We start from the raw sequence: 70,540 nt of genomic DNA on the forward strand, positions 1-70,540 counted from the left end.
TGCTGAGAGCGAAGGGAGGAGAGCAGGGCTGCGAGGAGGTGGGAGCAAACCCCTTCCACGCTTCTGGAACAGGAGCAGCGGGAATAAAATGCCACTTTTCTGGCACTAATGAACATGTGGCAGTGCAGGAATAGCTCTGTGCCCATAGGAAGTCTGGATTTTCAGCTACTGTTTAAGTTCCTTTTCTTCTAAAAGTGCTGGTGAGGCTCAGTCCTGTCATCCACTTCCTCTTACAACCACCGCCGACTTCAAAGGAAATCCTGCCGGCAAAATAGCTACAGAATTGTGTCAGGAGTTTATTTGCTCCCAAGATTAGATAATTAATGAAGATAGAATATTAAAATTACATTTACATAAAGCTAAGGGTAATCTTAAAGCGTTCTATTATTTTGTAAATGACCCGAAGTTTGTAACACATTTATAATGATCAATCAGGACACGAGGCCTTTCAAATGAGGAAGTACAATTTATAATCTCACTTTCCTTCATTATTTATTCATCCTGCTGTTGAATAATCTGCTTTTCAAAACCTGAAGAGCCACGGAGCTCCCTTTACCTGCCACTGTTATTCCAGAAGGAAACCAAGTTTTGTGTTTGAGTCAGTCCCGATCACATTGTGAGGGGAGCTCCACATGGATCCTTTTCTTGGGCCCAGTTAGTCTGAAATTCATACAATTCCTGACTGGTTTGGGCAGGAAAGGACCTTAAAGCTCATCCCATTCCACCCCAGCCATGGCAGGGACACCTCCCACTGTCCCAGGCTGCTCCAAGCCCCAATGTCCAACCTGGCCTTGGGCACTGCCAGGGATCCAGGGGCAGCCACAGCTGCTCTGGGAATTCCATCCCAGCTTTTCCCCACCCTCCCAGGGAACAATTCCTGCCCAAGAGCCCATCCAACCCTGCCCTCCTCTAGCTGAAGGCCACAAGTTCCATGAACTGATGGTAAAACCAGAGATTTTCAGTTTTCAGCATAAACCCATGGAAATGTCAATTCCTTTCCACTCTGGCACTGTGTTTGTGGCAGTGCCCTGAACGATTGCCACTCTATGAACTCATTGTTCTGCTCCTTTCCAACAAGCCTCTCACTCAGCAGAGCTTTATTTAAACCCATTGCCTGTTTCTGGGTGCAGCAATTTCCCACACCAAGGAGGAATTTTCAGCACAAAAGTTGGGCTGCCCCTGGATCCCTGGCAGTGCCCAAGGCCAGGTTGGACACTGGGGCTTGGAGCAGCCTGGGATAGTGGGAGGTGTCCCTGCCATGGCAGGGGTGGCACTGGGTGGGATTTGGGGTCCCTTCCAACCCAACTCACTCCAGGATTTTATTCCAAGTGTGGTGTGCTCTCAGTGGGCACCAAGGGCTCAGGAGGATCCCCCCAAGAAAATCAGGTCCTTAATCCCAAGGCTGCTCCAGGAGCATTCCCTCATCCCAAGCAGGAACAATAAGACCCCCAAATTCCTTCCTCTACAAGCTGGGCCTAAACCTGACCCACCCCCTTGCTCTTCAGCACTGAGAGCAACACTGGGGTCAAGAAATGACAGAGAAAATCTTCTCTCCCCTTCCCTAAAGGAACTGTCCCAGGCTGGGGAAGTGATTTGCTGGACACAGGCACTGAGAAAGCAAAGTTTTGACAGGGCAGGATTTTGTGACTCAGCTTTTACCAGAACTGGAACGATTTCAACAGGATGCTCAGCACAAGTGATGTAACCCTGGTCATAAATCCAGACAGAAACCTGGGAATGTTATTTACTAAATACCCTAAATTACCCAATCTTCAGTGAAACTGCCTTCATCAAATAATTCACATCAGCTATTTCCCTTTCCTTACTGACTCCTTTAAAAACTACTCAGAATCCTTTCCCTTCTCAAAAAATGAACATTTTAAAAACTTCCCAGGCTCTTTCCTTGCTGAGCTACTCAGGGGCTGAATCATCTGGCACTTGCTGGGAGATGTTGAGTTCAGAGAACTTCACTTTTATTTAAAGGCTTTTTTATGCACAAGACTGAAACAAACCAATGCCCTGTTGATGCAGTGAGTGCTGAGGGACTGGGGATGGATTCCTGCCCCTCTCCTTGTGCCTGTGAAGATGAGGGTGCTGAGGATGAAGGCTGGTGCTCAGGAGGGTGTTCACGAGCAGAGGGAGGATTTGGGGGGGATCTGGGAGGCTCAGGGGGGATTTAAACTGTGATTTTAGCTGTGCTCTGCCCTGCTGAGGAGCTGTCATGGAATATTTACATCCCACTGAACTCTTGTTATTCCCAGGGCACAGATGAGCCTGGCTTAGGGCACCACTGACAAAAGCAGAGGTGTGTTGACACCTCTTTATTAATTAAGGCCTAGTTAGCATATTAGGATTCAAGTTGTGGCTGCTGCTGGATCCCTGGAAGGGTCCAAGGCCAGGTTGGAGCAGCCTGGGACAGTGGAAGGTGTCCCTGCCCATGGCAGGGGTGACACTGGGTGGGCTTTGAGCTCCCTTCCTGTTGGAACCCTGGGCACTGAGAATTTCGGGCTTTCTGTGCTGACAGGCACTGACCCTCAAGAGAACACCACATTTGACCTGAGGCTGGAAAAGGCTTCCAAAATTGAGTGACAGCACTGGGATTATGGGTGTGGAGTTTGGATAGAAGTGTCTAATATCACAGGGTGCAAAACTTAGAGTTTAAAGTTTTAGAATATAGTAATATATATGTAAAGCACGATGGAGGATTTAGGGCATAGGTTGAGTCCTTCTTTTTCACCTTCTTCTTCATGGGTCTGGGTAGTGTACTGTAATTGGGTAAGAAAATCCACATTGCGGGTCATGGGTGGTTGGTTATTGGGTTAAAAGTAAAAATAATTTAGGTGTCATTTCATAATTGGACAGTTTGTTCTTAGAAGACCTTGAAAAGAGTTAGAGACAGAGCCATTTTTCACTTTGTTAGCTAGAACTCACAGCTTGTGAGACTGTGCGACAGATAAGAATTAATAAACATCTGAGTCCCAACACGAAACGAAACGTCCCTCAAGCTTTTAATCCCAGCTCAAACAGGAAAAGAAGTTAAAAGCCACACCTTCCCACCCAAACCAGTTTGGGATTCCATGTAATTAAGAGGCAAATGTTAATGGTTTGAGGGGGGAAAACTTCCCAAGGAGCTGGATGGAGTTTGAGCATGGCTGGGCTGGGAACAGGAGGAAAGGGGAAGGAAGGACAGCAGGAACTGGGTGTTCAAGGGCTGACAGAATTTCATTGTTCAGTGATCACAGGACCTGCTCAGAGCCATCAGTGGCCAGCAAGAGGTGACAGCACAGCTGGTGGAGAGAGATTCCACGTGGAATCTGCACCTGGGGGAACCTCAGGCTGATTCCACAGCGCTGGCTCCACACATGAGGAAAATCCTTCGTGTTTCTGTCAGTCCCTGTTCCATCTGCAGCCTTCCCGAAACTTCACAGGCCTCTCGCTGTGCAATTACAGGAGGATTTTAGTCTGATTATACATTAAAAACTCCCCTCTCCAAAGAAACTCAAAGATCAGAGACATTTCCTTTCAAGTATTACACTGAAATGTGAACAACTCCTGCTGCTTATTACAAAATGTTTCTGCAAGGCACCATGGAACTCATAGACTTGATGCTTTTATTGTTGGAATTGTTTTCTCTATAAATCTGAGCATTTCGCTTCCATACCCTTCTTTTTTACGGAAATGTTGTTAGGGAAGTTTTAGTCACAGCTTGAGCAGGATGCACAGTCACAAGCCACTGCAGTGGGTACATTAACAGGACCATGAGAATCACAACCAAACACAAAATAAATGACATGTTTGTCCTTCAGCTGGGTGCAAATGGGAATGCCAAGTCTAGAGTCTTATTTCTCCTGATCCCCACGATTCTCTAATCTTATCAAATATACATTCCCATATTCCAAGGCAGCCTGATAAAGCAGCTTGCTAGAAATAAGTTGCATTAGATTGTGTAGAGCACATTTTCCTAGGAAATCCAATTTCACAATCATGTTCTGGTGACATTTAGCCATTGTTTAGTACAGCAAGGGTTCCTTGGATATTTGAAATGCTGAGTCCTGTGGCAGCAGGACCAGGGCAGGGATTGTCCCCTTGTGCCACCACAGGGACCTCAAGGGCTCAGTCCAGCTCTGGGTCCTCACTCCAGGAGAGCCCTGGAGGGGCTGGAGCTGTCCAGGGCAGAGAGTGGAGCTGGGAAGGGGCTGGAGAATTCCTGAGGGAGCTGGGAAAGGGGCTGAGCCTGGAGAAAAGGAGGCTCAGGGGGGACCTTGTGGCTCTGCACAAGTCCCTGACAGGAGGGGACAGCCGGGGGGGTCGGGCTCTGCTCCCAGGGAACAGGGACAGGAGGAGAGGGAACGGCCTCAGGCTGGGCCAGGGGAGCCTCAGGCTGGACAGCAGCAGGAATTTCCCCCTGGAAAGGGTGCTCAGGCCTTGGAAGTGCCCAGGGAGGTTTGGAGTGCCCATCCCTAGAGGTGTCCCAGGAAGGGCTGGAGGTGGCACTCAGGGCTCTGGGCTGGGGACAAGGTGGGGAAGGAACAGCCACAAGGCGGATTCCATGGGCTGGGAGGGCTTTTCCCACCTCAAGGATCCTGTCCATTCCTTCCCCCAGAGCCTGCTCTCCCCCTGGCTTTACAGCAGGCTGTAAAGCAGGAAAAGGATCACTCCTCACTGAAGATTCCCAGCAAATCCCAGATTCCAGAGGCTGCCTGGCCATGGCACAGCTGCAGAGGGAGCCAAGGCTGTCCCTGTTTGTCTGGGAGTGGAGGTGCCTCCAGGTCCATAAATCTGTATGCAGTAGTAGGGGTTCTCTACCAGCAATTCATTTTAATTATGTGAGACATAAAAAGACCACCTACAGATGAGACAATACAGCTGTAAGATTCTCAAGGTTACTACGGGGAATACTTCATAACTGAAGTATGTTTTCCCCGAGGAATTCGACTACCATTTGATTTAATTTTTAATTTTTACATTTTAATCAAAAATAGATCAAATGGTGGTGTTCTCCCCCGGGAACCATACTTCAGATATGAAGCAGTCCATGTTCCTTTTAAATATGTAAAGCTGCCATTTATGTATAACTCATGAATGACACCCCGTGTTGCAAGCAAATATCACGCGGCGATTTCGGGATTGTCGCAGTAACAACCCCATAATATCCCATAATAATCACACACAAACATCCCCCACCTGCCTCCACAGGGCCAGCAGCACCACGGGGAGGGCCTGGGAGCTGATCCTGCCCATCCTGAGGGGAAGGAAGAGCCCCACGGATGGAGGAGGTGCCCATGGAGGTTGTGCTGATGGAGAAGCAGGGCAGGAGCTGCTCTGGGAGCTGGGCTTGGAAAAAGGGTCAGGAGCAGAGCTGGGAACAGCAGAGCCAAGCACAGCTCCAGGCTTGGGAAAAGGCTGGGCAGGGATTTGGGATGAGGGTTGGAGGGACGGGACACAGTGAATGGCTTTGCACTGCACTTCCATGGCTTGTCTGTGCCCTGGGAATAACAAGAGTTCAGTGGGATGTAAATATTCCATAACAGCTCCTCGGCAAGGCAAAGCACAGTTAAAATCACAGTTAAAATCCCCCCTGAGCCTCCCAGATCCCTCCCAAATCCTATTTCTGCTCGTGAACACCCTCCTGAGCACCAGCCTTCATCCTCAGCACCCTCATCTTCACAGGCACAAGGAGAGGGGCAGGAATCCATCCCCAATCCCTCAGCACTCACTGCATCAACAGGGCACAGGTTTGTTTGTGTCTTGAGCATAAAACGGCCTTTAAATAAAGGTGAAGTTCTCTGAACTCAACATCTCCCAGCAAGTGCCAGATGCTTCAGTCCCTGACTGAGTAGCTCAGTGAGGAAAGAGCCTGGGAAGCTTTTAAAATGTTCATTTTTGAGAAGGAAAAGTATTCTGAGTAGTTTGTAAGAGTCAGTAAGGAAAGGAAAATAGCTGATGTGAGTTATTAGCTGAAGGGAGGGCTGGATGGGATCTTGGGCAGGAATTGTTCCCCAAGAGGGTGGGCAGGCCCTGGCACAGGGTGCCCAGAGCAGCTGTGGCTGCCCCTGGACCCCTGGCAGTGCCCAAGGCCAGGTTGGACACTGGGGCTTGGAGCAGCCTGGGACAGTGGGAGGTGGGATTTAAGGTCCCTCTTACCCAAACTATTCTGGGATTCTGTGACAGGAAACAGCCTCAAGCTGCACCAGGGGAGGTTCAGGTTGGGCATTTGGAAAATTCCTTCCTGGAAAGGGCTGGGCAGCCCAGGGCAGGGCAGGAGTCCCAACCCTGGAGGGATTTCACATGCCTGTGGATGTGGCACGTGGGGACAGGCAGTGGTGGCCTTGACAGTGCTGGGAATGTTGGACTCGATGCTCTGAGAGCCCTTTCCAACCTGAACAATTCTGGGATTCTGTTGCATCTTCCTGGGATTTTTTTAAAAATTTCCTGCATTTTTAAACATTGTGCCCACTGCTTTTTCTTTTGGCTTCCTTGAGAAGAGTTGGGAACAACTCAGGAAGAGAGAGGAAAGGCTGAGTGCTGATGTCCCCAGGGCTGGGGGAGCTGCTGATCCCTTGTCACCTTGTCACCAAGGCACTTGTCACCACAGGGAAATGTGGGAGAGGAGGAACAAGGGCTGCAGGTCCTAAACTCTGCCTGAGCACTTTAATCCCGAGCAAAAGTCACTTTGCTCAAATCTCTGATCCTACTCAGAGCACCAAGCCCAGTGTGGACACCCCAGAATCCTGAGTGCAAGTTTGATGTGGGAGGAAATGCCCAGTGTGAGCGTTAATTTGTTAATTATCTGCCGTAATCAAGGCAAACCCGGAGTTATTTCTGTGTGACTGTGAATCTGCTAACACAGGGTATCACACACCACGCTCCCAGGAGAGCTGCTGAGGTTTGAAGCAACTAATTTAGACATAAACAGCACGGATTTTAAATCTATTCAATAAATTATAATATTTAAAATAAACAAAAATAAATTTAAATATATTAACTAGAGTAATTTCAACATGTAAGTCTTGGCTTGTCAGATCCAGGTTGCCTTTAAACCCCGCTTATCCCAATATTTTGGTTTTTCCATCTTTTTTTGGCAGTCAAGATGCCAAGTGGACTTGTAATTGCCATCAAATTAATAAAGTGAGCAACTAAACCTACTACAAAGATTTTACATGACATAAATAATGCATTTCTCCCCTTCATCAGAGGTTTTTATTTACCTTTATTCCTCAGTGTCCTGAGAAATCATTCATGGAATAACACAACCAGACAATCCCATGCTGCAGCCAAAGTGGTGTTTAATGCTTCTGCTTTTGTAAGGAACAATTTATAAAATACAAAGTTAAAAATAAGAATTAGATTCTTTAAAACTGAATTAAAAACAGGCCAGGGGCCTTTCTCTCTATATACAGGTAAATAAAGCATCACTCTGGTAATTCTGTGTACAAACCACAGCAGTAGGAAATACGAAGTTTATAGTTTTTCATCAAGAAAACAGAATTTCAGAGTTCTGCAAGGCATACAAAAATAACTCTGTGGTTCCACTGCAGATTTGACACAAATCTGCTTTAAAGGAATATTCACTGCCCCAGCCTGTGCCAGCTTTATGATCCTGGAAAATCCCAAAATAAATTACAAACACGTCTATTTAAAAAAAAATAAAATATCACTATTAAAAGCCTTCAGTGGAGCAGACAATTAAACTTCAATTTGTTCCCAGCCTGACTGATTGAAAAAAAAAGCCCTGTTGGAAAACATGGAGCAAGGAATTACATCCGAGAGGAAAAGTTCACTTTGAAATTTATCCATTTGAGGAAAAAAAAATCAGGGTTAATGAGGTGTCTGTGAGGAGTTAAATGTGGTTTTATTCAGCTTCAGGAGAGGCCAGGGAAGAGTTTAGGAGGAGTCAGAGCAGGAGCTGCTCTGCCAGGGGAACACCTGGATGTGAACTCCAGGGGTTCCACCTGGGGATCATTCCCAGAGATCGGAAGTAAAACGTGAATTCATCCAGGTCCAGGGTGGGGAGATCCCAGCACAGAGCAGCTCTGGCTGCCCCTGGATGTGTCCCAGGCCAGGCTGGAGGGGGTTTGGAGCAGCCTGGGATCATGGAAGGTGTCCCAGGTGGAACTGGATGAGCTTTAAGGTCTTTTCCAGCCCAAACCAGGCTGGAATTCTGTAAGGTAGTGGTGACTGGGGAGCTGGAAATGAGAACAGTCACCTTGCCACTGCCTGATCCCCTTCTTGGGGTCATTCCCAGCATAGATGGGAGGCCACTTCTGAGCTACCTGAACGTGAAATCAGCCTTTTCTTCTCTTTTAAAACAAATTCTGAGCTACCTAAACACGAAATCAGTCTTTTCTTGTCCTTTTTCGACAAATTCTAAGCTACCTAAACAATCAGCCTTTTCTTGTCCTTTTTACACAAATTCTGAGCTACCTGAACATGAAATCAGCCTTTTCTTGTCTTTTTAGACAATTTTTTGTCATTTTAGAAAAAGTTTGAGCTACCTAAAAATTCAATCAGCCTTTTCTTGTCTTTCTTAACAAATTCTTAGCTATGTGAACATGCAATCAGCCTTTTCTTGCTCTTTTAAGATAATTTCTGAGCTACCTAAACATGAAATTAGCCTTTTCTTCTCTTTTAAAACAAATTCTGAGCTATCTAAACATGAAATCAGCCTTTTCTTGTCCTTTTTTAGACAATTTCTGAGCTACCTGAGGAGCAGAAGTGCTTTGAGGAGGTGTAAAATTGCAGATTATTGTGCCCTGAGTGGTCCCAGGATGTGCTGGGCCAGACAGGATCCAGGATCCAGCTGCATCCTGGGCATCCCAGCAGGAAATCAGAGCTGCTCCTCTTCCTCATCTCCATTTCTAGAAGTCCAGGATGTGACTGAAGTGGCCCTGGAATGAGAAAATCTCAGGTCATTACAAAAGAGCTTGTTTTCTCAGTCTTCATTTTCAAATTTTATTTTAAGTCATTGAATACCACCACAAATATTCCTTTTTTTTTTTTTTTCCCCTCCAGGGATGAGTAGAAATAAATTAACACAATCAGTGTCTGCTCAGTCACAGCTCTTGATGGAAACTTTGATGGAAACTTTGCCTTTAGTTCCATAAATCAGATTTTGCTATGAACAACCAGCATTTCCTCACACCTCTCCTCATTTTGGCTCTGGAAGGAGCAATTATTTCCAAGGCTCTATCTACTCCTTAGAAAGGAAATATCCAATTAAAGAAAAAAATAGGAGATAGAATGAGATCCCTGATTATTCTGTTATTCAGAATTCAAAATATTCCTGAATATTTTGTTATGATGCAGGAAATCAAGGACAATTAAAATTGGTGTTATGTTATTGTTTCTTTCAGTTACTTCCCAAATTCTGCATTTTAGAGAGATTTGAAAAATGTGTTGAGAATCTCCAGTTGAGATTTTCCAGCTACTGCTGGAAATATTAATTTGTGCTCTGCTGAAATGCTGAATCCATCTCCTTTATTTTTAATTTCCATGCTTTATTCCTGAGCAATGCAATTGTGGAGGTTATTAACTTCAAGTTTTATGGATCTAACACTGGGGAACAAGTCCCAGTCTTTATTTTTTGTCCCAAAAAAGCAGATTCCCACACTTACAGATTCTCCAGCAACACATCTCGGGCAGGGCTGGGAAGTGCCTTTGATCCCATGGTTTTCCAAAATCTGAGGAATAAACCCAGACACAAATTGGTCAAAAAACAAAAATTAAAAAATAAAATAATTTAAAAATAGGGCAATTATTATTTGCAGCTTTATTATCAAAATGTATTTGAAAAGGGATTTTGTAACGAACATGTGGACAGTGAGAACTCACCATGGAATTCTGCTTTGACTTTGCAGCCCAGGGAGCAGAGTCAGGGAGGAATTTCTGCCTGGGATCCAGATCCATGGCACAATCCAGGAGCTGGGCCCCAGCCTCCCGTGGGATGGTGTCCAGCAGTCTGCACACTCGCTTCTGGAACATCCAAAAGCCAGATTTACATCTCTGTGCAAGGCAAAGCACCCCAAATTCTCAGGATTTTCCTGCCTGTGCCTCCCAAGGATCTCACATCTACTGGGAAGAACAGCAAGTTAATAATGGGCTGTAAGGAATTAGGCCAAGATTTGGGATTTCCCACTGCCCCTCATGCTGAGGGAACAGGAGTTCTGGATCTCCCATCCCTCTGTGCCTCAGTCCCATAAATCCCCCTGGGAAAAGGCAGCCTCCACTCCAGCAGGAGTTGGGATGAGGTATTGCTTGTTTATCTTCTTTTCTGTTAGAGCTGGAATTAAATGTGCAAGACAGTATTTCCTGTTTGGACTCAAATGTTTATTAACTCTTACCTATATCACAGTCTCACAAGCCGTGAGTTCTACAGCACTTCTGGCTAACAGAGTGAAAAAATGGCCTCAGTCTTTTTCTTTACAAGGTCTTTTAAGCACAAACTGTCCAATTATGAAATGATACCTACATTATTTTTACTTTTAACCCAATAACCAACCACCCATGACCTGCAATGTGGATTTTCTTACCCAATTACAAAACACCACCCAGACCCATGAAGAAGAAGGTGAAAAAGAAGGACTCAGCCTCTGCCCTAAAACCTCCATCGTGCTTTATATATATATTACTATGTTCTAAACCCTTAAACTCTTAAGTTTTGCACCCTGTGATATCACACACTTCTATTCGAAGTCCACACCCACAATCCCAGTGCTGTCACTCAATTTTGGAAGCTTTTTCCACGGCCTCAGGTCAATGCAGTGTTTGCTTGAGGGTCAGTGCCTGTCAGCACAGAAAGTTTGAAATTCTCAGTGCCCAGGGTTCCAACAATGGGGACTATCAAAGGAGGAGAGCAGGGGCATTGTGTAGGATGAGTGACTGAATCCAGGGAACAGCAGAAGCCAGTGATGGGAATATCCTTGGAAGAAGGGTTTTGTGTCCTTACTGAACATTGGCACCTTTTCCCAGCCTTCCAGTGCTGCACACTCCATTCACTTCTCCTGGAGCTCTGCCCTGACGTTTGGATGTCCTGGGAATCCATCCAAGGGCTGAGCTGAGTCCTCCCAGTGCTGAGTGACTCCTCACAAGATCAGGGATTCCCCAAAATCCTGCTCTGAGCACCACGCTGGGAACTGGGGAGGTTCAGCTGCAAATCCACATGGAAAACACCAACTGGAAACCTTCAGAAGAATATTCCTGGCCTGTGACTGCCCATGGACAGGGAGGGTGACCCAAATCCCAGCAGCAAATTAACACAATCACGGGAATTACAAAACTGACACAGGTCTAGGGCCTGAATTCTAAAGATGCTCACATACTTGGGACATTCTTTTTTCCAAACAAACTTTGTTGAAGGGATCCCAACATCCCATCTCTTTGTCCAGCACGTGATTTCCCAGGAAGAAGTAGTGCTGGCACAGAACTAACAGACTACTGAAGCATAGAAATTAAATTTAAAGTTGGAATAAGTTCTGAAAAACCAAAAATGGATCAATGCACCAGGAAACTCAGTGGGAAACTGCTGAGATGGGATCACCAGGAAGGGAGGCAGGGTATCAGGATGGAAAGGGAATCCAAAAGTGAAATATGTATTGTAGTAAGAAAGGGAATAATGGAATGAAAGTCTGGGGAGGTCCTCTAAAATCCTTGAGATTGCCTCCCACTGGGAAAACATCCTCTGCCTTTGCTGCTGGAGAACGCCTCCTTTACTGCAGGGAAAGGCAAAGTGCAGCAGAAAAGTGGGAATATGTGTGAGATGAGGGGAAAAGGGGAAAATGACTCAAGGCCACACAGCAGCAGGAGTTTGGCTGATTAGAAATAAACTCCAGGCATTGTTCTGGGGGGTTTGCCTGGTCCAGTGACGGAAGAGATAAACTCATCACACCAATGCCAACCTGGGGGAGCTCTAGGAAAGACTTCAGTCTCTGGAATTCTCTCTGAGGGAAGAAGCAATCACCGCACCAGCCCTGCCTGTGCAGGATCCAGGGAGCCTGTGATCCACAGGGATCCACAGATCCACAGGGATCCAGGAGCTGCTCCAAAGGCAGGGAGGGACTGCATCCAAGCCACTTTTGTTAGGGAATGATCTCCAGGCAGCTGGGATATGAAAAAAGCAACAGGCAGGGAAAGGTCTCTCTGCAGGGAAGTCACTCTCTTGTCCACCTGCAAAGTCCTGAAAAATCCCACTTGTTTTCACTGATAGGATAAAGACCTCAGAGATGAAACCAAAACTGGTGCCCAACCCAGCTCCACTGGGCAACCAACCTGAAGGAGCTGTAGGAAAAGTTGTTGGAGTGTTTTCGGTACAATTTAAAAAGAATTCCTCCAGGTTTAATATGTTCTCGTCACGCAATTTCTGCTTTTTGACCTCATTTTTAAAGCCAGGCTGCCTCGTGTTTGGGGTTCCACAGGTCTAGCACAGGAATCCACACAGCCCAGCTCTCCTGGGATCACCCCACTGCATCCCCTGGGGAATGATGGCCCTGGGGAGATGCTCCTGCCTTTTTCCTCTATGGAATGATGGCCCTGGGGAGATGCTCCTGGCTTTTTTCCCCTATGGAAAGCTGGCTCTGTTTGGGAAAGCAGAGGGAATGTGAGATCCATGCAAATCCACCTGGGAAGCTCTAACTGGAGATCAATTCCAAACCAGGGCACACTGGGAGCTCTGGCCTTGAAAATCTGATATTCCTCTAAGTCCAAATGCCTTAAAAATCCAACTTTCCAACCCAAACCAGGCTGGGATTCTGATTCCTCTCTGTCATCTTGGAGCCAGGAGAGCAGAAATAGATGGAATTAGTGAGGCTGCCTGGTAAAGAGGGTTTCAGCCAGAAAGAAAGAATTAAAAAGAGAAAAAAAAAAAAAGGACAAGAACAAAAAAGGGGAAAAAAGGGGGGGAGGGGAAGAAAAGAAGGGAAAAGAAAAACAAAGGAAAAAAGGAAAAATAGAAAAAAGGAGGAAAAAAGGGAAAGAAAAGAAAGGGGAAATAAGTGAAAAGAAATAAAGGGGAAAAGAAAAAGGGGAAAGAAAAAAAAAGGGAAACAGCTATTAAAAAGGGAAAAAAAGGGGAAAAACGAAAAATTCAAAAGGAAAAAAGGCAAAAAAAAAAGAACATAAGAAAAGGAATAAAGGACATAAAATAGGAATAAAAGACATATGGAAAAAGAAAGGAAGAGGGGGAAAAAAGAAAACGGGGAAGAGAAAACGCGGGAAAATAACGGATTTAAAAACAGGGAGGGAAAAGCAAAAGCCCAAAGCCTGTTGAGCTCAGCCCCCGCTCCCGGCGCTCCCGGGCCGGCACCACCCGCCACAGCCGCCACACGGCCCGGGCGGCCAGCGGACCGCCCCGGGGCCTCGGCCCCATGCCCTCCCGGTCCCGGTCCTATTCCCAGTCCCGGTCCCATTCCCATTCCCGTTCCCGTTCCCGACTCACACATTCGGGCTCCCCGGCTCCCCCCGGCCCCAGAGCTCCGCGCCGGCCCCGCACCGACACCGCGGCCATGGCGGCACCGGCACCGCCCCGGCACTGCCCCCGGAACCGCCCCCGGAACCGCCCCCGGCACTGCCCCCGGAACCGCCCCTGGAACCGCCCCTGGAACACGGCCCCGCACCGCTCCTGGATCCGCCCCCGGAACCGCCCCTGGAACACGGCCCCGCACCGCCCCCGGAGCCGCCCCTGGAACACGGCCCCGCACCGCTCCTGGATCCAGCCCCGGAACCGCCCCCCGGCACCCGCAGCGCCCCGGGATCCGCCCCCGGAGCCGCCCCTGGATCCGCCCGGGGTTGCGGGCCCGGTCCGGGCCCGGTCTGGGCTGGTCGCGGCCGCTCCGCTCCCTTCGCTCAGCGCTGGGCCCGGCCCGTCCGGGTCATGGAACGGCCACACCTGGGAGGGATCCCAAATCCCACCCAGTGCCACCCCTGCAATGACAGGGACACCTCCCACTGTCCCAGGCTGCTCCAAGCCCCAGTGTCCAACCTGGCCTTGGGCACTGCCAGGGATCCAGGGGCAGCCACAGCTGCTCTGGGCACCCTGTGCCAGGGCCTGCCCACCCTCCCAGGGAACAATTCCTGCCCAAAATCCCATCTAAATGTATCCACTTTCAGTTTAAAGCCATTCCCTGTGTCCTGTCCCTCCATCCCTCCATCTCTCCAGCTCCTTCAGGCACTGAAAGGTCACACTTGGGTCAGGCCGGCTCCTTCTCCAGGCTGAACATTCCCCATTTTCCCAGCCTTTTTCACAGGGGAGAAGCTCCATCCCTCTCTAAGAAGGCACTTCTGCCCTTCCAGCTGCACCAAGCAGTTCTGCAGGAGAGAACACAGATTATTGCCTGGCATTCATTCCTTCTGGAGCTTGTTCTTCACTCGGGATCCAGCTGTGCTTCAGGAGATGATCTGGCACATTCCCTGAGTCCCTGTCTCACAAAAGATAATCCACAGATTCTTCTGCTGCTTTTTTTTTTTTTTTTTTTTTTTAAGCCCTTGCCATGCCTGATAGCATAACAACTAAAATCCAGGTAAATCCAGTTTGCAGAACATCCCAAGCCCCTGCAGAGCTGGAACCAAACCCAAACCCAGTCCCAACAAATCAGATTTATTGCATTATTTCCAAGCCACCTCCTAATCCCACCCCAGAGCCTCTTACATGTCCTGCCAGGCTCTGTGGAAAGTTTTCCAGTGCCTGTTCCCGGTGAGAACAAGGGGATGCACCACAAACGTCCTGTGCCACATCCACCTCATCCATCATCCGATTTTTATCTGATGGATTTTGCCCTGGATTTGCAGAGAAACTCCTCTGTACCACCCCAAAACCCCGTTTTTAGGCTTGGTGTTGTATCCTGAAGAAAATGATGGCTCACAAGGCTCATTCTCCCCTCAGTTTTTCCCCCTTTTTCCCCATCCTTTCTCTGCTGTTAACTCCCTCATTTCATGGGATTCCAGATGATTTAAAAGGAGAAAAAATTCTCAGAATTATCTGGGTTGGAAGGAACCTTTTGAGATGCTCAAATCCAAGCCCTTGCTGAAGCAGGATTGTGTCGTGAGGGGAAACTCCTCTTCCAAGGATGGAGATCCACACCCTGCCCCAGAGTTTGGCCACCCCTACAGAATAAAACCATTTGCCTGGATTTTGTTTACCCCGAATAAATGCATTTAGGAGGCACAAACTCCTCACAGCTTCCCCCTGTTCCCTGGCACTTCTCACTGGAGTGAGAGACAGCCTTGGGATTTACAACATTAATTACAATTCCAAACATGTTTGTTCTCTTTTTTTGGGCCAAAGCTGAATGAGATCTTTAGAACTTCAACTGGGGCCTTCATTTTACAATTTTCCCAGAGGAAAATATCAGTATTTCCATGTTTCCCCAGTAAAACTTCCCATTATTTTGTTCTAGTCTGTGTGTACATCTCCTTGACATTTATAACCAGGAAAACTGGTGACCTGCCAGAGCCTTTTTCCCAGTGCTCTTCAGTAAATGTTTTAAAATTTAATTTCTTCATTTAATATCAGTTCTATTTTAATATCAGAATAAAAATATCAGAATAAAAAAGGATGTAGCCACATAAGAAAAGGGTTGCTAGGTGTATTCTGAAGTTACTTTTTTTTTATTTTACACTGCAATAAATACTGTTTCTGGATCAAAACAGAGTATGAATATATCCTGAAGACTGGGCAAGTTCCAGCTGCTTTCAACTGGAATTCCAGTCTCTTTCCTGTTATGTCTTTGTCTATAACATGAACAGCATTAAGCACCATGAGCTTTTCTGCCATGCAAGAAATTGTGGGATCAGGGACTGGCGAGAACAGGAATTAGGTTAAAACATCAATACGACAGGGAATTCCCAGCAGGAATGTATCAGACTAACCCTGTGTCCATAGGGAAGGTGCTTTCATTCCTCCAGCTGGGCACTAAAACTAAAAACTAAAACCAGCTGGGCACTAAAACATGGAAATTAGCACATGTAAAGGGAATACTTTGGGAAAGCCAGTGGAAAACTGTTGTGGGGTTTGGGAGCACTTGGGAGCACCCACCGGGGCACCCACCCAGCCTCTTCCCTCGGGGGTTTTTCGTCCCAGTTTGGGGTCCACATCCATCTCCTTGGAGCTGCAGGGGAGCAGGGGCTTGTAGCCCTGGTTTGTGCTTGAGATGTTTTGGTTTTCTGAAATTCTTTTCCCAGGGAATTTTCTGTAAACAAGAGAAATGTTTTTGTAAAACGTACCTTTATTATTAATTCCTTTTCCTAGGAGAGACTTCTTCTTGATGTCCCTCTGGTCTGACCAATGTGAGTGAAGAGGTTTGTCTTTGCTTCACCAATTGAATTGGCTGGTATAAAACAGTATATAAGAGAGCCACATCTCAAAAATAAAAAGTTATTTTTAACCTTCTGAAGCTCAGAATCTGTGTCATCGTGGTGTACAACAGCATCAGGGGCTCACCTGGCACTTGCCAGGTTGATTTGTCCCCCTGCCTGCTCCATCCCGAGTCCTTGAGGCTTCCCTGGGACGCTGCTGCCAAGGCTCCATATGGGATCCCAGAAATACAGCCGGAGGGGAGGCAGATTTAGCTCTTCCCTGTCTCCCTGGGCCAATCCATTTGGAGCAGCAATCCTCAGCTCTCCTTTCCCAAGGAACCTGGAAAAGGTCTCGGGAACCTCTTTTCAAGGCTGAGGGTTTGATTTATGGGGCAGAGCTGGAGTTGACATCGGCCAACGGAGGGAGGAGATTTATTTCCAGGGGTTCCATCTGTCCCACGCCTCATTCCCGGAGCGGAACCGTGGCACGGAGCCTTGGCCTCCATCCCATAATGTCTGCAGCCAGACCCTCGGGATTCCCTCTGCTCAATTCCTCCACAGCCAAAATTCACCTCTGTGTGTTGGGAACTCACTGGGAATGGGACTGAAACACGGAAAAAAGAATCCCAAACCCCAGAGTGAATCCAGCAGGAATTCCAGCCTTTTCCATGGAATGTCCACAGCAGAATTGAATTTGGTGGGGAACTCCAAAGACAAAAGGGTTTCCCGTTGGAAAATAGGAATTTGTGGGAATTGTTTGTGGTATTCCCTGGTTTAGCCTCACTAAGGACACAGTGCAGTGGCTGCTCGTCCCAGCCAGGTGTTTTCCCTGTGGGATTTTATTTGATATGAGCTGGAATCTAAAATAAAATTGGGAAATCCTATTGATAACACAAGAATTCATGGTTTAAACAAAATTATTTTCTCCAAAACAGTATTTTATGGGGGGGAAACCCCACGTTTTTCCTTGTTTTGTGAGAGAGGAACAATAATTTTTAAAGGCTCCCGAAACTCAGCAAAATGGGATAAAATTCTAAACATGCTTTTCCTAAAGGCTGGAATTTCTGATTTTTCCACTGGGTTTCTGTGAGGTTAAAATGTCAGAGAAAATAAACAGAATTAGACTTTCTTTTCTCCACTCACACAATTTATATCAAGTACAATGTATTTATGGAAAATGTGTCAGTTTATATTTTTTGTTTTCTTCAAAAATATTTTAGTCTATAGGAAAAGACAACAAAATGAGATATTAATGTTTTATTTTGCATTAATTTTCTTTTTGAGAATTCAGATAAAACATTGTTGATTATTGTATCAAAATTTTAACATGAGATTTATCCAAACAGTGAAATTTACAGCTGTTTCATGACCCTCTTTTTTAACAGCACAGAGCTCAGAGTGGTTTGGATTAATTTTTGTCTCTTTCTGCATCAGGAGGATTATTGGACAGACCAAAATAAATATTCACTGTTCTTATCCACACTGCAATTCCCATCACTGGCATAATCCTGGTTCCAGATTTATGGGCAGCGAGCTCCAGGGGTGAGAATCTCATTTCACCTTGACAACATCCTGGATTTTTTTTCTGTGGAATATCCTGGCAAATCCAAAGGAAAACGGGAATTTGTCATCCTGAGCAGCAGCAGGAGGATATTCTGGATAGCTGGGATGATATTCCAGAGGGCCACTGGTTCCCAGTGCTGGTGGGGCAGTGACCAGGGGAGTCCCCCAGGGGCTGTACTGGGACCAGAGACACTGAGGACACACGAGGGGATGGTGGCACTGCTGGCACCTGGGCAGGTGACACCAGGCCGAGGGGGCAGTGACACCCCTGAAGGATGGGATGGCATCCAGGGGGACCTGGACACACTCCAGAAGTGCCAGCCTGGGACACATGGGGGGTTCACCTGCAGAGGAAAAGCTCCAGAGGGACTTCAGAGCCCCTGCCAGGGCCTAAAGGGGCTCCAGGAGAGCTGGAGAGGGACTGGGGACAAGGGATGGAGGGACAGGACACAGGGAATGGCTTTAAGCTGAAAATGGGAAGATTTAGATGGGATATTGGGCAGGAATTGTTCCCTGGGAGGGTGGGGATGGAATTCCCAGAGCTGCCTCTGGCACTGTTATCCCAAATGGGGTTTTTTCCGCACTGTGGAAGAGCCTGATCCCCACCCAGAGTTACGGGATTTCTTTCCAGCCCTGCACAAAAAGGGGACTGGGCTGATCCCCCAAACCAGCACACAACTACCAAAACTTGTCACTATTTATACATTTCACTGGCTGCACGTTACACCGTTCCCTTATTAATTAGTGTTCTATCTTCTCCTTCATGATTCTCTTGCTCCTCACAGATTCCCAATCTTCCTCTGCTTTTGGGGTTTCTCGTGTTGCTGGTCCCTCCTCCTGGAATTCCCTTCTTTCCCAGTGGGAGCTGATCCAGCACAGCTGGCCAGTTGTTTTTATTGGTTTCCTTTTCGTCTTGGGAGCTCTGCCAAATGTCTCTGGGGGCTGGTAAATTCTGTATTCCCCGTGCCTTTTCCCAGTGGGAATCCTTCTCAAAACGTGGGAGACGAGAGCAGGGGGAGATGTCAACAAGGCAATCCCAGCAGCCGGACATCACCTGGAGGTCACGTCAGTGTTTAGATGTGGATTAAATCTCCCTCCTCACCCATGGGAAGTCACATCAGTGTTTAAATCTGGATTAAACCTCCTTCTCCCATATTGGCAAAGGTGGAACATCCCGGATCAGCATTTTCAGGAATATTTGGCATTTGGCACATTGGGAGGCTCGGGAGCGCTCCAGGCCGGGCCTGGTGTGACCTGGAGCATCCCGGCCCACCGGACGTGTCCCTGCCCTTGGAACGGGCCGGGTGGCACGGGGGACAAGGGACACGGCGGGGACACGTGACAAGGGACACAGGCGGGCACGTGACGCGGGGAGGACACGTGACAAAGGCGGGCGCACGTGACGCGGGGAGGAAGCGCGCGGCCGGGAGCGGCCCCACGTGACCCGGCGCGGCCCCACGTGACCCGGCGGCGACACCACGTGTCCCTCCCTCAGCCGGGCCATGGCGGGCGCGGTGGCCGCCGCGGGCTCCGCCGAGCAGTTCCAGCAGCTGCTGCAGCGCCCCGACAGGTGAGGGGACACCGGGGGAGGGTCCCGGTCCTTTGTCCCTTACCCTGGGTTCCGTCCCCGCGGTGCCACCCCTGAGTCTCCTCCACGGGTACCGTCCCCGGGTACCGTCACTCAGTGACACCCCGGCGTCCCAACCGCGGGGCTGTCTCGGTGTCCCCTCCCTGGGTTCCGTTCCCGGTGTCCCCTCCATGGATGCCATTCCCGGTGTCCCCTCCGTGGGTGCCGTTCCCGGTGTCCCGTCCCTTGGTGCCATTCCCGGTGTCGTTCCCAGTGCCATTCCCGGTGTCCCCCCCATGGATGTCATTCCCGGTGTCCCCTCCGTGGGTGCCGTTCCCGGTGTCCCGTCCCTTGGTGCCATTCCCGGTGTCGTTCCCAGTGTCATTCCCAGTGTCCCTTCCATGGATGTCATTCCCGGTGTCCTCTCCCGTGTCCCTCAGGGCACAGCTCGGGAGGGGCCGGTGCTGCCGCAGCGCTCGGTGAAACCTGCGCGGGGAAGATAAAAATCCCCAAAATCGAGACAAACCGAGCCCCAAACTGCGCCAAGGCTCGGCTTTGGCCCGGCTTTGGCCCGGGGTTTGCCATCCCCCCGTTCCCCCGGCTCAGCGGTGGGAGGCGCCGCCCCGCAGCTCCTGCCGCAGGGAATTTGGGGCCGAATTGGCTGAAAAATCCCATAAATCGTGTAAGAAATAAAACCAGAGCTGCCCTGCGAGCTGGCATTGTCCTCCAGCCACCAAAGGTGTCAGCAAAACCACCAGGACGTTTCAATGGGAACAGCAGAGCAGGTTTGGGTGTTTATTGCCACAGAATAATTTCATTTTTTCATCATGTTATTCCGAATAATATCTCCTGCCCAGGGTTTTCATTAATCTGGTTTTGTGCTCTAACAATTAATGACAGAGCTCTGCTTTTCCTGCAAGCCCAGCCTGGTTTGGGCCCTGAAAGCCCATCCAGGGACCCCTCCCACCACCCCAGGGTGCTCCCAGCCCTGTCCTGGAACAATCCCAGTGGTTTCATTCCAGTATTCCATGCACACGTTTTACTCTGGGAGGGAGGAGCTGCAGTAACCACCTCTGTAATTAGAGATTTACAGCTGATTAAAAGTGTGCTGGAATATCAGCATCAGTGCTTAAAGACAGGAAATGCTGTTAAACGATGGTTCTGGGAGAAAGGAACAGAATTTCTTCCAGACTTGCTGCAGGATTTCCTTTTTTCTCTCCTGGAATTGTCCTGCAGCTGGATTACTTTGTAGGGACATTATGAAGAAACTCATGTTCCCAAATTAAAATGAAATGGAACAAACACAGTATTTTAAGGCTCTTTAAAAAAACCCACCAGTAATTTTCTCATTGCCTTTGTCACAGAACATCATTCAGGTTTTCTCTAAAAGAATTGATTATTTTAATATATTTATTTTATCCATTTCTTGGACCCAAGATGAGTTGATAATTCTGATAACTCTTCCTCTGCTTCCCTTGAAAACAGCATTTATAATGACACGTTAATTTCATAGGATTCCATGTTTCAGACTATTTCTTGCATTGAATTATCAGTAAGTTTGTGTCGTGGAGTAAGTGTAAATCTTGGTATTTAAAGAGAAAATTGGTGATTTGTCATAACCTTTTTGTCCCTGCTCTGTTTAACAATGGAGCTTTTTTTTTCATTTTCATTTTCATTTCATTTTCATTCAACCTTGGTTGAATGCAGGGAACATTTTGTTTAGAATTACTTAAGTGCTTCATTTTGCTAAGTCTTCATTTTTATCTTTCTTAGTGTTTTCAATTACTCAGCCCTTTTTTAAGGTGAAATTGAAGTGCTCAGAGAGCAGTTCTGTTGCAAAATTTGAATTGTTCTGTGAATGAATAAAAAAAATAAATCAAAAAACCAAAACAACTCCAAAACCCATTGTTCAAATGAATTTAAAATATGTTCTTCCTGAAGATAAAATTGAATATATTGCAGCTGGATGTTGGTGAGGAAGGGCCAGGCTCTGGTGGGATGAGGATGAAATAATCCTGTGATGATTTGTCCTGAGGTCCATCCCTGTGTCCTGCTGTGGGTACAGACTTAAACTGAGGACTTGGGGGGCAAAAAGAAAAGTTATTCTGTCGTTTTTCTGCCAGAATTTTCTAGAATGTCGTTGGAAAATCAAGTCTGTGAAAGCCTCCAGGGTGTGTGACCAGGTCCCACAGCAGGACCTGCTCCAGCAGGGATCTTGTGCTGCCCACGCACCTGCTACAATTTACACTGAACTTCCATCCTTCAGGAATAAGAGACAGAAAGTGCCCTCTGTGGGATGGGTGACTTGATTTCTCTATTTTTCTATGGATATTAATATTAGTACATTGTATCTTTAATTCCTTACTCCCATTCTCTGCTGGGTTTGACCTCTGCAAACGTGGAGAAGGGAATTGAAAATTCCAGTATCTTCTCACTGTTGTCATCCCAGATGTTTCAGCCCATGGGAGCTGGTGCCCAGTGTGATGGGATTTCCTTTTAATGCTGCATGGAACCAATCCCAAAGATCCCAGAAAAGCTGGAATAAGAGTTGGAGCTAATGAAAGCAGAAAAATAACATTGCAGCGTGATGGGTTTTGTGCTGAGTGGCCTCAGCAGTGCTGGCTGGGATTGGAATGGTTCCTGGGAAAGGAAAAATGCTGGTTATGCTTCAAAAACCTTTCTCAAAGGGTTGTTTTTAACCTCAGGAAGGTGCTGGGAGTGGGTTTCTATGGAGTCCTCAGCCCTGGAGTGTCCAGGGAATTCCTGGAGGTGGCACTCAGGGCTCAGGGCTGGGGACAAAGTGAGGATGGGGCACCTGGATGGTGGAAGCTGAGGCTGTGCCTGAAGTGTCTGAAAAATATGGAATTAGTTCAGTTCCGACTAGTTCTTGTTCTTCCAATTAGTTCTTCTTCTATAAGGTAAGAGGAAATGGATTTAAGAGAAGACAGAATCCATGTGGACTCTTAATACTTATACTTTTGTAATGCTCTACACTGAGCTTTCTCAGTGAGGAAACACCTCTGGAACTGATTGAAGTCTATCCAGTGGAACCTAAAAATGGAGATAGAAATGATTTTTGCATTTTCTATGGAATATTTCAGGGCTTCCTTTAAGTGTTTCTGGATTCATACATAGGGTTTTTTTTAATTTTAGTTGTTGTACCTTGGGTCAGAAAATTTCTGGACGTTGTCCCTGGAGGCCTTTCCCAGGCTCAGTGATTCCATGATCCTGGGTTTTTTTGGGCAGTTTTGTCACCCTGATTTTTCAGCCTTCTGATGTTTCTCACATTTCTACTGGAGCTTTCTCAGGCTTGTAACAAAACCAAAGACTGATATTTTGTAAACAACACATTCCTTTCCAGGGGGAAAGACAAACTGATGGCCTTCTAAGTTGACCACTGGGGTCAGAGAGATGTTACTCTCATCTCCCAATCCCTGAACGAAACCCAGACTCTATTTAACCCCCAAATCATGATAAACTTCCTCTTTCTCTCCTCACTTCTCAACTTGACAAGTGAGTGTAGTTGTTTCATGTCCTGTGGCGAGGCAGTTTTCCCAGGAATGCTGTTTCTCCCCAGGTCCCTGGTGGTGGTTCACTTCTGGGCGTCGTGGGCTCCGCAGTGTGTGCAGATGAACGAGGTGATGGCGGCGCTGGCGCAGGAGCACAGCCAGGTCACCTTCGTGCAGGTCAGGCCACGGGGGCTCTTGGGCCAGGGAAATGTTCCTGAATGGGGGAGGTTCCTCCTGGAGTGCCTCAGTGGCCTCACATGGCAAATTCCCCTCTTACGTCTGTCATCTCTGAGGTGCTGCTGCTGTCAGGGATGGGCTAAGACAGGGAATCCTGGAGTGGTTTGGGTGGGAGAGACCCTAAATCCCACCCAGTGTTATTCCAGAGATGGGCTCAGACAGGGAATCCTGGGATGGTTTGGGTTGGAGGGACCCCAAATCCCATCCAGTGTTATCTCAGAGGTGGGCTCAGATAGGGAATCCTGGGATGGTTTGGGTTGGAGGGACCCCAAATCCCATCCAGTGTTATCTCAGAGGTGGGCTCAGATAGGGAATCCTGGGATGGTTTGGGTTGGAGGGACCCCAAATCCCATCCAGTGTTATCTCAGAGGTGGGCTCAGATAGGGAATCCTGGGATGGTTTGGGTTGGAGGGACCCCAAATCCCATCCAGTGTTACCCCAGAGGTGCTGCTGCTGTCAGGGATGGGCTCCTGGAATGCTTTGGGTGGGAGAAACCCTAAATCCCATCCAGTGTTATCCCTGAGGTGCTGCTGCTGTCAAGGGTGGGCTCAGACAGGGAATCCTGGAATGGTTTGGGTGGGAAAGGACCTCAAAGCCCATCCAGTGTTATCCCTGAGGTGCTGCTGCTGTCAGGGGTGGGTTCAGACAGGGAATCCTGGAATGGTTTAGATGGGAAACGACTCTAAATCCCATCCAGTGCCACCTCTGCCATGGGCAGGGACACCTCCCACTGCCCCAGGGTGTTCAGCCCTAGAGATCTTCCTGGTTGAGGGATCTCAGGATTGCAAGAGGGTTCCTGTGGCACTACAAGGACCCTTCAGGAAGGTGAATTCAGTGTTGTCTCTGATTTGTGAGACCCTCTGCACATCCCACTGAGATCCAGGGGAAGGAAAAAGGAATTCCCTTCATCCACTGTTGGTTTTAAACCAAATGTCTCTGGTTGATGAGACACTTGTGGAATGATGAGGGCAGGGAGCAATGGAGCAGCCAGCTGTGTGTGCGTATTTTAATGGGATTTTTACAGCCTTTAGGATGTGTGTGTGGGTTTTTTTTAATGATTCCTCTCAGTTGGTATTTGTAAAACAAGATGGAATTATTTTAATGGTATTTTATGACTTAGAGCTTCCAAAGACTAATTTTCAACACACTGCAAATTCAAGATGCTTGAATTTATCTAGAGTTTAATAGCTCTTACTCAGCCCAACAAAGTCTGAAATCTCTCAGATGCCTTTTTATTATTCCTGTATTATTTATTTATGACCTTTATTATTCAGCTGTAATTTATTCTTTAATAACGAGGTTCTAAAGTCAGCCAGGGCTGTAAAACCAAGATAGTGGCAAATCCTTCCCCCTGACTTCCCTCCTCCCAGTAATTTTAATATTACTGGTGTTCTTGCTTAGAGAAAATAAGATGATGAAAATTCTTGAGTAAATTTTGCTGATGTATTTTGGAGGGAGGAGCTCCTCAAGAGGAATATGTTTGATTTTGGCAGTTCTTGGTGGGATTTTTTGTCTTCCAGAATATCCAGCCTGCCTTTGAATTGGCAAGCACCTGTTACCTCCTGAGATGTTTGGCTGAAATGAGAGTGCTCATTTCAAAAACAACATTTTGGGGAGCTGTGCCAACAAGAGCAAGTTCCTGAAGTACAAAATAAAATCTGTTCTGTGTCATATATATCCAAGCAGGAAATTTTGCAGGGAAAGAAAAGGAGTATTAGAGGTGGAAGTAATCATTTGCCCCTGGAAAAAGGATCAATAATTGGAATTGTCTATTCTCTTTCCATTTTCTATAAGCTTTCAGTTGAATGTAAGCTTTCATTTTCTAGCTGTAGTTTCTCAGTTGATTCTGTTAGAGGAGGCTGGGGCTCAGTTTTGATGCTCCTGCTTTGCCTCTGTAATTAGTGGGTTCATTAAGAGCCTGTGTAGCTGGAGCAGCTCCGAGTCTGAGCCAGTTAAGATAAATGTTCATTGCCAGTCCCCACATGCTGGAAGTGGGAGCAGTAACCCCAAGGCTGGGCACTCAGCAGCCTTGCAGGAGTTAAAAATCAAGTTTAGCACCCCCAGCTGAAGGAACACCTCCTTTTCCCCTCCTGATTTGCAGGAGGCTGTGGATGTCAGGGGTGATGTAGAGCCCCCCAAAAGGGGCACAAAAGAACCTCTGTGGTGGTGACATAACTGGGGGCAGTGATTTATGGATTCCAATATAGCAGGAGCTGCACAGGATGGAAAATTTACCAGGTCAGGAGTGCACCAAAAATTTTATTCGCAGCCTCGGGGCGTCTTTTGAAATGTGCAACAAAATAAAAACCTCTGAACCTGTTTTGACACCGTGGAGGTTCAGTGGGTGCCAAGGCAGCCCTGAGAGTCTCATTTAAATGCAAATGTCTCCCAAACTTCGGCAGCAGAGCCTGTTTAAATGTATAAAATGCCAGGGAGAACATTCCAGGATTGACACTCACAGTGAAACTTTAAAGAAGATTATGAAAATAATCCAGGGTTTTTTTTGTGGTTTGGTTTTTAGCTGGAAGCTGAGGCTGTGCCTGAAGTGTCTGAAAAATATGGAATTAGTTCTGTTCCAACGTTCTTGTTCTTTAAGGTAAGAGGAAATGGATTTAAGGGGAAATGAATTTAAGAGAAAATGGATTTAAGAGAAAACAGAATCCATGTGGACTCTTAATACTTTTGTAATGCACTACACTGAGCTTTCTCAGTGAGGAAACACCTCTGGAACTGATTGAATTCTATCCAGTGGAACCTAAAAATGGAGATAGAAATGGTTTTTGCACTTTCTATGGAATATTTCAGAGCTTCCTTAATTGCTTCTGGATTCATCCTTTTTTTTTTTTTTTTTTTTTAGTTGTTGTACTTGAGTCTAAAAATTTACAGCAACGTTTCTTTGTGTTGTAGTTGGGAGAAAACCCAAGTAAATCTGGTAATAATAGAAATAACAATTCTGTTTGAGTGTGATGATAAAATTGATAATATTTTCTTTAATAAGTATTTCTAGAGGCAGACTTGCTGCTGTTACTTGGAGTAGTGCTGATGTCTTGAAGTAGCTACTAGAACCAAGGCTGGAAAAGATTAAGAGAATAAAGTGTAGATTTATTAAAGGCCTTCCATAGATACACCTTGGGCAGTCAAAGCCTCCCAGAGGCTGGGTGCATGATGATCACAAGTGTTTCAGACAAAAATAAGTTCGGCCCATTTACATAATCAGGGGTTAATCCCAAATTACAGCTTCAGGTAATAAAGTCATATTCCTCAATTCACTTTTATTTATACTTTCAGTGCCTGAGGCTGGAGGGTGTCCTTGAGTTTCAGCCCCAGAGGAATTGTTTTTTCTGACTAAAATGTGAAGGCAGTTAACTAAACTTCACGTGGAGTTCAGAATTAGGCACTAACATAGGCTCTGAAAAACAGAAAATCTGAAATCCCTTGGGCATCATTGCCACTGGCAGAAAGGCAGGAGCCTGGGAATGCAGTCCCTCCCTGACAAGCTGGGCTTTGCTGGGCGTGTGTTGATACAGTTTAGCACCTGGCCAGAGTGTTATGAAAGATTTAATAAATGAAAAATAACAAATGTTACAGGAAACAAAAGCCGTGCGCAGGTGTCCGAGAAAACCTCTGACACCCTGCTAGAAACACTCCAAAAAGCCCTTCACTTCCTTTGAGCTCCCTCCTAAACACTGAATGTTTTAGGAGGGACAGTTTGACTTGCTGCCAATAGGGAGAGGTACCGGTTTGAAGAACAGGGAGAAGGTTCAGTAGCTGCTTCTCTCATGGCACTGAGCCCATCCCTGTCAGAACCGCAAAGAACTTTCTGGCTTCTTACCAGAAATGCAAGGGGTGAGTCTTTAACTTGGAAAAGTTAGAACACTTGCTGGGTGTTGGGAACGCATCCCTACAGCGTGTGCTGTGCTCTTAGCCCATGCTGGACTGAAGGCTGTGTGTTTTTCCCTGCAGAACTGTCAGAAGGTGGACAGGCTGGACGGGGCTCACGCCCCGGAGCTGACACAGAAGGTGCAGCGACACGCGGCCGGCGCTGCCCCCGCCGCCAGCCCCGCCGCCTCTGCCCAGGAGCAGCTCCATGCCCGCCTCAAGAAGCTCATCAACGCTGCCCCCTGCATGCTCTTCATGAAGGGCTCTCCCAAGGAACCCCGCTGTGGTGAGCGTTTCCTGGGGTTTCTCTCCTTTCTGGTGGTGTTTTCCCCCTCCCCATCCTTTTGGAGTATTGCGTCCCTGTGGTGCTGTGCTCACCCAGAGGGCTCGTGCTCTTTGGTGAAGTGATGCCTTAGGATTTGAGCTTTTATGGTTTTCAACTGTAATCCTGCAGTTCTTTAGTGTGTAAATCTAAACTCCACACACAGTGTGAGCTGCTGCCGTTTTGGTCAGGCACAACAGGCCTGGGGACCAAGGACACCTCACTGCCTCAGGCCTGAGACATGGAAACAAAAGTGAGTTGGGGGAGCAAATTTGGGGTAAATGACTTCATTACCTGAAGCTGTAATTGGAACATTAACTATGAAAACCTGTGACCTGTCATCCATTTTTGGGGGGCTTTGTCTGCCCTAAATGCACCTGGGTGATTTCAGTACATTTCTTTGGCAATATTGGCATTTATTTGTTACTTTTTGTTTATTTGCTTCATTCATAGTCTCATTTTCCAAGGTGTTTTTGTTGCTCTGGTCACCCAGCCCTCACTTTAATAAACCATTTTCTCAGTAATTTAATTATCCCTTACCAGCCACTCCTGCAGAAATCCCACCCAGATCTTTTCTTGTGGGAATGTTGGGACATTTTATTCCGAGTGAATCCCAACCAATCCATCTTCCTGCTTTGCATGGGATTGCCCACAGCTCAAATAAAGCTGTTTTTTTCCCCTTTCCCCAGCTCCGGGAGCTCATTTATTGGAATAACCAGCAGCACTGAGCCTGGAGGTGTTTGCTGATCAGCTCCCAGGTGAAGGGGAAATTCAGGATCCTCCTTCTCTTTCATGAACTCCAAAAATGCAGCAGGAAAGGAAGGAAAAACAACCTAAAAACGTTGCAGTAAAAATGCAAATTCCTACATCTAAAATCAGAGGTGGTTCTGTGCTGCCACTTCCATCCTTTCCCCGTTTCAACCTCAATTTTTTTATTCTTTTATTGAAGCCTTTAAGCATTCTCTCTCTCTCTCTCTCTTTTTATTTAATATTTGTGTAAAGGTTTTCATTTGCACAGCATTTGGTGGAATTCTTGGAGGGAATTGGAAGGATTTCAGGGGGGTTTGAATGCAAAGCTGGCAAAGGTAGAAAATCTGATTATTTTATTGATTTAGGGGCAAATTCTGCTGGATCGTCTCGGCAAACAATGTGATTGTGCTGTCTGGGAGGGGGAAAAGATGACTCTAAATTCAATAATATTAAAATTTTCATGCCTACCACTCTTTACAAATAATGTGACAATTTTCTTGGGGAAAAAAATATGCTTAGTTACAAAAAAGGGGAAACTTTCCTCCTCAGGTTGGCCGCTTATAAACAAATAAAATCTTGTAAAATCAGAATAGTCAGTGCTTAGCATCCTGCTGAGACTGTTGATACAAAAATCTGTCAGAAAGGAAAACAAAACATGGTGTGAAGGTATCAAAGAGGCAATAAAATACCATTAAACACTCAGGAAAACATAAAAAAAAAAAAAAAAGAAAAAGGAATTTGCCTTTTAGGTGAAGTAGGGAAGGATGCTCCTAAAATAAAATAATAGAAAATGAAGTAGTAAATACTTATATAAGTATGATATAACATAATATAACATAATATAATATAATAGTAATGATACATAGTATAATGTAAGTATAATATAGTAGTAATAATATACAGTATAATATAACAGTAATAATATATAGAATAATATAAATATAAGTAGAAAATACTTTCAAAAGTCAAGTTTTTCAGCTAAACTAGTGAGAACAGTAATAAATAAATCAACACCAATAAACAGAAATGGTATTAAATGGTATTTGCCATTTATTTGCCAACTATTAAATGGGTTTTTTTTGCCCTTTGATATTGTTGGAAGCTGTTGATAAAGCAAAGAACAACAACCAGAAGAGTTTTGAACTTGCTGGGGGGAAAAATGCCATTTTTAGGCAGCTGAGGTGAGCACACCTTTATTGAAATCCAGTTTATTTCCTTTTTTCAGGCTTCAGCAAGCAGATGGTGGAGATCCTGAGCAGGCACAACGTGGCCTTCAGCAGCTTTGACATTTTCTCTGATGAGGAAGTTCGGCAGGGCCTCAAAACTTTCTCCAACTGGCCAACCTACCCTCAGCTCTACGTGGCTGGGGAGCTCATCGGGGGCCTGGACATCATCAAGGTGACAAAAATGGGTTTTATCACCTTCTTGGCTTGCCACAAATGGATTTTTCTTGCTTTTTTAAATTTTTTTCTTTGCTTTTTCCACTTCATTTTTTGTTTTTTCCCCTCCTTGTTTTCCCCAGGAGCTCGAGGCATCAGGAGAGCTGGACACAGTCTGCCCCAAGGCCCAGAAGCTGGAGGACAGGTGGGTGAATTATAACAATTATTGAGGTTTTTTTCTTATGTTCATATAGGGAAAACCCCCTATGATTTTCTACTTTATCAGAATTGCTTCAAGAATTTATTTGCTTACAGAATTCCTGCAGTTTTTCAATGTGTTTGGGGGTTTGTGCATTTTAGTCCAAGAATCTTTATTTATATTTGTGGCTTAATTTCTGCTTATAGCAAGAATGAATCTATTTTTATATTTATCTATCTATCTATATGTTTATATATCTACATGTATCTATATATTTATAAATCTATATATCTGTATATATATTTATATCTTTCTATTTAAATATTTATAAATATCTGTTTATATATTTATATATCTTTATTTGTATATCCCTATATCTATTTATGTATTTATAACTATATTTATATAGTTATAAATCTATATGTATCTATATATCTGTATATTTATGTCTATATATTTGTATCTCTCTGTATCTATTTATGTATTTATAAATCTATATATTTCTATATTTCTAAATATCTATATATTTATATATCTATATACATCTACTTATATATTTATATATCTATATTTATAGATGGATATATAGATAGAGATTCCTTCTTGTCTCCTTTTAAGAATTTATTCTTTAAGAATAATTGGGAAAATCATCTTTTTAAGCTTTTTCCAGCTTTATTTGCTACAGAATTCCGAACTCTGGGAACCCCTGCCTGGTTCTTCTCCCTGCTCAGTGCAATGGAGAAACAATTTAATTAATCCCTTTTAAAAGTGGTGATAAATAATAGTCCTGCCACTCTAATTTCTAGAGATTTATAAATTCCTTCCAAGTTTATCCCAAGGCTTGGGTAACTTTGCTTTTCAATTGTTTCACTGAGGCCACAAACCCCAATTAATGCTTTTAGCAGAGATTAAACTGGAGCCAAAGATGTAATGTGCTCAACTTTCAAAACTGACTTTTTGTGGCCTTTAAAAACTTATTTTTAAAAACTTTTTGGCCCCTTCCTGTGCTTTTTAAGGAGTTTGTTAAGAAATTAAACATTTTTCGACCAGTTCTTGATGAAAGTTTGCAAATTTCACAAGCATTAACTCCATTTAGACAGAATTTTTTTTGCACAAAGTTTTTAGGGAAAGGAGGGAATGGGAAATGTCCTCTGCTCCCCAAAGGGTTTCAAGGTTCCCTTAAAAAAATAAAATTGTCCATGAAACGTGTTTTTAAGGAGCAGCAGCAGCTTTGGCCCAGCTTGGGGAAGTTTTAGTGAGATTTTTAACCAAGCTGCTCCATGGGGGGTGGGAATGGGAGTCTCTCCAGCCCCATCCCAGGGAATTCCTGGACATTTTTCAATTTATTTTTCATTTCCACTTCTGCATTTTATCTGGGGTGATAACCAAGGTATTTGATGTCTTTTTGTAGGCTTAAATCCTTGATAAACAAAGCTCCTGTGATGCTCTTTATGAAGGGAAACAAACAGGTAACGTGGAGTGTTCCAGAAAATACTGAACTTTTTTACCTTGTTCTTCCTTAATTCAAATCAGGGCTGCTGGAAAAGTTATTGATCTTTTTATTTGGTGCTTCTACAAACCACAGAACAGGTTTTTATTATTGCTGAATATTCTCTAAATATTAATATCTATTAATAGAGATAATAGGTATACTATGATATATATTTAGATAGTAATAGATAGTAATAGATAGTAATATAGATATTATATAGTAGTATAGATATTATATATATTACTATAATATCTATGAATATCTAAAAATGGCTGGGTGTTTTTTGTCCTTGGCAGTAGATATTAATTATTAATTCATTGTAATTAATTATAAGTATAATAAATATAACAAGTTGCTGCTCTTGTTTATTAGCTGTAGTTTATTCTCATGGTGAATCCAGGCAGTGATGCCTCAAAATAAAGCAGATTCATTCCATAAATCCATAAAAATAAGGGGGTAAAGGATGGGAAAAGGCATTAAGGAGTGGCTCATCCAGCAGAAGATTAGGAATTACTGTGGTATAGCTGGAAAATTTAATCAAAAAGTGGATTAAAAAAAAAAAAAAAGCAAAGAAATTTGAACATCTGTATTTTCCATTTCAGATGGCAAAATGTGGCTTCAGCAAGCAAATCATAGAAATCATGAATAACACGGGGTAGGTAACAGGGTTTGGGTGAAAAACTGCATTTGATGGGAAAGATATTGGAAAATGTGAGGGAAATTCTTCCTTTCTTCCTCAGATATAAGGTTTTTTTTATTTTTAAAGAGGATTTCAAGCAGTTGAAGGGTTCCCTGAGAATTTTAATGGGGCATTTTTGAGATTATCAAGGAGATTTTTGAGATTTTGAGAGTTCTTTCAAGATTTCTATGTGGGTTTTTTTGAGAATTTTGAGGAGATTATGAGAGTTTTGATGGTTTTTATTAGAATTTTGAGGAATTTTTGAGGGCTTTTTGAAAATATTTGAGAGTTTTTGCTGAGAATTTTGAGGGTTTTTTTGAAGAATTTTGAATGATTTTTCAAGATTTTGAGGTTTCTCTGTGAGACTTTTGAGGGTTTTCAGGGGGATTTTGAGGGTGGTTTGAGAATTTCTTGGGATTTTAAAAAACCTTGAGGTTTTGAGACTTTTGAGGGTGTTTTTTGAGAATTTTGAGGGGTTTTTTAAGAATTTTGAGGAGTTTTTTGAGAACTTGGAGGATTTTTGAACATTTGATGGGTTCTTTAAAAAATCCTGAGTTTTTGAGGTTTTTTTTTTTTTTGAGAATTTTGAGTTTTCTAAAAATCTTGAGGTTTTAGAACTTTGAAGGGTTTTTTTGAGAATTTTAAGGATTTTTTTAGCATTTTATGGGTTTTTAAAAAATCTTGGGGTTTTGAGACTTCTGAGGGTTTTTTCGAGAGTTTTAAAAAAATCTTGAGATTTTAGAACTTTGAGGGGCTTTTTTGAGAATTTTGAGGGGGTTTTTTGAGAACTTTGAGGATTTTTTGAGAATTTTGAGGCATTCCTTGACAAACTTTGAGAGGTTTTGCTCTTTTTTGAGCATTTCTCCACAACCCCAGTACGAACAATGTGAATAACCCATTTTTTCCCCCTCTCCCCAGGGTGGATTACGAGACTTTTGACATCCTGGAGGATGAGGAGGTGAGGGAACCATCCCCATTTCCCTGCTGTCTTTTCCAGAGCTGAAATTCCCGAAATTCCCCAAATTGCCATTTGCTTTTCCAGGTGCGCCAAGGGCTGAAATCCTTTTCCAACTGGCCCACGTACCCCCAGCTCTACGTCAAGGGGGAGCTGGTGGGAGGGTTGGACATTGTCAAGGTAAGAATTGGGATTTATTTGCAAGAAAAAACTCAATTTATAGGAATTTTCTTACCTGGTTCCCACAGAATTCCTGCAGCCACCCCAGTATGCTTTTTCCAGGGAAAGGAGGTTTAAATCTCCAATGGATGACTGGGAAAAGCCAATTTTTACCCCATTTTTTTGCACTTTTCTCAGCCTTAATTTTACTCCTGATTTTTTTTTCCCAGCCAAGTTGGGTGGGATTTTTCTCAGAAAGCATTCCTGGGAAAAAGGAAATTTTATTGGAGTTTTTCCCAGAGTTCCCAAATCCTCCTGAAGCCATTCCTGCCTGGATGGTTCCAAGCCAATTCCTCAGACTCTGGGGCTCCTGGGAAAGCTCAATCAATAAATCCCATTTAATTCTAAAATTAAATATTTTCATTCTAAAAAATTTCAGTATTTCTGAAATTCTGGAAATTAGATTTATTTAAGAAGAAATTTGATTTATTTAAAAAGGATTGCTTCAATTACATAGAGTAATTTTATTTATTTTATTAACTGTTACTTAAAGTATATGGATTAATTTTGTTTACAAAGATTAATTTTACTTAAATTATATAGATTTATTTAATTTATATAAATTAGTTTTATTATATAGATTAATTTTAGTTATATAGATTAATTTCACTTAAAGTATATAGGTTTTTATTTATTTAACAAGTGCAGGGATTACTTCAATTATTATATTGAAGTAATGAAATAATTATAGAAAAAATATTGTATAAATTTGAAGAATAATTATATAATACATAATATAGAATTATATATAGTATGTCAAGATACATAAAATATTATATAAATAGTAATTTATTTATATTTATTATTTTTTACCTAAATTCTGTAGATTCATTTTATTTATATAGATTAACTTTACTTAAAGTATATAGATTAATTCAGTTTATTTAACAAGTGTAGGGATTGCTTCAATTATATAGATTAATTTGCTTATATTATATAAATTAACTTAATTTATAGATTTATTTAATTTATTTATTTACCAAGTATGGAGATTAAATAAATAAAATTAATCTGGGTAATTTAGGAAGTGTGGGGGCTTTTCCAGTGCCCAGGAAAAGGAATCTTGGGCATTGTGAGATGCTGTAAAATCCTTTTCTCTTTGCTATTTAAATGTAATTTCTCTCTTTGCATCCTTGGGCTGTTTGGATTCATGACTTGTATGGGTGGGTGAATGCTGGCAGTGGTTTAAATTTCATTTTTTAATGCACCATAATATGGAATAAAAGAGAGAGAGTTGTTCATTCTAAAATGTGGGGAGAGAAGAATATTCCACGTTATTTTCCAAGTGTTTCCAGGTGTTCCTTAGGCAGATCCCAGCCCTGTAATTTGAATTTCAGTCCCCAGGGTGAGCTGGGCAAGCACCTCCTGCTCAGAATCCCCAGGATATTTTATTTCCTTGTTGGGTTTTATGGGTGGGAGGCACAAAATCCATCCATGGGTGACTTTTCCTCCTTTGGATGGGAATTTTTGTGGATGCCTGGAATGTGTCTGGAGTTCCAGGGATACCAACATGAGCTCTCAAGGTGTGATTTTCCACTTCAGTTTGTCTTTTTTTACTAAATACCCCCAAACCAGAATTGAAATACTTTATAAACCTCAGTGTTGGCCAAGAGGGACCTCTAGTGATGCATTCCCTGCTGCCAGGGAGTATTTCCTGATGGATAATCCCAAAAAATCCGTAATTGCTGCGTTTCTGTCTTCCAGGAGCTGAAGGAAAGTGGGGAATTGCTGCCTGTGCTGAAGGGGGAGAATTAATGGGGAGAACATCAGTGGGAAGACAAATCCCTGGAATAGCCTTCCAGTTAGAGATTCTCCTGGAAAAACAGCCAACTTCAGCCCTGAGGAGCATCAGGAGGGAAAACAGCCAGGAAATAAATAGAAATATTCTCTGTATTTCACTTGTGTGAAAAGGGGTTTCACTGGAGACACAAAAAGGTCAATTAAAATTCAGTGTTCCAGGATTTGGGCTGTTGGGATTTCATTATTTGCACCCCTGTCCATCCCAGAATGATTTAAAGTTAAATTGGAACTTGCTTTTTCTGGGGCTCAGCTCTGCTTAGGGGAATATTAATGGAGCATCATCTTTTCCTGCCCCTCTGAATTGTTTCCATGTCTTTGGAGTGGTTTGGAAGTGTTGGTGATTGGTTCTTGGGGATGTTGCAGTGGGTTTGGAAGTGTTGGTGAATCCTCAGGGATCCTTCAGAGATATGGAAAGGTTTCCTGGGCTGGTCAAGGGATTTTTCTAGATCCAGAGGATTTCATTTGGGTTCAATCCTTGCTTCAACACCTGAGTCTGGATAAATTCCAAGGTCACAAAATCCTTGGAGAAGCTGCTCCCTGTTAGGAGGGGCCAGGACTGACTTTCCCAAGTGTGCCTGGAAAAATAGGTCAAGGTGAGGTGCCGACCTTCAGGCAGATTTTGGGAACAAGTTTGGAGCTTTTTTCCCTAAATTCTCAATATGATCCAAGTCTCAGAACCTCAACCCAAACTGGTGTTCAGTTTATCCCAACCTGGAAAAGTTTGGCTGCAAGAGAAGCAGGTCCTTGCATGTGTTAGAGGATTCCTAGGGATGAATATTGAATTTTCTAGCATTAGTTTCAGTAATTGCTATCAAATAGATGTTATAACTTTAAACCCGATTTTAATTGCTCTAAAAAAAAATTCCTTGTCATGAAAACAAGCCTTAATTAATCCTCTTAAGCGAATTGCAAATGCATTCAGGTAGCTGTCAGTAGGAAAAAAATAATTTATTACAGCAAAACGTAGCATCCCTGTGGTGAAATAAGGAGGTAGAAGCTTTAATTAAATACTAAATACCAAATGCTGTTCAGTTTTTCTTCAGAATTCAGTGTAGTGGAATTTATTTGGGGTTTATGGAGTCCTGTTAATGGGTTTATAAACATGCAACAGAGCAGCAGGGAGTAGCAGTTGATTCCTGACAGTTTTTATTTGTATTTATTCCAATATTGGATTTTGGGGCAGGAATTGCTCCCTGGGAGGGTGGGGAGGTCTGGCCCAGGGTGCCCAGAGAAGCTGTTAAATCTTCCTTATTTTGCAATATTTCCCTTGTTTGTCCCAATATTTCAGCTGGATTATTTTTTTCCCTGCAATTTAATGTTGGGATATAAGAAAAAAAAATATTCCTGAGGATGGTGAAGAGAGGAACAGTCAGTGATTAAACCCACTAAATACATTAAATAACTTCACCTCTGTCACCTCCTCGGTGCTGGGGTAAGAAATTCCTTCAGACCTCCATGAAATATTCCAGGTTTTAAAGGGAAGTGTCACCTGGGATTTAAATTCAAAATTATTCTGGCTCTGTGTGAAAACATTGATTGAAGGCTTCTGCCGGGCCAAGGAGAAATTTGGATTTGGTAATGATTTTAATCAGGGGGAATTCATGGGAAAATTTGGGTTAGTTACTGATTTTAATTAGGGGGAATTCATGGGGAGATTGGGGTTTGGGTAATGATTTTAATTAGGGGGAATTCATGGGAAAATTTGGGTTAGGTAATGATTTTAATTAGGGGGTTATTTCATGGGGAGTAATTGGAATTTTGTTTCTTGGGGCTGAGACAAAAGGGAAGGAAACGGGGACTTGTTTTTCCTTCAAACTGTAGTTCCAGAGAACAGGTTCTGATGGGATTTGGGGGATTTGAACGACAGTCAGGGGTTAAAGGGGCTGTTTTGGGGTTAAAGGAGCTTTTTTGGGGTTAAAGGAGCATTTTTTGGCTCCCGCTGTGACTCCCCCCATCCGCAGGGGCGTCACTCAGGGCAGGTCCCTGTCCCCCTTCCCTCCTGGCTGTGTTATCCACAATCCCCTCCCGAGCCGGGGAAACTCCTGGAAGTGAGCTAAAAAAACCCAAGGAGAGTGGAGACAGCGATGTCAGCACAGTCCTCTCTCCCTTTATGGGAAACCTGGACCCCACTGTCTGTCCAGGGTCCCGAAATCCTTCTGCCATCGCACAGTTCCCCTTCTGCCAGGATCCTCCGGAGGGAATTCCCAGCAGGAAAACAGGGAAGGGACTTGGGATGCAGGGGATGGAAACATCCGTGTGCTCCCGACGGGAACTGCCCGCCCTGCTCCCGGTGAATCCTCCAGGCCCAGGGGATGGAGAGTCGGGATTTGACAGAAAAACTCAATCCCGGGGATTTTCCTGCCGGCGGCAGCAGCGGGGATGGGCCACGGGGCGGTGCTACGGACCGCGGAGCGCGGGATAACGGGATGGTAACGGGAGAGAGGGATAACGGGATGGTAACGGGAGAAAGGGATAGCGGGATAACGGGATGGTAATGGGAGAGAGAGGATAGCAGGATAATGGGGTAACGGGGCTGGGAATGCCGTTCTGGGATAACGGGATAACTGGACTGGGAATGCTGCTCTGGAATAACAGGCTAATGGGGCTGGGAATGCTGTCCCACGATAACAGTATAGTGGCCGGGTATGGGGAAAGAAGAGCTGAGGATGCTGTAGGACAGGATGGTGGGAGGTAGTGTGGGACACGGAGCTGGGGATCCTGCCAGGAGGGAGAGCCGCGGGATAATGGGAATAACGGGGTTGGGAATGCTGAGGGGGAGATCGGGAGTGTGAGGTGGGATAATGAGGGAAATGCAGAGAATGCTGCAGGGAGGGATAATGGGCGGATAACGGGGCAGGGATTGCTGTGGGATGGGTGGAAAACGAGGACAAGAGGACAGGGCTGGGGATCCTTAGCTCAGCACCCCCCGGTCTCACTGTGAGCTGTCCAACGAGGCTTTGCTGGGGATTCATTTTAAACTTTCAATTTAAATCCATTGGCTGCTGTTCCCAAGGTAAACCTCGACTTTTCAGCCATTTCTCAGATCAAGTCCTTGGGAATAGTAATAATAATAATAATAGTAGAAGTGGTACTACTAATAATAGTAACAGCAATAATAGTAATAAATGATGATGATGCCAATAGCATCCCTGGTTGCTGTTCAGTCTGAGTGTTCCCAGGGAGCAGCTCTGAACCCCCAGCAGTGCCACAGATGGCCCTGAAGCCGAGGCTCTTCTGCCACTGGAGAGGTTTGGGTTGGAGCTGTCAGGAAGACTCAAACTCTCAGGGATTTTGGGCTCCTGGCAGACCCAGCCTGGCATTTCTGCCCCTCAACATCTGAGCCAATCCCTCAGCTGAGTGTCTGAGCCTGGCACTGCGGGGTGCCAGTGGGGCTGCCCAGCTCTGCACCCCGAGGTCTGCACAGATTCCTCCTGAGTTTGGGTCCAGTGATGGTTACAGAGCAGATCTTGGGGTAATTAAGTGATGGCAGCAGAATTCCTGGATCACATGTGAGCCATCAGAGAATTCCAGAGTCGTTTGGGTTAAAAGGGACCTTAAATCCCACCCAGTGCCACCCCTGCCATGCACAGAGACACCTCCCACTGTCCCAGGCTGCTCCAAGCCCCAGTGTCCAACCTGGCCTTGGGCACTGCCAGGGATCCAGGGGCAGCCACAGCTGCTCTGGGCACCCTGTGCCAGGGCCTGCCCACCCTCCCAGGGAACAATTCCTGCCCAATATCCCATCCAGCCCTGCCCTCTGGCGCTGGGAAGCCATTCCCTGTGTTCTGTCCTGCCTTTTCCAAAGCCAGAATGGAAGATCTGATTTTCACCTGCTTTGGAGTTGTTTTGGTCAGCAAAACACGGTAGGAAAATTCTTTTTCTTATTTTCTTTTTTTATTTTTTTTCCTTTTTTCTTTTTTTCTTTAATTATTTTTTCTTTCGTTTTTTCTTTCCTTTTTTCCTTCCTTTCTTTCTTTCTTGGGCAGCTTAAAAACCCATAGCAGTTATTATCAACTGGCTTCCCCCACCTCTTTCCTCCTTTTCCCCGGGAATTTGCGTGTGTGACACTAGATGGAGCCTTCTGTGCACGGGAGGAGTTTGGAGAGTTGGGAGCAGCGTCCGCACTTCCAGCAGCGCCCTGGAAATCGTGTAAATGCCATCACGGCTGGAAACAGGGCTGGTGTTTAGCGGGAAAAACACGGTGGGAAAGGATTTCTTACACCTGCAGAGGGCAAACGTCACCTGGGGTTTCTCTTCTACATCCGAGCTGTGAGGTAGGACGGTACACATCGTTTTTAAAGTGGATTTTTAAGGCTCTCTGGCCATTGCAGGGGGTGGAATGAGGTGACCTGGAAGATCCCTTCCAACCCAAACCAGCCTGGCATCCTATGGTTTTGAAGGATGTGTAAGGGAGGAGTTGTGCTTGTGGCTTTGGAAACATGTGGGGATGTGCAGAACCTCCTGTCCTTCAAATATCTATATTGTAACTGTCTTTCTTGGGAAAATCATTCAAAGCGTGATAATAATTATTTGATATTGTGGCTTTGGTGGTGGGAAGCACTTCCCAGTGCTCTCCTTGCAGCAGCAGAGCGGTGTCACCATTCTGGGCACATCCTCAGCCTCTGAGAGCACCCAAAAAACCAGATTATGGAATAGCAGTGTCACAGGAGATGGAATTGCAGCGTCGTTCTGGGATGAGCTGTGGCGTCTCCATCATTCTCTGCCAATTTCACAGCAAGTGTAAACAACTTGGACACTTTGCTGGCACTCAGAATGATGGGAGGATAATGAGAAAATGCAATTATCAAACTAATTTGGGGCATTATATCTCTGTTTTTACTGAAGATGAGAACTGAGAGAGGAGTTCTTGTAGGAAGATTTGAGAGAGGGATGAGGGGAGATCCTCTGCCCCAGCTGCAGAAATGGATCTGCCCCATCCCTGGAAATATCCAAGGCCAGGTTGGAGGGGCTTGGAACAACCTGGGATAATGGAAAGTGGGAGTGGGGTGGATTTGATAGAATCACCACATTATGGTCTCTTCAGTGGGAGAACAGAAGGTGAATTCAGTCCTTCACCCTCCAGTGTAGCAGGACAGATTTTTAAAATGCTGAGGTTTAAGATTCATTGCTTAGAAGAAGAAAAAAATTTGACATTTTCATCTTGAAGTTCTTTCCTGCCTTCCTGTGCTTTGCTTGAGAGCAGTGGAAACATGCTGTTGTGGAAGGGATGGAGCAGGAGAAGCTGGCAGTGTGGCCCTGGAATGGGCTGAGTGTCTCTTTTTAATGAGAAACCCTCTCTGCCTGCAGCCCCTGCTCCCAGGCAGCCACAGCTTCAGGGGCTTTTGCTTGATGGATTCCACTGGCAGGAGCTGAAAACAGTAGAATCCTTCACACTGTACCTCTTTGTCTCCTGAATCCCTCTGGGTGCCAGGAGGGTGTTAAACTCAGAGAATTCCTGCAATTTAGGTCAGTGACATTTCCCCCAAAGCATCTGAGCTCACCCCTGCCTTTCCTCAGGTTTGGGGATGGGATCAGCCCTCAGCTCTGTGGCTCCTGGACTTGAGTGGCTCTGCCTGGGTTCTGTGGCTGCTCAGGGTTTGTCAGGGGCCTTTTAGAGGATGTCCAGGTGTCTTGGTTGGAAAAGACAAGCATCTACTTAAGGAAGGCAGGAGCCTCCCCTGAAATGGAGAACGTAAACCCTCTTCCTCCTCCAAATTATAATTTTGAAATTAAGGGGCTCTCAGGCAAAGATATGAGAATAGGAATAACAGGAAAATATAGGAATAACCAGGAAAATAAATAGGAAAATATAGAAAAATAGGAATAACCAGGAAAATTTAAATAAAAATGCAGTAGGACAAAAAAACCCATGTCCAGAGTCAGAACACAACCTGACCCCCTGTTGCTCAGGGTGTTGGTGTCAGCCCAGTCAAGTCCTCCTGCAGTGACAGATGTGGTTCTCATGGAGCAGAGATGATCCTGTAGAAGGCTCCAGTGGTGCTGAGATGGGTCTGGTGTTCCTCTGGCAATCCAGTGCAAACAGGCTGTGCTGCTGTTCTCAATGCCAGGTTTGATCCAGGTAGGAATGCTGGGCTCCTCCCCCTGGGTGGAGCATCTCCCCATGGGATGATGGAATTGTATCAGCCCTGCAGTGAGCCTGGATGGCCCATGGACAGCAGAGATCCCCTGGAGGGAGGATGGGTCCTGGAAGGGATAAAAAACACTGCCCCAGCTGGTTCAACAGCTGGTGACAGAATACACACCTCTGGTGACATCCTGCATTGCAGCCTAAGACAAGGAGGATCTTTCCTTCTCTACCTCCTCCCTTCATCCCAGCCAGCACCACGCCAGGAACAGATCAGGCAGTGGTTTGTCAGATTGTTTGCTGCTGATGAGGTTTTACAAGTCGTTCTCCCCAGCTGGGATAACTGGGGCTGTGGCCGGGGTGGGTCATCAGATCTCCCCTCCACCTCCAAAGGCTCCCCAGGACAGCCTCGAGTCAGATCTGGTAAGATCAGACCGGTCAGATCATCCTGACCATGGGGGTGTTGTCCATGCACAGGGAGCAGGAAATGCACTGGAGCTGGAGCAGCCACAGCCTTCAGCAGGGAGGGAGCTCCTCAAGGCACCTCCTTTTGGCATTTTTGGGATTTTCCTCTGCTGCACAGGCTGGGCTGTGTTTGCAGTCCTTCTTGCTCAGGGAGGTTTGGAGTGCCCATCCCTGGAGGTGTCCCAGGTATTCCTGGAGGTGGCACTCAGGGCTGGGGACAAGGTGGGGATGGGGCACAGATTGGATTTGATGATCCTGGAATTATTTCCCAACCTGAATGATCCTGGGATTCCATGATTCTGTGGCAGCTGGGTACCTAAGCAGACCTCATTAACTTTGGATCAAATGCAACACCAAATTCATGCCCTGAAAAGGCAATTTTCAAAACATGTTTTGTGTTAAAAGGAGACTTTTTTCTCCTCGCTTCACTTTCATCCGGAATTCATTTCCAGTCTCTCTGAGAACCAACTCCTGTGTTTCAGGAAATGTCTCCAAATTCCTCAGCTAAAAAACCATTTGAAAACCTCATTTGAATTTTTAAACAGTTTTGCCTGCCCCAAATGGTTTTTGCCAAATGAAAGAGCTGCACCTGAGAAGTTTTTTCCCAGCTCCAGGGAAGAACTGGATGTGCATGTGGAAGCAGCTGGAATGCTGAGGGAGAACAAGGAAAGAGAAACAGCACAACGGGAGGGAAGGATGTGGTTTCCTATTAGTGAAACCTCCACCTTCATTTTTAAAGCATAAAAAACCCACAACAGGCCTTTGGGAACAGCAAAATGTGGAATAGGAACACGAGGTTGAAACACAGGGATCGCTGTCACCAGGATTCTGATTTCCTCTCCTCTGCTTAACTCTGGGGTTAAATCAGGATTTATGGCAGAGCTCCAATGCCATGGGCATTCCTTGGTTACCTTGGGCACTCCAGGAAAAGGGAAAGGGCTTCAAACTGAGTAAATTTGGATGGGATTTTGGGCAGGAATTGTTCCCTAGGAGGGTGGGCAGGCCCTGGCACAGGGTGCCCAGAGCAGCTGTGGCTGCCCCTGGATCCCTGGCAGTGCCCAAGGCCAGGCTGGACATTGAGGGGACAGTGGGAAGTGTCACTGTCATGGCAGGGGCAGGAATGAGATGAGATTTAAAGTCTCTTCCTACCCAACCCATTCTGGAATTCTTTGAAAGCTGCTGTTTCAGTAGCTTGATATCTCAGGACCAAAGGAATTAAATAGTGGAATCTTCAAGGCTGGAAAAGACCTTTAAAATAATCAAATCCCACCAGCAAATGTTGCTCTGCATTGCTTGTTTTTCCCCTCTAAGGAATGGAGAGCTGGATGTCACCAATCCAAACCTGGCTGAAATCCTGCCCTTGCACAGCCAGGAGAACTTCCAGGTGAAGCAGAGGCTTTAATTCAGATTTTAGATGATTCAAAATGCATTAAAGAGTTTGGTGCACGTGCAGCAGAGCAGTTGGGAAGAAATTCCTGCTGTTGGTGCAGGAGCAGGGCCAAGTCTCTGCCTGGGTGGGAGAGTCAGGACTTTGGCCAAGCACAGCAAAAACCAGCAGAAAATGGCAAAAATCCCCTGATGTCCCGTGTTCAGGAGGCTCAGGAAATGACTGGCTGAAGGAAACACAATTCCAGTCCTCAAAGTTGGCTCCTGGCACTGAGCATTTCCTGTAAATAGGACATTTCTGCTGGGGGCAGAATTCTGCTGGGTTTGATGCTGAAAGCTCGTTAAGATCTGATGTTAAACAATTAATGCTCCCAGGGACAAATTGGTTCGTGTAGCAGGTCTGGCTGTAGCCAGAGGAAAATACAATATCCTGGGAAATTACAGACCTTGTAATAAACTTGGTGCTTGCAGGCTGATGCTCAGTGCAAGGCTCAGGATTTCCAGGGATTCTGTCAGAATTTGGGTGCAGACCCAAAATTTCCTCCTGCGAAGGTTTTCCAGCCCTGGCACAGCTTCCCAGGGCAGTGCTGGGATCCCCATCCCTGGGGCATTTAAAGCCTTTGGATGTGGCCTTGAGAGTGCTCTGGAATCATTTGATTTGATGATTTTGGAGGTTTTTTTCCTAGCCTCAGCAATTCTGGGATCCTGGAATTCATGAAAATGCCTTTAATGTCTTTGAAACCTTCCCCTCCCTGGCTGTTTGCTAGATTTAGCTCCAAACATTACAAAGGAATTGCACCAGTGATTTTAATGAAAATCCTATTTTGGATTGAACTCCTTTTTTTTTTTTTTTTTTTTTTTTTTTTTTTTTTTTTTTTTTTTTTCCTGCTGCATCTTCATAAAGGCAATAAAAACAATAACAAAATTCCTTGGGGGATAAAGCCACTTCCCAGGGCTTGAGTTTGGGGTCATTAGCCTCAGTTTGTTTGGGGGGATATTTTTCATGCTGAAATCCCAGCCTTTCCCTGCCTCACCTCATGGTCCCGATGACTCCTCCTGAGCTGCAGCCACTTCACAAAATGTTCACTTCACAAAATGTTCCTGTGGAGCCCAGATTTCCCCAGGGACACTGAAATCCTGTTCCACCAAATATTCCAGACTTTCAGCAACCAGCCCTGGGGACACAGACCAGAGCACTTGTCCCCTTTTAATTCAATCTCCAAATTTAATGAGTGACCACTCATGTACTTTTTTTCTCCTAAATTTTTAAGATCTACTTTTCTGTTACTTACTTGAATCAAAATGAAAACACTTTCCTCCTCTTTCCCTCCTCTTTTTCCTCCTCTTTCTCCCTTTTCCTTCCCCCTTCTTTACCTCTCCTTTCCCCTTTTTCTTCTTCCTTATCCCCCCCTTCATTCCCCCCTTCATTTCCCTTTTACCCCCTTTCCCTGCATATTTCCCCCATATTTTCCCCCATATTTCCCCCCATATTTCCCCATTTTTTCCCATTTTCCCCCCATTTCCCCCATTTTCTCCATTTTTCTCCATTTTACCCATTTCCCCCCACTTTTCCCTATTTTTCTCTAATTTGCCCCAAATTTTCCTCAATTTTTCCCAATTTTCCCCCATTTTCCCTCATTTCCCCCCCATTTTTTCCCCAACTCCTCTCTCTCAGCAGTGACACAGGAGTCCCACCATGGGAAGCTGAGGCTGCCCCACTCCTGTTCCCTTCACCCTTCCCACACAGCAGCTGCTGCCAGATGTTTCCAGAGGAAAACATGAGTGATTTCCTGCTTTATCCATCCTTTTCTTCAAAATAATTCCCTGTTCCAAACCCAGAAGCTGTTTATTACACCCAGCTTTTTATTCCCTTTCTTCCCTCACAAAGCCAAGCTGGGTTTAGGATGTCTCAGATTTATTTTCCCTCCTTTTATGGGCAGCATTTTAAGTTCCTTCCCAAGTGAGCTTTGCAAAATCCTGATTTTTATCTCTGGGATAAGATTTCCAGCTGGAATGGGATCTGATGGAGTTGTTGGGCTGGGCTGGACTTGGTGCTGAGAGGAAAATCTCCATTTTTCAAGGGAGGGTTTCTTTGTGTTCTCCCAGATAAGGATCCTCATCTTTGCCACAGGATTTTCCAGGGCTTTGGGAATGAATTCCTGCAGGGCTGGGTGGGATTTTGGGCAGGAATTGTTCCCTGGGAGGGTGGGCAGGCCCTGGCACAGGGTGCCCGATGCCATTGTACACCACAACGACACAGACTTTGACTTCAGAAGGCTGAAAATGACTCTTTTATTTTTGGGATGTGTTTTTCTTTTATACTATTTTATACAGATTAATTTGATTGGCGAAAAAAAGACAAACTTTTTAAATTACATTGGTCAGACTAGAAGGACATTAAGAAGAAGTTCTTCTTAGGGAAAAGAATGCAAACATAGTACAGTCACAAAAACACTTCTTTTGTTTACAGAAAATTCCCATGGAAAAGAATTTTAGAAAACTGAAATATCTCAGGCACGAAACCAGGGCTAGAGGTGCCCACAAATAAAGATTTTCCTCACGTTCAGGTGGATTTTCCTATGTCTGCTTTGGCCTCCTGGCAATTCCCTGTCCCTTTGCAGGGTGTCCAGCCCAAATTCCATCTGTAAATTTGTGTTCAGCAGAGCCTGGCTCCAAGCCTGCACAGCTGCTGGCAGATTTTGGCACCTCCAGCTATAACCCAGGCATGGATTCCTGGATTTCATTCCTCATACAACAGGGTGAAGGGAAAATACATTTAAACTGTCATCCCAATTTTTAATTGCCTTTTTTTTTTTTTTTTTTTTTTTCCCTCCTGTAGACATCCCACAAAGCTCATTTATGGGAGCAGCCTGGTTTAGGAGCGTCTGCTTTAAATATTTTAGTTTCCATTTTATCACCTGCAGCTCCAGGCAGGCCTTGCACGCTGCCGAGGCTGATCACAAATAATTTTGCTACCAGACATGTTTAGTCCCGAAAAAAAATGACTTTGAGAAAATGAGCAGCGATGCATGAAAATGTGTTTTGCAGAGAAATTATCTTTATATGCTTTGTCTTTCTTTTCTCTTGTTTGTTTTGTTTTGTTGGGTAAACCGCAAAACTACAAAAAGCATCTGCTGCACTTGGAAAAAAAGGATTTGCAAAATATCCTCACGAACGTCTTGGAATCATGAATGGATTTTAATAACCACCACATTGATGAGGGCAGGCTGCAGATACTGATTAATTATTAACATGTTTACAACAATTTAGCAAATAATGGGCTAATCACGGCAATTATGTATTTTCCAGGCTGGGAGCAGGGCTGTGCTCCCAGGCAATCCTGGAAAACGCCGTGTCCAAGGCTCTGCCTTCCCAGGGCGCTGTTTATTTTTGTGGACTATTGATTTTCTGCCAGGATGGAGTGGATTTAATTTTAACTGATCGTCCAGTGGTTCGTTCCAGCTTTAAATTATTGGTGAGCCTCATGTTTGCAGCATTCCAGTGCCTGGGAAAGGGAGGAGATTCCTTACAAATACCTGGGCAGGTGAGAAAGTGAAATATTTCCCTGTGGGATTCCTGCAGACCTGGACTGCTGCAGGGTAAAGGAACCCTGGGAAGTAACTCAAATGATGGATAAATACAGATCTAAATCCTGCTGTAAATAAGGGAAGAGCACAGGGAGAGGTGGATTTCTCACATTTTAAACTCCCTTTTTTTGGTCCTGCAGGCCACAATCAGCACAGAACCCCAGGAGGGTTTGGGTTGGGAGGAACCTCCCAGACCTTCTCATCCCACAGCCCTGGGACACTTTCCAGGAGAGGCTCTGGAGTCTCCTGCCCTGGGAATATTCCAGAGGATCTGGACACAATCCTGTGCCAGCTGGAGCCACTGGGGTCCCTTCCAACCTGACCCAGGCTGGGATCTGCTGGGTCTGGTCTGGACATGGAAATACTGAGGAAAAGGGGATTTTCTGGTCTGGTCTGGATGTGGAAGTGCTGAGGGAAAGGAGATTTTCTGTTCTGGTCTAGACATGGAAATGCTGAGGGAATGGGGATTTTCTAGACGTGGAAGTGCTGAGGGGATGGGGATTTTATGTCCTGTCCAGGACATGGAAGTGCTGAAAGAAAGGTGATTTTCTGTCCTGTCCTAGATATGGAAGTGCTGAGGGAATGAGGATTTTCTGTGCTGTTCTGGACGTGGAAGTGCTGAAGGAATGGGGGTTTTCTGGACATGGAAGTGCTGAGGAAAAGGGGATTTTCTGTCCTATTCTGGACACGGAAGTGCTGAGGAAACAGAAATTTTCTGTCCTCTGGGAATGTGCTGTATGACATTTGCTGGGATTTTTGTGGGATTTTTTGGGCAGGCGTTAAATCCTGAGCAGCCTTTTCCATTAGACACCCAGTGCTGACCCCAAACCCCTCTCCTCACCCCTGAAATTTGCTGAAATTCCACAAAGCTCCGACGATCCCTTCAAAACAGGATCATTGCCGAGCACACAAGCAGCATAATGAGCTGTGTGTTGTAATGCCTGATTAGAGGCCGGATTTAGGGCTGGAGCAGCATTAATGCACAGCTACAATGTAACTGGGTTAATAACAATCAACTGATTAATGTCGTACATCTCCTGCCAGCCCGAGGAGAATGGGCTGGGCTGATGAGCAGGGATGCAAATGTGCAGAGGAGAACAAGGCAGGAGGCTGAGACAGAGATCAGGAGGGATCAGGGTGCCAAAAAAGAGGTGTTTGGAGAGAGGAAATGGGAGGTCACTCGGTGAGAGTGGCCTGGGAGGTGCTGCAACCCTCAGGGGTTTTTGTGTTACTGACACTCTGTGACTGCTGGGAGGGAATATCCATAAGGGAAGGGCACAGGAGGTGTCAGAATTACAGAATCACGGAATTATTGAGGCTGGAAAAGCCCTCCAGGATCACAGAGTCCAAGCTGTTGTTGATCCCCACCTCACCCCCAGCCCGGAGCACTGAGTGCCACCTCCAGGAATTTCTTGAATACCTCCACCACCTCCCTGGGCAGCTCCTTCCAGGCTTTAACAATCCTTTCCATGGGGAAATGCTTCCATCAGAGCAGGTTTAGGTCGGATATTAGGGCAAATTTCTTCATGGAAAATGTTGGATGTGGCTGTCCCTGGAGGGATTTAAAAGCCACGTAAATGTGGCATGTGGGGACACAGGTGGCCTTGGCAGGAGGGGTGATATCATATCCCACATTGAATAAACTCTCTGAAATTCGGTTTTCTAAAGCATGAGGGAGGGAAAGCTCTTGGCTACAATGGCACAATCAAAACTTTATGAGATTGAGGAATAAAAGGTGTGTGTGACAAGGCTGAAGCTGCAACAATAAATGAACAAAGCACAGTGAATAAAAGGGAGGAGAGACTTACAAGAAGTGCATGGGTTTTAAAACTCTAAATAGAACTGCAAAAGTCAAATTGTCACAGCAAACAGAGCTCCCATCACCCGTGGGGAACACGAGAAGAGTCAGCATGTGCCTGCATTGGGGATTGAGGAGGGGAATAATCAGTTTGTGTTGCAGTCCAAAACTGGAGGCGTTATTATAAGGAAAGAGTAACTACCTGTGCACCTGAGGTGTGGCAGGAAATATTACTGTGCTGCTGATTTGTTTGGGGCAATCTCTGTGGTCCCCTCGACCTCCCAGGCTGTGGTTTGAGCACAGCCAGGCTGATTTCTCATTTCTCCTGTCATTTCCTATCTTTGAAGGCATTACAAAAAAATTCGAGCCAGCTATTTTTAGTCAGGTTTGAAAGCACCTATTTATTTTTTTTGTTCCCAGGCCTGGTTCTTGAGGGGCAGCTTTGATTATGTTTCCTTTTGTTTCTGCTCTCAATTCTGGCTGCCTTAAAGTGCAGCTTTCCTTTGGCCATGAGGTCCCTCTGGGCAGGGAGCCTTCCCTGAGCTCCTGCAGCTGTTCCCAGTTCCAGGCACACCTGGGACTCAAAGGTGAGATCCAAAGGTGGTTTTCACCTTGAAGGAACAGCCAAAGGCAAGAATTTGGTTTCAGCTGCAGGGAAAACACTGGAATGAAGGACAAGCTGTATCTGAAAAGGAAAATATCAGGAAATCATCCCAATCTCATCAGTTCTGATCCTAACAGGAATGCTGGAATTGTCACTACACTGAGTGGTTTCACCTCTGGATTTTGGAGGCCTGAGTTCATCTTCCTTGCTTGGATTCACACTTATGTAAGAGGGTGAAGAAATCTGGAAAAGTCAGTGCCAGCCTTGCTCTGTGCTTGTAACTGGTGCCGCTGGTTTGACTGGAGTTCCCTGTGGGGCAGCTGATCTCTTGTCCTCACTGCATTTGGATTTCAATTCTTTCCCTTTTCCATTTCCTTCCCCTCCTTTGTCCTTAGCTGGAAGGACCCACCTCAAAGGTTCTTTAGGTATTCCCAATCATCAGAAAACAGGAAAATGAAATGAAATTTCTCTAAACTCAACATGTCTTTGTTTCATGGCTTCAACTTCCTCCTCCCACCCACACTCATCAATCCCGAAGTCTCTCCGTAATTCTCTCCAACTCCTCCATGAGTTCTTTGGTTTCTCATCTCTCCATCCATCTCCCACCTCCAGGGCTTCTGTAACTGGATCCAAGGCACCATGAGGAGTGATCTGTCTCCTTCCCTCAGCCCCCAGAGCAGCAGATCTGATTCTGGAGCTGGGCTCATGAGCAGTTTCTCATTTAGGAGGAAGACGGATGGCGGGCACAAAACAGATTATCCACGGGAGCTCTGATTCAGGGAGCTGATAAAGGTGAAATTCCTCATTTGAGGGGGGAAGCTTGATTAAAGGCTGGTGGAGGAGTGAAGAAATCCCAGGAATATCACAGACTAGAGGTGTCCATGCTTTTTCCTCTCCGTAGTTTGCTTGGAGCAGCAGGAATTCCCCTCGGGCTGCAGGGAATGCTGCTGGCTGTGCCAGGCCAGGGAAGCTGGAGCAGGGAGAGAAATCTCATTTGTCTAAAAGTCTCAGAGATTTAATCCCAGCTGTATTTATTTTTCATTCCTGCTCAGAAGGACTCAGCCTTCTCCTTTCCAGGGCACACAAAAACTCCCTCACTCTCTGCTGTGCCTTAATTGCTTTTAATTTCTAGGGGAGAATGACATTGTCTGTGTGCTGAGGGGAACTGCAGTCCCTGGGATCCAGCACATCCCTGTGACAAAAATCCTGGAATCTCTGAGGCTGGAAAAGCCCTCCAGGATTATCAAGTCCCAGCTGTGCCCCATCCCCACCTTGTCCCCAGCCCAGAGCTCTCAGTGCCACCTCCAGGAATTCCTGGGACACCTCCAGGGATGGGCACTCCAAACCTCCCTGGGCACTTCCAAGGCCTGAGCACCCTTTCCATGGGGAAATTCCTGCTGCTGTCCAGCCTGAAGACTCAGGGTAGGTAAGTGAGGGAGGTGAGTGGCAGCAATGAATGTAAATCCCGTGGGGATGAGTTCAGAACCTTTTGGTGTTCCAGCCCTGCTCCTTGATTTCTGCTCTGGGGGTCTCCCTGGAGGCTGCTGAAGTTCTCCAGGAGATTTAGGAATAAGGATTTTCTTTACCTGTGTGGAGAAAGGAAGAGTAACAGAAAAGTCATTGTCACCTATCCATGCATCCTCCTCCTCCCCCTCTTTGTAGCTTTTATTTTATATTTTCCCTAATGCTGCACACAAACCAGAGATTAGAACAGCAAAGAAGAAAGGGAATAGAAAAGAAGAAAAATAACATTTTACTATTTCCTTTTTTTTTTTCCCCATTATCCAGAAGTTTTTAAGTATCAGAACCCAAATTTTGTCCCCTGTGCAGCAGCTTTTGTTGTATTTGTGTCTTGATCCTTGTGCTGTGCCCCACTTGAGAGTGAACTTCCCCTCAACAAAGAGCTTGGCAAGGGATTTCCTGACTTGGCACATGGATCCAAGATTCAATTTGCTGCTTGTTAAATCACAGTAATTCTGGAAAATGTCACAACACCACAAAGCTTTGCCCAGATCCTATAACAACACAAAGCTTTGCCCACATTGCTGATTATAATACCAAACATCCATTTTTTAATCCCATTGCTGATTATTGAGTTGCCTGAACAAGACTCCCCTCTTTTGGCTCTGTGGTGCCCCAGGGATTCTCTGCTGCCCATTAAAAGAGGCTTTAAAGGAGCTGTGAGGATGACAAATGAGATCTTTCCTATCAATCATTTACCTCTCAGGCAGGTACTAAAGGGGCTGTCTGGGAATTTGGGCTGCAACAGGATCACTCCATACTGGGGGATAATTCCTGGGCATGGAACAAATGCAGCTTCTCCTGCATCAGATTCTATTGTGTGAGAGACCAGGAAGGGATAAACTGGGAAGGGATAAACTAGAAAGCACCTGTTTCATTTTAGAATAAAGCTGATTGAATTTGATTCACACCTTCAGTATCCAAATGTGCGCAGCAAAAACCTCTGGTGAGTGATGCTAGTGAAAGGCACAGGAGCTGTGGAACCTCTTGCTTTGGAAATTCTTTCTTTGGGCTTTTTTCTTTGTTTCTGCCCCATCCCTAGCAGTGCCCAAGGCCAAGTTGGACATTGGGATTTGGAGCAGCCTGGGACAGTAAAGGTGTCCCTGCCATGGTGGTCCTGGGTGGGCTTTAAAGTCCCTTCCACCCCAAACCATTCTAGGATTATCTGATTTTATGACAGGACATCAGGTTTTATGAGAAGGACAATCAGTGGTTTCCAGTGGAGAACATCTCTGTCTTAGGCTGCAATGCAGGATGTCACCAGAGGTGTGTATTCTGTCACCAGCTGTTAAACCAGGTGGGACAGTGCTCTGTTCTTTATCCCTTCCAGGGCCCATCCTCCCTCCAGGGGATCTCTGCTGTCCATGGGCCATCCAGGCTCACTGCAGGGCTGATACAATTCCATCATCCCATGGGGAGATGCTCCACCCAGGGGGAGGAGCCCAGCATTCCCACCTGGATCAAACCTGGCATTGAGAACAGCAGCACAGCCTGTTTGCACTGGATTGCCAGAGGAACACCAGACCCATCTCAGCACCACTGGAGCCTTCTACAGGATCATCTCTGCTCCAAGAGAACCACATCTGTCACTGCAGGAGGACTTGACTGGGCTGACACCAACACCCTGAGCAACAGGGGGTCAGGTTGTGTTCTGACTCTGGCAATGTTCTCTTTTTTTGTTTATTTGCTTTTTTGTACTACTATATTTTTAGTTTTCCTAGTAAAGAACTGTTATTCCTATTCCCATGTCTTTGCATGAGAGCCCCTTAATTTCAAAATTATAATAATTCAGAGGGAGGGGGGTTACATTTTTCATTCCAAGAGAAGCTCCAGTTTTCCCTGGCAGACACCTGTCTTTCCAAACTAAGACAATATCAAAACCATGTAAGGCAAAAGATAATTCCTGTGTCTCAACGAGACATGCTCAAGAGAAAGAAAATATTTTACCATTCTGAATTTCAAACGGAAATGTTCATAAGCTCTGTAACTGGATAATCAAAAACAGGGAATCACAGAATGGTTTAGGTTGGGAAAGGCCTCTAAGATCGTTGAGCTCAAGAGATGAAAAATAATGTCTTGGCATGTTCAGTTGTGTAAAATGAGGTGGCATGAAGTTGAAAAGATGGCAAAAAAAAGCCTGGCCTGGTGTGGTGCTTACCTTTAGATGATGTGGAGCAGCTGCGGGCAAAGCGAGGTGGATCAAAGAGCCAGGACAGCTCTGGCTTCTCCCCCTTCCTCTGCAATCCTGGATCTTGGATCTGCGGGAAATGGATTTGTGGAGAATTCCCAAAGCCTGACAAGAGGCCAACATAATGTGCATCTGTATGGAAACCTTGAGATAAGAAATGCTGACTTAGAAAGGCCATGGGATAGGACAGACATTGCTGAGAGAGAAATGGAACTGGAAACAAGTTTCAAATGATGGCCTTGCAAACAGACTGGATACTTTGGAGAGACAGAACTGTGAAAGGTGCACTGTAGTAGGACCCACAAGGGGTAATTTTAGATGATTGGCTTTAAGGCATCAACAGCATTGTGTGGCAAAAGCTGACAGGCCAAGAAAGGCTTATAATGGATTGTAATTAGGAAATAGTTTGGGTTCTGATTGTGATTATGTGAATTGTAACATCTGCACTGTCTCGCCCTTCACAGGAGACTGAAAATGGAATAAAAGTTTATAAAACGTCTCTCAGTTGCCCCATCTCTGGGTCAGAAAATGTATAATCCGACAGGATCTCCTCAAATCCATCCCCAAATCCCTCCTGAGGCTCCATAAGCAGCAGGCACTGGGGCCCCTCTCTCAGCCTGACTGAAATTGCTGCCATGGATTTTGTAGGGCTGCCTGACACATTAAAATACAATTCCTTTGTACCCATCCCTCTGTTTTATCCCTGGCTGCCCTTTCCTGTGGAATATTGAGAGGCTTTTCCTTCTGGTCAAGCAGTGTGTTTTAGATTAATTCCTCTGTTATTTTTCCCAGCTGGGCTGCTGGGGTTGTTGGAGAATGAAAACATTAATTTCCAGACTAGCAGGGGTTTCCTCCTTATCGACGTCAGAGATGTCTCGGAGCGCTGAAAATCTCATTTCTTTCCCTCTGTTTCGGAAGGTTTGGATGCAAATTAAGGAAAATTGAGGCTGGAATTTGTAACTGGGATGGCAGCAGCAATGTCACACGTCCTGCCCCATGCTGAAGGTGTTGCTGGGACAGCTGGGGCTCACCAGGGCAGTCCAGGATAAATCCCACCATTCCCACCTGGAATGATTGTGGAGATTATTTGATTAGAAAAGTACGTGAGGAACAATTATTACTTGGGAAAACCAAGGGAAATTGGAGAAATACATCAATATTCCAAACCACAGGTTCTTGAAGTGCAAACCCCAAACTCCCAGATGCGGCATTTAAGTCCATTTCCTCTCATGGAATTGTCGCCTGGAAAATCACCAATTCTGATTTGCATCCTTGATAATGGAATAGAAAATTCAGGGACTGCTTTGCCATCAGGAGGGAATTTGGATTTTTTCTTGTGCTTAACTCCTGCTGCTCTCTGCCTGGAAAAGCAACAGAGGTGGGAATAGGTGGGATAGTACCAAACTCTTGGATGTAACCAGAATTAATAATCATTGGATATTCTTCCATTTTAAAGTGGATAAAAGCTGCAGGAAGAACTTTGAGGACATTCCTGTGGTACAACCAACTGCTCAAGTGTCTGAGATATTCCAAATTTTACTTTTAGAGGGAGCTGAGACCTTTCCTCCTTCCTTCAGCCTGGGTGCTGGGAAGGAGGGAGGAATAAGAGCTGAACTTGCTGTCAACCCTCTTAAAAGCTTTTTATTGTAGCTGGAATGTGTGATAACGGCCCCCAGAACCATCATTACAGTTAATTAAAGGTCTGTTTCTTTTTTCTAATGTGAGGGGTTTATTTTCTGCAGTTGATAACACAGCAATAAAACCTTGCTTTAGGCAAAATCTTGGTAGGCAAGGTCACAATTTAGAAGTAATTTGGAAATTGAAGGGAAAACCAGAAAGCAGCATCTGTTTCCTGTTATTTCTGAGTTGTGGGAAGTCCAGAGGGAATGATTTAGAGTTAAAAGGAAAGGAAAAGAGGAACATCAGAGTCTGTGCACCGAGGGGATGGCCACAGGGAAGAGGTGAAAGGAGGACAGGAAATTTGGGGTAAACATCTACTTAAACACGAAAATTTGTCAGTTCTTGGTTTAATTTGGAATGGAAAGGCAGAGCCTGCTTCCAGGGATGGGAAAAAGTCAGGATGAAGGCACAGAAATGTCAGAATTTTACTACTCTTGGGTTTTTTTGGTGCAAATCTGGAGATTTGCATTTGGGAGTGGAGCTGATGTGGGGCTGGGATGTCGTGGGAAGCCGCCACATCCCAGAATTTGCTGTTGAGGGTGAATCCATTCAGTGCTTGGAATCACCTGGGATTTCTTTAAGGATCTTTGGCTCAAAAATCCAGGGATGGACATGGAGAACTTGTGGAGTCTCCATCCTTGGAGATGCTCCAGCCATCTGGAACATCCCTGAGCTGTGGGGGCCTGGGGAACTCAACCTCTCCCTGAATACTCAACCCAGATTACAGTTTCTGACTTTATCATTCAAACAACATTTTTGTATTTTCATTCCAGGGCCAGCTGAGAAGCAGCAGGTGCTCAATTGGTCAAAAAAGTCATTTCCCGAGATAAGAAATGTAAAATAAGTGCCAGTGGTGGAGATTTAATTTCTGTAAATCTGTTGAATGGAAGCTGAGCTTTCTGTTCTCCAAAATAATCACATCCAGCTTCCAGCCAGCACAGCTGTGCTTCTGATGCCTTCAAGCCTGTAGTAAATTTGTTGTGGATATGTTAATTAAAAGGTTAATTATGGTCGAGATGTTCTGGTACTCAGGCTTGCTGCTGCTGATGTGTGGTGTAAATGCTCCTCACTCCAAAATCAGGGGCACTGAAGGGACATGGGGACGCCCTGGTACAGGGTGCCCAGAGCAGCTGTGGCTGTCCCTGGATCCCTGGCAGTGCCCAAGGCCAGGTTGGACATTGGGGCTTGGAGCAGCCTGGGACAGTGGGAGGTGTCCCTGCCCTTGGCAGGGGTGGGAATGGACAGGATTTAGGGTCCTTCCAACCCAAACCAGTCTGGGAATCGGTGATTTGGGTGATGCCTTAAGTTTTATCTTTCCTCTATTTCAGATTCTGTGCTGCCCAGGGGGGCAGTTCTGAGCTCACAGTCAGTGTCACTCAGCTCTGCACAGAGCAGGGACACAAAACAAATCCTTTTCCTGCTGCACACCAAGGACAACTTTCAGGCCCAAAAGCACAAACAAGGGTGGCTGAAGGGAGGAACAAGAAGGATGGGACCTCACAACCTGCAGCTGGAATTGGACAATCAAACCTCAACATGCAAATGGACCAAAACTTATGGAAGTGTGAGACCTCCTGACCGGCCAACCATTTTGGGACCATTTTGGGACCATTTTGGGTCCATTTTGGGTCCACCTTGGGTGTAGCCCTGGCCGGACTCTTGCACTGCCCAAAGTGTATCATAAAGGCCTGTTAATAAATCTCTACTTTATTCTCCAGCTCTGCCCAATGTTTGTTCCAGGTCTGCTTTCCCAAGGCATCACGGGCTGAACAAGGTTGAGGTGGGAAGGGTTTACTCTGTGTGTGGTGCCAGGGACACCCATTCTGCTCCCAAAAATGTGTGATGTGACACTGCCACTGAAAACTCCATGGGAAGTTAATCCTGGAAACACACAAGAATTTTATTTATTTTTTTTTTTAAAGCAGGAGAAGGTGTCATCTGCTGATAAGAAATTTCCCACCTGGTGGCAGAAAAACTTAACTGGTGATTAATGGTGAACTGTGTTACGATTTCAAATGGATTTTGGAATTGATAAAGCAAGAGTAAACAAAACAGAGTCAAATCCCCAGAATTTAATCCTCAGAACTGCAGCTCTGCACCTCTGAAGTGGTACCAGTGAGCTTGGACCCTGGGAAGGACTGGAAAATAAATCTCCCACCGTCCTTTGGCAGCGCCAGGTGCTGGAAAAACCTCCTTGGTGCCACTAATGAATCTCTGGGGACCCTGCCTGTGCAGCTTGGAATGAAAAGCAGAATTAAGCTCTGAAGCTGTTTGAAGAAAAGCAGTGTCTGTAAACAAGATGCACTTCTGAGATCCTGATTGATGGAAGTGGGTGAAAATCTGGGTTCCTGCAGAATACTGGGAGTTCTGAGTGGTCGCCTCATTGCAGGCTGAAGTTTACATGGGGAGAAACTCTTTTTAGGTGCCTCATGGCCCAAAAAAATCTCTTGAAATCTGCAACATCTGAGCACATTAACAAACATTCCACCTTTTTTTTCCAGTAGGGAGCAGAGCAGGAGCCAAGATCCAGTGAGGCCATGGAGTGGCTGGGAGACCTGGGCTGCTGCTCATTCCCAAGACTTTTTGTGGTGTTACTGCCCATCCTGAGCTGTCCTAGGCATCTCCTCCTGGGGCATCGAGTCCAGGGCAGCTGTCCAGGGCTGCAGGGAAGTGTCCAAGTGATCCTGGAGTGTCCCAGGCCAGGCTGGACAGGGCTTGGAGCACCCTGGGACAGTGGGAGCTGTCCCAGCCCACAGCACTGGATGAGCTTTGGGGTCCCTTCCCATCACAACCAGTCTGAGATCCTGTAGGTTTAGGATAAACATGAAACTGCAGCAGGATTCACATTAACAAATCCAATGTTCCCTTTCTGCAGCAAACCCCTACCCCCAGCCCTCAGAATTTCCTTTGCAAGGCCTTTTCTGCCAGAATTTGGAGCCTGTGTTGAAGCCACAACAACTCTGACTAGAAAGACTCTTCCTTTTTGAGACAGAGCTTCAGAAGAGAGCAGAAGCTGCAGAGAAAACTGTGCAAGTTCTGGCCTTCAGGGTGCTTTTAAAATGCAGGAGTTCTGGGATGTAGGGCTGGTTTAATGGGATATTTATCTCCCTTGGAGAAGTTCCTGCTGGAAACCTTGAAGTCGTAACAGGCTGCAGTAATAAGACTTCACTATTCATTAAGAGATAACTTCTTTTTTTCCTCTTTTTTTTTCTATCAGAGATTTGTTTCCTAGGACAGAGTCCTTTTTTTCCTCCTAATTTTCTAAATTTTCTCATTTCAGGGAAAGGGAGGGAAATAAATCTCCAACAGCAGCAGTTGAAGCCCATTGGGTTCTTCAATCTCATGCTGGTGTCCCCCTGTAACACCCACACCTGGTCTGAGCTGTGGTGCTCAGGGAGCAGCAAGGAATGTTTGTGGAATCAGAGATTCCAACAGCCTCAGGCAGGTGTGTCTCTGGAAGTTCCAGGAGAGATAAAGGATGCCCAGACCTGGAATTCCCTCACTGGAGGAGCCTCATCCTTGGATGTGTTGAAGAGCAGTTTGAAGGCACCACAAGTGTTCCAATATCATCAAAACCAGAGAACTGTTTGGTTTAATATTATTTTTCTCCCCCTCCTGTAATAATTGATTATTTTTTAGCCCAGCTTTCAGTGTGAGGTTTATTTTTATTCCCCTGTCCCACACGAGTGGCCGTTCCTGCTGTGCAGGCAGCACTGGGATGCTCCCAGATCCCAGAGCTGCTTTCCCCAGCCTTGATCTGCAACAAAATCCACCATAAATCTACACAATTCTGAGTGTTTTCTGCTCCTTAAGCCATTAAACAGAGAATATCCAGGGAAATCCATCAGTGTCTCCCCACCCAGGAGCTGCAGCTGGCGGAGCGTCAGTGCTGACGGACTTCTCCGTGGTTTTCCTGAGAGCAGCAATTAATCCTGACTCTCTGACAGCAGCAGAGCTGGCTGAGCATCCACATTCATCTCCTTCAGAAAAGAACCATGTAAGGAATCAGCGTTGGGATCACAACAGAGTTTTTCCTTTCTTTGAATCGGAAAAAAAGAGAAAAGGAGGTGGAATGGTGGCACCAAGGGAGTTCCAGCAGAGGTTTTGTCTCTGTCTTAATCCACTCTGTTCTGGAGCTGCTCTGGAAACAGCTCCTCCCAGGAGTTTCCTCTCCAGATTGAGCTAGAGAAGGAATTATTTAAAATCAGAGACCATGGAATGAAGGGGATACAGAGGAAAACCAGGGTGTGCAAGTGAAAAATCAAATTGCTGTCTGGACAAGAAGGAGTGGGAGCTTAAGGAAGAGATTCCCTGGTTCTGGATAAGCTGCTGGGGCAGGGATGGGAACAGAGAAGCACAAAAATGTGCTTGGAAGTCAGTGTGGAAAAGAGAGAAGAGGGCAAGAGCTCACTGCAGGCTGAGGTTTAAATGGGAGAAACTCTTTTTAGGGCCTCAGAGGTGCCACATGGCCCAAGATCTCTTGAAATCTGCAACATCTGAGCACATTAACAAACATTCCATCTTTTTTTCCAGCAGGCAGCAGAGCAGGAGCCAAGATCCATGAGTCCATGGAGTGACTGGAAGGCCTGGTCTGCTGCTTATTCCCATTTCCCTGGTATCAGTGAGTAGAGAAACCCCCCAGGAGAAGGGCTGGGAGAGCCAGGGATCCCTCAGTGCCAGGCAGGAGCATTGCTCAGGGTTAGGGATAGTCCTAAAACGTTAGTGCCATTAAAAAAGGGATAACAGGGCTCTATGTTGTCTCCGGTGTATGGATAATTCACGACATGCAGGATAAGTTAATGAAGATACTTCCAGAAGTGCAGGGTTTGATGGGTTTGGGAATTTATTCCGTGAAACCTTCAGTTCTCAGTGTTAGAGAATTGGATCGGTGACCCCTAAAATAGTCCTGCCACAAACCCAAACACACTGTGCCCTCCTCTGGAATGTCTGCCTCTGGAAGTCAATCATCTGGAGAGGAGCTGATTTATCTTGGCAGCTCTCAGAGCTGTCACAGCCCCTGTGGACACCACTGGTGCCTCTGGGATGTTTTATCCAGCAGGACCTGACATGAGGCTGGGCATGTGTCCTGTGGACTTGATATTTTCTGAGCTTGAGAACTGCTGACCTCTTCTCAAGGGAAAACTTTCAACAGTTTTTCCTTTTCCCAAAACAACCTTGTGTAAACAATATTCCTTTCCCAAAACAGCAGGTGTTGTTTGCTATTTCTGTTACTGAGCCAATGGGACAGGTGTCAGTCCTATGGACCAATAACGTGCCTTTAGCACAGCATGTTATAAAAGGGCTGAATGAATTGTAAATAAACCTTCTGATTTCTACTGCCTCCTGACTGGAGTCAAGCATCTTTATTTGGTGCCCTATTGCAACAGTGTCCCACCCCTCTGCTGGCTTTTTCACAAAATTCATCCCAAATTCCCCAGCTCTGTGCACCCCTTCCCCAGGCATCAGCTTTGTTGGATGCACAGGTGAAATAATAAATAAATTCTGATTCTGGAATCAGGAAATTCTGGAGTCCTTCAAGGTGGAAAATCCCTTTGTAATCATCAACCAGCACCATGGTCACCACTGTGTCCTCAGCTGCCTTTGATTGCTTTGATCCAATCACTGAAGTTTCTCCTCTGGAATTTAGATTTTTTTCATGATTAGTAATAATTTTATTTTGGTTCATAGAGGACCTGAAATGGGGAGGGGACACATTTGTGTGTGAAACATGATAGTGTGTCTTTGATCCTGGGGCTCCAGTGGGTAAGAAAAGCTTCCCAGAGGAATTAATTGCTTATTAATGAATTAATTCAGGAAGGATTTCTTCCTGGGAAGGCCTTGGCAGGGGCTGCCCAGGGAGGTTTGGAGCGCTCACCCCTGGAGGCGTCCAAGGAATTCCTGGAGGTGGCACTCAGTGCTCTGGGCTGGGGACAAGGTGGGGATCCAAGGCTGGACTCTGCTCCTGGAGGGCTTTCTCAACCTCAATAATTCTGTGATTCTCCAGGAAAAGCTCACTTTCAGCAGGCAACATTCATCCATCAACCACGTGCAGCTCCCTAAAATGGTGTGTGATATATGAGCACCCCCATAAATATTAAATTGTGTAGGTGCCTCTGGATGTGACATCCCCTACCCACAACAATCGCTTGTAAATCACAGAGTTCTCACTGCAGCCACAACTCCATAATAACAAAATGATTAGAAAGCCATAAAAAACAAAGTTGTTTTGTCAGGATCATTTCCTCCCTGATCACAGGGCTGCTGGAAAGTGGCTCTGGGCTTAAGTGATAGATGAGAGCCATTAATAGAGCCAGAGACCTTCTCAGGCTGTTTGTAGCCAAAATTAAAAGGGAACTTTAACAGTTCTGGGTGGTTTTGAAGCCTGGAGAGTGGTTGGGTGTTGTGATGGGGTTGGTATAAAATTCAGCCTCTCACAGCCATGAATTGCGTTATTATTCATGAATAATTTCATTACATTTATTATTTTGATAGTGTAAGGTTAGAAAATCCCCTCCTAGTCCTCTCTTCTGTGGCTCCCCAAGACCCTCCTGCCATGAAATTATGGGATCACAGAGTGGTTTGGGCTGGAAGAGACCTTAAAGTTTTATTTGAAAAGCTTTTTTGTGTCTCACAGATGCAGTTCAAATTCTCTCTCTCCATTTATCACTCCAACATGAAAACAAACATCTCCAGCTCCAAATGCCTTTTGGCTGATGATGAGGAATATTTCTAGCTGCCCTACACAGCTCCCCTCAGCTGTCACTGAGCACACAGGTCTGTCTCTGTAGGTAAAATGAAAATAAATAATAATTTTGTGTCGTTCAAGACGTCCTCATTGGGAGGCTGTTGCACCTGAAATCTCGGGTCATAACTTCTGTCTCAGCCACTGCTGATGTGTGGTGTGAGAGCAGCAGCTGCTGCTGCAGCCACAACAACTCTGCCTTTCCAGGAGAAAAATCAATGTTTTTAACAGGGAAATATTGGCCCAAATGCTTTTGGTGAAATGTGAAAGAGATGGAAGGCTCCTGTGCTGGAGGAATGCTCAGGCAATTTGTTTTCCTTTAAAAGCTTTGGAATGTCCTGCCCAGGCCAAGCGATATTTATTGCAAAATGCGAAGAGAAGTGGCAAAGATGAGAAACAGGGAAATTTAGGGAGCTGCTCTTGCCAGGCACAAGGGGAAGTGCCTGCAGCTTTCTGTTCTCACTGTCACGATATAAAACCTCATCATTAGGGGCTGGTTTATGGGCTGGACCCAGCAGGAAAGGGGGAGTTCTGCCCCTGTGCCCAGGTGAGACCCCCACCTGCAGAGCTGCCCCAGCACAGGAGGGACCTGGAGCTGCTGGGGCCAGGCCAGAGGAGGCACCAAATGATCAGAGGATGGAGCAGCTCTGCTGGGAGAGCTGGGGGTGCTCACCTGCAGAGAAGTTTGGGGTGACCTCAGTGTGGCCTCACAGGGCCTGAAGGAGCCACAGGAAAAAGATGGAGAGAGACTTGGGACAAGGGATGGGGGGCCAGGACACAGGGAATGGCTTCCCACTGCCAGAGGGCAGGGCTGGATGGGATCTTGGGCAGGGATTGTTCCCTGGGAGGGTGGGCAGGCCCTGGCACAGGGTGCCCAGAGCAGCTGTGGCTGCCCCTGGATCCCTGGCAGTGCCCAAGGCCAGGTTGGACACTGGGGCTTGGAGCAGCCTGGGACAGTGGGAGGTGTCCCTGCCCATGGCAGGGGTGGAATTGGGTGGGATTTAAGGTCCCTTTTAACCCAAACCATCCTGAGATTCTGTGGTTTTGTTCTGTGATTTGTCAGTCTGTGACTGGGATCAGGCCCAGCCTGTGTGCAACAACCTGTGTTTTTCAGGCAGTGTTAATTAATGTTAATGAAGTCTTGCACTCAGGGCAATCTTTAGGAATGTTTAAGGTACATTCAGACGAGGGTCAATCGTTCCCTCTGTCTCTCTGCAGCCCCTCATAGGGCAGAGCTCTGGGGAGAGCAGGAATTGTTTTCCCCCTGCCTCTCCCAGGCTCATCCCCTCCCTGCTGACACGGGTTTGCATTTCCCACCAAACCTCAGCAAAGACTCTGGCAACAGGCATAATTAATTGGCTGTACCAGGAGGGGGAAATACATGACAAACCATCTGTTACTGCCCTGGCTCCCTGCTGGGGTGGCAGTGATATTTAATCCAGACTTAAACACCGCCAGGCCCTGGCCCAGCGCTAATGAGCCGGCCTTTGGCTGAAGGTTGAGAGGCTGCTCAGGACAAGCTGCAAACCAAAGTGATTTGTTGGTTTTGCTGCTTCACCTTGGCCCTGTGCGGTGTCCCTGGGGGCTGAGGATGTCCCCCACGCCCTTGTCACCCTGGTTGGTGCCCAAACTGAGGGAGCTCTGCTGGTGTTTCACTCCCTCTGACGCTGCCACAACCTCAGATCGCATTTTGGGAGTGACACTGAGGTCTGTGATCAGAAGGAGAAGATCTGAGCAGGATTCCTTCTCGCTTTCTGTCTGTTATGTAAATGCACATTTACCCTGTTTGGGTAAATGTGTTTGGGCTCAGATCTGTCGGATTGGGGCCCCTTGGAAGGCACAGGGCTCACCTGGGCTCAGGTGCTCTGCAAGGAACAGCCCTGTGCTCCCCCCTCCCTGATGTGACACTCCCTGCACAAGGCTTGGGGTAAATCGGGGACATCCAGATCTAAAATGCAGATGACAAATTCCAAAGGCAAGTCCTTGAAGCGCCAAGTAAATAACAAAGCATTTCCCAGGGCAGGCAGAAGTAAAACAGGATTTACCTGGGGCTATCCAGCATTTTGGACACTGAGTAGAACAGGGCAGGGAATGGAGCTGGGAAGGGTCTGGAGCCCCAGGAGGGGCTGAGGGAGCTGGGAAAGGGCCTGGGCCTGGAGAAAAGAAGGGAGGTTTAGGTTGAAGATTTGGTAAAATTCTTTCCTGGAAATGGTTCCCCAGCCCTGGCACAGCTGCCCAGGCCAGTGGTGGGATCCCCATCCCTGGAAGGATTTAAAACCTCTGTGGATGTGGCACTTGGGGATGTGGTTTAATGCTCCAGTTGCTGGTGGAGTTATTTCAGATTCATTCTTAATAATTTCTGGAGATTTCCATTTGTTACATCCTTCTAAACACCCAGAGGTCTTTTCTTTTATTCCATTTCCCCTTGAGTTTTCTCTGTGGTGTCTGACTCCTGCTGGATTTCCCCTCAGCTCTGGGGGAGGCTCAGAAACCTCTGTGACTGTTCAGTTCCCAAATACCCCCCCATCCCTAAAAACCCAGTGTGATTTTCACTCCACGTTCCTGTCATTTCCTGAACATTCCTGTCATTTCCTGAACATTCCTGAGGTGCTTCTCTAATTTTTTATTTCCCCTTTCCTTCCCATTTCCCTGCAGATGCCTGGGGATGTAATGATGGCTCAGTCTCCAATTTCCCTGATTCATCATGTGAAATCCACTGACAAAATCTTCTGCTCTCAAATCCTATAATACTGTGGAGAAAATTTGTTTTCTAGCCAGGATGCATTACGGCTTTTAGGACTTGGAAACTGCATCCTCAATAGAATTACATTTATTTATTTATTTTTGTTATTGGGTCAGATTATTCTTTTGTTCTGTTAGGAACAGAAGTCCAAGGAATTCTTTTAAATCTATTTCTTCCCTTTTTTCCCCCCTCCTCTTTTATTTCCCAGGATTAAGACCTTTCAGCCTCAAAGTCTTTATTTCAGTGAGCAGCATTCCTACCCCATCCGAATCTCCATGTTTTTCCCCCCACGGGCTTCAGCATCAATCAAATCCTTTTAAATGTCACTTGTGTTTCTTCCTGGGCTATTACTGTTCTTTTTGCCATTTTAGATTCTACAAGCTGACCTTGCATTGTTGAGAGCAATACAAAACTGGATCATTACATCCTGGTGTGGCTGACTTTTTTCCATGGAACAGGCTGGGAATGTTTGGGAGGGTTGATGGGAGGGGGGCAGAATTTTGGGGCTGTTCCAGTGTGGCCTTTCTGCTTAGGCTCAGAATTTTCTGCTTAGGCTTGGAATTACCAGACAAACCTGGGCCAGGGAGTGTTTGCTGCCTGCAGTCCCAGGTAAATGCTGTTTGTGGGGCTTAAACAAGTATATAAAAATGGAAAACTTGGTAAAAATGGAGAAATTCTTTTCTCAGTGGTCCAAAGGGTGAAAGACCTGTATTCATCCAAAGCCTGCTGTGTGGGTTTGACAAGGAAAATGGGTGGATTGCTTCTGCTCAGACATGTAGGTGCCTCCAAAGGGCTTTCCCAATCCAGCTGTGGGTTAAATGGAATCCTTGGGCACTCCCATACCCCAGAAGGTTTTTCTGGATAAGGAAAAAGGGGTTCCAGTTTTACCCCTGACTATTATGGAAAAGCACCAGAACTTTCCATTCTTTGCTCATGGGCATTGGCCCAGGGCCAGCACAGGGGCACTGGGTGGGCTTTGGAAATGTTTCTCAAAACGTGGAGCTGTTTCTATTGGCAGCAAAGCCAATTCGTCCCACCTGGACCATTCAGCATTTAAAAGATTCCACAGAACTGCTCAATTGCTTTTTCGGACTGCCTTAGCAGTGTAAGAGTGTTTTCTACACTGTGTTCGACTTATATTTCTTTTGTTCTGTAATGTTTGTTATTTTTGTCATTTTCTTTTCTTTTACAAACCATGTCCAGAGAAGTTGTCTCACTAATATTAAGCCACTCTGAGAAATCTCCTCATTCCAGAAAATCCTGCCTCATTTTCACTGTTTAAATTAAGGTTTCAGCTGTTTTCCCAAAGTAAGACTCTGTTAAGCTCTAATTCCTGATGTGGCATTAGATTTTTTAATTATTATTATTCCAAGAAAGGGCCACAATGACTGTGAACCTTCTGCCTAACTCCTCATCCTGTGTAAGGAGGGGAAACTGCTCACTCAGGATTATTTTCACCGAAGGATTACAGTTTTTTAAAGGGCAAAGAAAACAGAGTTGTTCGAGACAATTAAAGAACCACTTCTTATCCCTGTGCTGCAAAAATCAGGATGCTGAAGAACTTCCCAGGGAACCTCTGTGCTAATTCCCCCTGTTCTTACTTCCCTGATTGTCTGAGAGGGTGTGGAGGTGAATCTGCCTTTGGTTATTGGTGTTCCATGATAACATCCTGGCCCTGCTGCTGCTGGTGTGGGGTGGGTTTTTTTTATTATTATTATCCTAGGAAAGAAATTTTAAACAAATCTTTGCTGCTTTGTTCTCCCTTTGAATGGTGTGAGCAGGGTTAGGATATCCTTTATTTCCTGATATTTTCATTGATAACGACGTGATTTACAGCTCTTTGGGTATTTCTCTCTCCAGGAAGCTTTCAATAAAGGATGAAGCTTTCAAAATCTTTTATAAACAACGTGTCAGGTGTAGAGTTAATGGAGTTTAGATCTTTTTGCTTCACAGGCTGCTCTAAAAACCCAGGAATTTGATTTCCAAGGCAAAGGAATGTTGCAGCAGGCAGGCCCAGCTGAGTGCCCAACCGGCAGCACTGGGATGATGTGTCAGCATTGCCCTGCTTCTTCTGCAATTAATGTCCCTGCAATTATCAGTTTAATTGCTGTGAGGGGATGACGATCTGGCAGTAGAAAACACCAATTTGCCAGTGTGGTGCCAGCAGGGCTGAGCTGGTGTTTCTCACCCAGCTGCCCCTGGACACATCCTCTGTTCCCACAAAGATCAGAGGGACAATCTGTGCTCAGGGCAGGGCTCTGGTGGTTTGTAGGGAAACCAGCAGCAGTGACAGGACAGTGAATCTGTCACCCAGGGCCGCCTCCCCTGTACTGTTGGGGGAAGAGGGGAGTGTGTGGGCCTGATATTTCTGGGTCTGAGAGATTTTAGCCTGCTGGCAGCTGCTAACTTCTCCCAAGGAAAGATTTCTCAAGGAAGTTTCTTCTCAAAACAATCTGCGCAAACAACTCTCCTTTCTCAAAACAACTCTCTCCAGGTGGTGCTTTGCTGTTTCTCTGGTTTAACCAATGGCATTAGAGAGGTGTCATTCCTAATCACCAACCATGTTAAGTATCAGAACACCTTATAAAAGGTAGCAAGAATTAGACAATAAAGCCTTTTTTCTAAGCTCTTTGCCTTCTAAAATATTTGGAGTGTCTCATCTTTCTTTTGTGTCCTACAACAACAGGAAGTATCCTGCAAGTTTTATTCTGATTTTTATTTTATTTTTCTCTCTTGTAGTTTTGTTAATAAACCTTTCTTTACACCCTTTGAAGTTTGAGCACGCTTTGCTTTTTCTCCTAATCCTATCTCACAGCAGAAGAGAGTGAATAATTCTAGTGGGCACTCAAAGCACTACACCCCTTATCCCTCTTTGCTGCAGAACTTCCCCACTCACCCTCTGGACTCTTCTCTCCCCCCCTCAAACTCTGCTGCCCCACAGATTGCCTCAAAAATTGGGGAAATGGGCACAGAATATTGAAAGGAGGAGTCCAGCCCTGCCTGCAGTGATTTAATCCTGTAAAGAATGAATGTTTCCTCTTCAAGGGGAGCAGCCCCTCATAGGATTACTGAATTTGCTCATTTCCAGGGTATAACTTCAGAGCTCTCTGGGAGGGGCTGAATCCCCTTGTGGGGGTTCAGAGGAGGGGTCTGAAAACTGGGGAGCTGGAGAAGCTTTGGCAGCTGTCCCAAGTCCAGGCCTGGGGATTTGTTGGGGTCCAGGGCATCCCTTTGGTCACCCTGGAAGGTCACAGATCTCGGCAGGGAGGTCTGGGACCCAAGAAAGAGGGTTTGAGATCTGGACAGGGGGATCTGGGACCAATCCAGGGAGGTTGGAGACCCTGGCACAGAGCCCAGGAAGACACTGGCCTTGACTTCAGCCCATGGGAAAAACTTTCCCATCACTGAAAGAGGAATTACGAGTCACAAAGGTGTGACAGACAGTAGTGTAGTTTATCACAGGGTGGAAAATTCTGTAGTTTTGGGGTTCTTAGAGTGGACATACATGGGGAACAAGATGGAGGATTTAGGGCGGCGCCCTGGGTTCTTCTTGTTCTCTCTTGGCCTCCATCTCCTCCTGTGACGGTGGCACAAAGTAGTTCAAGGAGATTGGGTCAGAGTAGAGGTGACCTTTTAGTATAGGTGATAGGTATTGGCACATAATTGTTAATAAGAGACACTTAATTCTGTGTATAAGAGGGCAGCGACACCCCATCTAGGGGGAGTCATCTTGTGTCCTCACCACTGTTCAGATATCGACTGTGCACAGAGAAAATTGTAAGATAAGAAATAATAAACAATGCAAGAAACCTTGGAAAACAAGACTGTGAAGACTCCTCTTTCTTGCATCTGGCTTGGGGCCTCTCAGAGGGCAAAAGACTCTCAACCACCTGAATCTCAGCTGAAGAACAAACCTGAGAGGGATTATTCCCGGCTGCTCTGGTTTCAGCTGCTCTGCCACCACTTCAGGGCTTTGCTCTGTGCTCTGTAGGCCTCGGATATAAAATTTGAGCTATAGTCTAAAATATTTCTATACATATTTATATGGCAATAGATTTCTGTAGCTTTCAGAGTTACAACCCCCCCCCCGATTTTATGAATTTATGCAGTGATTTTGTACCTGCCCGGGAAGATGTGGTATATGAAACCCCTTTTTGGGCAAATTTTGAATTTTGATCAAATTCATATCCAAGCAATTTCTTCTCTCAGACAACAATTTTATTATGGCAGCTGTGACTTTCCCTGGTTTTTGTCATGCCAAAATTTTGGCTTCTCCTTGCTGGTTTTGCCTTCTCCCATCAATAACAGCTCTTGGCAGAGGTTTAGAAACCCGACAAATTGTTGGCTATAAAACAGATTTGCCCACGGATGAAATATCTTTGTGGCCAAACCCTTCCCTCCTATAAATCAGGAGCACCAGTGCTTGTTTAAGTGACAAATTTTAGAACTCACTGGGGGAAAATGAAGCCACTGACTGATGGCAAGGCACTTGTTCCTCTCCTTTTTATTCCAAGAATTCCATGCAGATAACGAACATCCCGAACAGCCCAGCAACTCCTGATTAATGGGCTTGAAAGGCTCACTCAGGAGGGAAAACTGCTTGGAATAATTTGTTGTTGTTCGTAAGGAGCTCTTGAGATGACAGCAGTGATTTCCTTAATGAATCAATTAAGGCAATTCGGGTGGGCTGGGGCTGCTGATTGAGCAGCCCCCACTGGGAAAGGGGCTCCCAAAAACCAGCCAGAGCCTGGCCAGGCTGCTGGGGCAGCAGAGGAGCTCTGGGAGAGACGTGGAAGCAGCTGCTGGAAGAGGAGATAATGCAACAACCTGAGTGGTTCTCACCATGGTAATTATTTTTTTATTATTCAGGTTCATTATCTTTGTTACTTAGGTTAATTATCTTTGCTATTTAGGTTGGACCAGCTCTGGTCCTTGACCCTCTAGAAAGAGCTGAGGTGGAGTTGGAGGAGTAGGAATTTGTGAAAATAAAAGGAGAATATGGTTCCTGTGGCAGCAGCAAAGAAGTTCCCTGGGTCTTTGCACCATCAGCCAGAACATGTTTTAAATGAAAATATGCTCTACCTGGAGGATTTTTTTGTATTTTCCAATAATATTGAAAACCAATTAGCAGAAATGTGGTTTTTGTTTGGAGTTGAGGCCCATCTCAGTCAGGATTTGATCAGTGCCCAACACTCTGGGGTTTCCCTGAGCTAATTCCAGTCCAGTCTGGCTGAACTGGAACATGAACTGGAACTTGAACTGGAACATCTCTTGTAAAAAAACCCTCAGCCTTTGTTAAAGACCTTTGGCAGTGGAGCAGCCCTGAGAACCTTTGGTAATTTTCTTCAGTTATTAATTATTCACAGCTTTGCTTCAAGAGTTGCTGTTTCCTCTGTGGTTCTGGCACTTTCCCCCTTGTAACCCCTGGAAATTGATACGTGTTCCTGTCTGGATGAAGTGCTTGCTCCAGCAGGTTTCTGTTATCCTTTTCTGGCTTCTTAATCTGTGATCAAAGTGCCCTTTTCACCCCTCTTTGATAAAGCAAGTGTTTTGACCCCTGCAGATCTTGCTCTGTGGTGTTGCTTTCTAATCCCTTAAGATGTTTTTGTAGCTTTTCCCTCAACACAGTTTGGAATCAGGGAGAGCTGCTCAGAGAAATCTTTTAAAGGGCTGAGGTTTAAGGCCTGAGAACTGTGCAGACCCTTCACCGTCTTCAGCCATGGGAGGTGAAGAATTGGTCATTCTGGTTTTCTCTCCTGGGCCTGGCACTCATTTGCTGAAGGACTTTTCACCAAAATTTAAATCCTTTTCATCCTTTCACTGAGGACAGTGATTTTCTTGTAGCTCAGGCCCATGTCAGGCAACTCACAGCTAATTTCAGTTTGGGTATGGAAGAGTTCTGACACAAATACTTTTAATGTTTAGAAGAAATATTTTTGTCTTTGTCTCAGCTGAAATCAGTTACACACGTTGAATTTGTGGATAATTTACATGTAAGATGGACAAAATTTCTGGGAAGGCTGGTTCTGGCCTGAGGTGAGTGACCCCAAAGGGTGGGAAGGAACCTCAAAACCCATCCAGTGCCACCCCTTCCATGGGCTTTTCCTGTTCCAGGTTGATCCTGTGAGGAATTTTCCATCTTAGCCAGATTCTGAAGGTGTCCACGATTTCCCAAGTACAGCAGGGTTTTTATTCACTTGGGAAATGAAGGATGATCCTGTTAAAAATGGGCAGAGATAATATTTTTCTCCTTAAAATGCCTTTATTAATCAGCTCTTACAAGGGTGGCTCGAGGGATTTTGCAACCGGGTTCGCCCTTGAGGAGGAGGGTCCTGGTCAGCTTTGCAGCCGGATGTTCCTGCAAAGCTGGAGAACTCTTCCCTCGTTGGGAGTCTCCAAGGAGTTCTGATTTCTGTTTGTTTGCTTCGGGGTCTCACCTTTCCTTTGGTATTTTTAGGTTGCAGCGAGTCATAAAAATTGGATTAATTAGCTCTATTGATGCTCTAGGGTATATACAGCTTAGTACTGGTTTTTGTGGGTTTAAATCTTACTTAGATTTATCTTTATAGGGGGTTTTTGGTGTTAAAAAGGGTCCCAGAATGCATTTGGGATTTCTAATCTACATGTTCTACGGGGTCGCCCCAGGGACGCAGGGGCTGCAGGGGCTGCAGCAGCCTCATGGCATTTCGCAACTGGCATCAGCGAGATGGCCGCGCTCCATGGAGAGGCGCCTCGGCGGTGATCTGCCGCGGCTTGGGGAGCGGGTTCTTTTTGAAGCGGGGCCGGGCTGGGGCGGGCCGGCCCATCAGTAGAGCCACGCCGCTGGCGGTGGCGGCGGCGGTCTGGTGGCGGCCCGGGGAGCAGGTCCTTGTGGAGCGGGTTGGGTTGGGGGCACGCCGCCCCGTCG

General features: G+C 45.6%; 2 protein-coding genes across 2 annotated transcripts; one reads left to right on the forward strand and one right to left on the reverse strand.

The window, feature by feature from the left end:
- Nucleotides 1-7,269: 7,269 nt before the first annotated feature.
- Nucleotides 7,270-13,534, reverse strand: LOC310912278 (uncharacterized protein C10orf143 homolog). Its single transcript, XM_083866736.1, has 5 exons — nt 13,430-13,534; nt 9,832-9,972; nt 9,615-9,680; nt 8,425-8,888; nt 7,270-8,376 (listed from the first exon to the last, which is right to left on the reverse strand). The coding sequence occupies exons 1-4, from the start codon at nt 13,496-13,498 to the stop codon at nt 8,859-8,861; spliced, it is 306 nt and encodes a 101-aa protein (XP_083722862.1). The 5' UTR covers nt 13,499-13,534; the 3' UTR covers nt 7,270-8,376; nt 8,425-8,858.
- A 5,760-nt stretch (nt 13,535-19,294) lies between these two features.
- Nucleotides 19,295-34,995, forward strand: GLRX3 (glutaredoxin 3). The gene is made up of 11 exons (XM_083866354.1): nt 19,295-19,417; nt 22,992-23,100; nt 25,682-25,756; nt 27,124-27,325; nt 29,337-29,509; nt 29,634-29,695; nt 31,101-31,158; nt 31,784-31,836; nt 32,779-32,818; nt 32,903-32,995; nt 34,739-34,995. The coding sequence occupies exons 1-11, from the start codon at nt 19,350-19,352 to the stop codon at nt 34,787-34,789; spliced, it is 984 nt and encodes a 327-aa protein (XP_083722480.1). The 5' UTR covers nt 19,295-19,349; the 3' UTR covers nt 34,790-34,995.
- The last annotated feature ends 35,545 nt before the right edge of the window (nt 34,996-70,540 follow it).

Source organism: Zosterops lateralis, assembly GCF_965231275.1.
Source record: "Zosterops lateralis genome assembly, chromosome: 8".
NCBI classification, from domain to species: Eukaryota; Metazoa; Chordata; class Aves; order Passeriformes; family Zosteropidae; genus Zosterops; species Zosterops lateralis.

What these genes read in the sequence shown, in the direction of transcription:
- LOC310912278 (XM_083866736.1), bottom strand. Translation starts at nt 13,498, where the DNA reads ATGGCCGCGGTGTCGGTGCGGGGCCGGCGCGGAGCTCTGGGGCCGGGG. An exon ending in GAGCCGGGGAGCCCGAATGT is followed by an intron (nt 9,973 to 13,429) that starts GTGAGTCGGGAA and finishes TGGATGTTCCAG; the next exon opens with AAGCGAGTGTGCAGACTGCT. An exon ending in GATGTGTTGCTGGAGAATCT is followed by an intron (nt 8,889 to 9,614) that starts GTAAGTGTGGGA and finishes TTCTCATTCCAG; the next exon opens with GGCCACTTCAGTCACATCCT.
- GLRX3 (XM_083866354.1), top strand. Translation starts at nt 19,350, where the DNA reads ATGGCGGGCGCGGTGGCCGCCGCGGGCTCCGCCGAGCAGTTCCAGCAG. An exon ending in CAACGTTCTTGTTCTTTAAG is followed by an intron (nt 25,757 to 27,123) that starts GTAAGAGGAAAT and finishes TTTTCCCTGCAG; the next exon opens with AACTGTCAGAAGGTGGACAG. An exon ending in ACATCCTGGAGGATGAGGAG is followed by an intron (nt 32,819 to 32,902) that starts GTGAGGGAACCA and finishes TTGCTTTTCCAG; the next exon opens with GTGCGCCAAGGGCTGAAATC.